At 41.7% G+C, this 72,089-nt stretch overlaps 1 long non-coding RNA gene across 1 annotated transcript; it reads left to right on the top strand.

Annotated features, from left to right (window-relative positions):
* Positions 1 to 31,279: 31,279 nt before the first annotated feature.
* Positions 31,280 to 46,376, top strand: LOC145360697 (uncharacterized). The gene is made up of 3 exons (XR_013889761.1): positions 31,280 to 31,346; positions 42,910 to 42,988; positions 46,146 to 46,376. It is a non-coding gene; the product is annotated as an uncharacterized LOC145360697 (long non-coding RNA).
* Positions 46,377 to 72,089: the final 25,713 nt, after the last annotated feature.

Raw genomic sequence — 72,089 nt, 5'->3', positions numbered from 1 at the left:
CAGTAGAAAGGGGCTGGGAGAATTGCAAATGGTTTGGGGCTGGGAGCAAAACTGATTTTTAGGCCTGCATGTTAATTCCCAGGATCAGCACAATCTGTGCTAGGTGCAGCGAGGTAGGAGAATCAGTTCCGACGCCTGTAGTGTACTTCCATTCTTCTGGTTCCAGCCACAGTGCAGGTGCCATTTTGCTGAGAGTGTGAATGCTGACAGGGATGTCTGTTGGAAGTATACAGATTATGCAGAGCATTATATCATTGATATCAGAGTTCCAATTTTGGAGGCCAATGCTCCAATTAATATCATCTCTTGACTTAGCAGAGTTGGTCATGTGTTCTGCCACAGGAAGGACACCCCACTACTGCTGTTTAAAGGAGTCATCAACTATTTTCATGTAATTGCTCACTGATTCCTGTTGGTTCTTGCTGAACTGTAGAAGGACTTATTTGTTTCCAGAGTAGTTTAAAGTTGTTTAAGTCCACAGGACGTGATGTGGTACATGCTGAATGATGTCAAAGACTCTGCACAAACCATTTGCTCCCAGACATGACTGTGCAGTGTGCATTCCCCTTGGACTAAAGTATGATGGGGGAATGAGCAGAGGCCACACAGAGCATGACAAACTGCTGGAAGAGGAAGAAGAGAGTGAGAGAAGAGCTGCCAGCAAGAAATCATATTCAACCATTTAGCCAAGGCAGGATTTTCTGATTTCCAGCATCCACAGCATTCCGTTTTGAGTAGTATTAAGGCACAAGTACTATCTCTGCAACCTGCCCTGACTGCAGGTCATTAAGTATAGGTGCTTCGCCACCTACAGGTCCTGTCTCCCACCTATCCACGAAAGTAGGTAACTGAGTTTATGGATGCGAGTGTGACACTGAGTAATAATACTTCTTCCTCTCTCTCTTGCTCCTTTCCTAATTCTTCCTCCTCCATCAATCCCTGGCCAGGATACAGTTCTTAGCTCTCTGAAAGAAGAAAAAGATGAGGAAAGTATTGTAGTGACGGATGGGAAAGTAAATGGTGTGTGTCTGTATAAATAGAAAGTAGAAGCAGGAATAGGTCACTCAGCCCTTCGAGCCTGCATCTACATTCATTATGATCATGACTGATCATCAAATTACATTATACCTGTAGTGAGTAAATTACATAGAACATAGAACATAGAACACTACAGCACAATCAGACCCTTCGACCCACAAGTTGCGCTGATCACATCCATACCTACCAAGCCATAGAACTATCTGTAACTCCCAATCCCATTAGATCCCATGTACTCATCCAGAAGTCTTTTAAAAGACCCCAGCGAGTTCGCCTCTACCACCACTGATGGCAGCCGATTCCACTCACTCACCACCCTCTGAGTGAAAAACTTTCACCTAACATCTCCCCTGTGCTTGCTTCCCAGCACCTTAAGCCTGTGTCCTCTCGTAGCGACCATTTCAGCCCTGGGAAATAGCCTCCGAGAATCCACCCTATCTATTCCTCTCAACATTTTATAAACCTCTATCAGGTCGCCTCCCAACCTTCGTCTCTCCAGGGAGAAGAGACCTAGCTCCCTCAACCTATCTTCAGAAGGCATGCCTCCCAGTCCAGGCAACATCCTTGTAAATCTCCTCTGCACCCTCTCAATAGCTTCCACATCCTTCCTGTAGTGAGGCGACCAGAACTGCGCACAGTACTCCAAGTGGGGTCTGACAATGATGTTATAAAGTTGCAGCGTTACCTCCCAACTCCTAAACTCAATCCCTCGATTAATGAAGGCCAATGCACCATACGCCTTCTTGACCGCATACTCCACCTGTGAGGCCGATTTAAGAGTCCTGTGGACCCGGACCCCAAGATTCTTCTGCTCTTCAACACAGCGAAGACTCCTACCCTCGATATTGTACTCCTTCATCCCATTGGTCCTGCCAAAATGGGCCACTACACATTTATCCGGAAGAGATTGGGTGACAAGCAGGAAGTGGGATAGGACAAGAAGGTTTAAAATCTGGATAATCATTGTTTTGATTGTCCCACTCCCATCCCTGGCCACAGACTGTATGATGGTTGCACCAAGGATAGTCTCCCTACCAGGATAAGGAAATGGAGGCATGCCTTTCTCCCGCTGATTAGCTTCTGGGGCCTCTGCTTGTGCACAGTCCTGTAAGAGAGAGGGAAATTTGTCAGTGAGTGTGGTGTGAGTGTTTGGGTGATGTAGTTGTCATAGTTGAATAGCTGGAAATGTTTGCTAGATGTGACCGTGGGTTGGGGGCCTGCAGCAGTGCTAGGTGTGTGAGGATGAGGTGGAGTGCTAAATGTTACGTATCAGTTCAAGTTGATAGAGATTGTTGATAGGTGAGCAATGAGGGAGGGGGCTGGTGGTGAATTAAACAGTGCTTGAGGCTTGTTGGGGAGGATGATATTTGAAGATGAATTAATTGACCTTGACCATTCACGGGATGTAATTGAAAAGGTTGTGACATAACTACAAATCCTTAGACTTCTCACATTGAGCTACACAGCTATTTGCCCCCATTGCTTTTGCACAGTTTACTTTGAGAATCTGATGGCTCCTTTAGATATGGGATTTCTTTCCTCTTATGCACTACTTCCATCTGGGCAGTGATCATGGCATTGGAGAATCTTGAATCACATTGTCTGCACTGTTGCAACTTAACACAAATACAGGTCTAATACAGATAGGAAATGTACAGTAAATGGCAGAACCCTTAAGAGTATTGATAGGCAAAGGGGTCTGGGTGTATAGGTACACACGTCACTGAAAGTGGCAATGCAGGTGGAGGAGATTGTCAAGAAGGCATATAGCATGCTTGCCTTCTTCGGCTGGGGTATTGAGTTTAAAAATTGGCAAGTCATGTTGACGCTTTATAGAACCTTAGTGAGGCTGCACTTGGAATATTGTGTTCAATTCTACCAGAAGAATGTGGAGGCTTTGAAGGGGGTACAGAAAAGATTTACCAGGATGCTGCCTGGTATGGAGTGTATTAGTTATGAGGAGAGGTTGGAGAAACTTGGCTTGTTCTCACTGGAGCGATGGAGGTTGAGGGGAGACCTGATAGAAGTCTACAAGATTATGAGAGGCATGGACAGAGTGGATAGTCAGAAGCTTTTTCCCAGGGTGGAAGAGTCAATTACTAGGGTACATAGGTTTAAGATGCAAGGGTCAAGTTTTAAAAGAGATGTACAAGGCAGGTTTTTTATACAGGGGGTGTCTGGAACTCATTGCCAGGGGAGGTAGTGGAAATGGATACAGTAGTGACTTTTAAGGGGCATCTTGACAAGTACATGAATGAGCTGGGAATAGAGGGATGTGGTCCCTGGAAGCACAGGGGATTTTAGTTAAGTCAGGCAGCACAGTCGGTGCAGGCTTGGAGGGCCAAAGGGCCTGTTCCTGTGCTGTAATTTTCTTTGTTCTTTGTTCTTTAACTCAGTATTCTTCTTACTAGCACTTACTCCTGCAACCTGTTCCATCATCTAAGTTTATTTATTAGTCACAAATAGGCTTGCATTAACACTGCAATGAAGTTAATGTGAAAATCCCTTTGTCGCAACACTCTGGCACCTGTTTGGGCATATTGAAGGAGAATTTAGCATGGTCAATGCACTTATCCAGCACACCTTTCAGATTGTGGAAGGAAACCGGAGCACCAGAGGAACCCCATGCAGACATGAGGAGAACATGCAGACACACTGCACAGACAGTGACCCAAGGTCAGAAATCGAGACAGCAGTGCTAACCACTGTGCCACCTGCTGTAGCCTGAATGCTCCTCTGCTATGAGAATTACAATCTGTCTCTGTAGTCTGGCTTTAAGTATTGTTCACATTACACAATTTTGAATCCCTGCTGAACCATACCACCATTCAATAATGCACTTAATGCTACTTGCACACACTAACATGCAAATCTGCAGGTGGTATGGTTCAGTGTTTGTGTTTGGGAAAAGTAGGAACAGGTCAACTATTTATTCTGATATTCGTACATGTCTTACCTAATTTTGCAGAGTAAACATCCTGAAACATATAAATGGCATATGCACGACCAAAAAGGAGGAATTCACAACACTTAAAGGGCAAATAAAGGTGGAAGCATACACAACACAAGTATGTTAAGTTCCTCAGGACAATGTTTTTGACCCAACTATCTTCAAGCTGCTTCATCAATAACTGTCCTTCCATTGTAAGTCTAGAAGTGGGATTCTTGCTGATGATTGCACAATGTTCAGCAGCATTCGTAAATCCTCGTATACTGAAGCAGCCCTTGTCCAAATGCAGCAAGACCTGGACAATATTTAGGCTTAGGCTGACAACTGGCGGTAGCATTCATGTCACATAACTGCCAGGCAATGACCATCTCCAACAAGAGATAATCTATCCATCGTTCCTTGAAATTCAATGTCATTACTATCACTGAAAGCCCCACTATCAACATCTTGGGGATTACTACTGACCAGAAACTGAACTGGACTAGCCATATAAATACTATGGGCAGGTCAGAAGCTGGGATTCCTGTAGTGAGTAACTCATCTCCTGACTCCCCAAAGCCTGTCCACAACCTACAAGGCACAAGTCAGGACTGTATGGAAATAGTCTTCATTGGCCGAGATGATTGCAGCTCCAAAAACACTAAAGAAGCGCAACACTATTCAGGACAAAGCAGCCAGCTTGATTGTTACCTTCCCTAAAAACATTCAATTCTTCCACAAATAGTGGCAGCAAGATGTACTGCAGGAACTCAGCAAGGCTCCTCAGACAGCAACTTGCAAATCCAACGACCATTACCATCTAAAATGACAAAGGTAGCAGATACCAGGGAAAACCAGCACCCAGAGGTTCCCTATCCCCGGATGGTTCACGCACCATCCTGACTTGAAAATGTATCGCTGTTCCTTCACTGTCGCTGGGTCAAAATCCTGGAAGTCCTTCCCTAACAGCATATTGGGCGTACCTACACCCCAGGGTCCACAGCAGTTCAAGAAGGTTGCTTACCATCACCATCACCTTCTCATGGGCAACTAGAGATGGGCAATAAATGTTGGCCTAGCCAGCAACACCCACATCCCATAAATAAAAAGTGCAATTAATTTTATTTACTGTATCTTATTGCTTATTATTCTTATTCTTTTATCTCTCTTAGTTGTCCAGAAAATCAACAATTGACTGACTCTTGAGATATCCTATGTAGGTGCCTGGAAAGTCCCTCGGGTAAAGAAGTTGGAGACCCTCAGTGCTACTTGAATTGTGTGGCAGCTATGTGACTAACCCTGCAGGTTTATCATGGAGAAAGTGGCAGGCATGTTCTGTCAAACCTAGCTCAAAGAATGCTTGCGGTCCTGAAGGAACCACACATTCATTATAATGTTTAAAGAGCATGGACACTCCTTTGCTACGCTCAAGCTGTTTAAATTTTAAAATCCAATAGGGGAAGCTCTGCTTCTGCCTGTAAGAGATTTGTATGCAGGGCTCTGTCTTAAGCAGGAAAATTCCAGTCAAGTAGGGCAGTATAAATAAGGGACTATCGAACTTGATCCAATGCTGCATCTCAGTGAAACGATTCTGAAATGCCACGACCAGAAAATTTCCTATTTAACTGTTTTATTTTATACCAATTTAAATCTCAGGTATAGTGATGATTCCTTTGGGAAAATTTACAACAGATCATGCAAAGTTTTCTCTTTACAGGGTCTGAAGTATATTTCCAGTATTTTCTCTCTTTATTTCAGATTTCTGCTTCAGCAGCATTTATATCAATCACTTCCCTCAGAGCTGCTTCTATCGTGCCAACATGGCTTCACTAGAATTGTGGCAACAACTTGGTTTATGTATAAACATTGTTTCAATTGACGTGAATCACCATTGTTTCAACTGATGTGTTCAGTGAAATTCTCAGCCTTGCTCTTCATGAGGTTTGTTTCTGTTTGTTCCCCCTTTTTTTTCCCTTGGACTTAATTCTGACTCTCAAAAAATAAGCTCCGGCAAATGTCTCTCAATAGTAAAGCTCACAGTTGCTTGGTTTCATTAATAGATCCACAGAAACAAAACCAGAAGTAATGTCGTGCTTGCTCCTTTTCCCCTCTAAATTTCCTCATCCCACATATTATCCATCAGTCATAAGGCTAGCCAGATCACCTTTCCCCAGTGTGGTTCAGCAACCATGGGGAAATGATTTGACTGATTTGACTCAGCTTTTGATTTAAGGCAAAATATTGCAGTTGCTGAACTCTGAAACAAAAACAGAAAATGCAGGACCTCGGTCCTCCAGACTCAAACACTAGTTCTATTTTCTCTCCACATATGCTGTAAGACCTGTTGAGATTTTCAGCATTTTCTGTTTTTGTTTCAGCTTCTGACTTACCTATCTTTGCTCAATTCCATGCTTTTCCATTCCAAAGACTTGGGTTGCAAAATTTGACCGATGTAGGTATTGGTTTAGAAGCGAACTGGTGACCGCACCTTTTCTGTCCACTTCTAGAATGCTGAGCTCCAAATGCAATTTTAGGTGAGGGCATTAAAATAGTTACTGTGTGTTTGCAGAGGGTATATGAAGATGGTGACATGTTTCAGCATCTAAAGCTAGGTTGATGCCAGCCATACCATTTTGGACCTTGCTTCTCTCTAGTTAATGTCCTCTTGTAAATATATTCAGCAGCATGACGAATGCCCAACCAGCACTCTCTAAATGTACCATCATCCAACCTACAGGTTAGGTATGTTTTACTCCCTACTGATTCTGTTTGAGGATGTGTAAATGCTGGATATCTGGAGGAGGTACTTAGCTTGGACTTTAATGAACACTGTGGGGAATGTTGCTGCATGTGGGGAAGGTGTTCATTTGTTGCACTGCATGGGTTTGGAGCACAACACTTATTACCCATAGTAAGGGCTACAGTAGTCCTTTGGGCTGCAGCATAAGAGGGAAATGGGACATGGCAATGAAGGACAGAAGCTAATCAGAGTGGGATGAAGGGAAGTGGAAAGACATTCTCCCAGCAGGAGACCTCATCCACTCACAGTCTTCTCCACTTCCATCTCAGTCAGGAGCGAATTGTTTGGTGCCTAGAATTCACCATGAACAATGGAACTATTCACTATGGAACCCTGCCACTCCTATGCACGACCACCCAGTGGATGCAGCAAGGTTGGTGAGGCAGTTGTCTTTCAGTGGGGGTTCTGCAGATGCCCAGGATACCCTCTGTTGGCTCTGGGCCTGGAAAGCTTAACTTCGGGCTGAACCATCTCTGCATGGGTGGCAGCAGTTTGGGCTGGTTGGCTAAAGGGCAATATGAAGGCCATTGATGGAGAGCGATGATGTGAACATAAAAGCAGTTATCCTGAAATTAGCATGTTTGTGTTCCATATAATCACTGCCAGTCCTACAGAGCAGTGTTCCTCTTCTTTCCTTTCTTTCTCCTCTATGTACTCTATGAATGAAATGTTTTGTCTTTATAGTGTGCAAGAAACAATAATTTTCACTATATCCCAATGTATGTGATAATAATAAATCAGATTAAATCAGCACTCCTGGTAATCTCCTGGAGCACAGATCACTGAACTACTGTGATACCCTGGAAGTCTCTTTGAGAACTGGAATGTTCACCCATGTTGGCATCAGCATGGTAACAAGCAGAGTTCTCATGAACTCAGTCTGAACTTCCACTGCAGCACTGAAACATTGGGTTGATTTTACCACAGGCTTCAGAACCTCACAATCAGGACCAAATGGGGGAACTCACATATGACCCACCTTCCAGGAACTAGTACCCATGCAATCCTTTCCCTCTGATCTGTTTATGGTTCCTCACCGCATGCAGGTTGTGCCTCTATGCTAGCCTCTAAAATAAAGGCATGGCCAATTACAGTTGGTGACTGAAAGTGTCAAATCAAGTGATAGTGCTCCTCCTCAGTCTGTTCTCCCTCTGGGCCTTCAGCCTTTCAGGCCAGGAAGCAGTTCCTGGATATTAGAAAGAAAAAATAAAGACACAAAATTAAGGTTAGGGTCAGGGAAGTGGCAGAAAACAAGAATGTGATATTAAACCATGTGCCACTTACATGTTGCACCAGACAATGGATGGGGAGGTAATGGGATATAGGAAGGTGGAATAGGCAGGAATCAGCCTCATTGTTTTCAGCCCCACCACTGGCCTTATTAGTGATAAGTGTTTCCATTCCCCCCGACTCTAACATGGATTCTATCAAAGCACATCCTCAGTACCCGAGTGAGGATGTGCTTTGTATCTGTCATCAGCTGTTGACTGATATACCTGGCATTGCTGGCAAATGTGAATGTGCAGCGGGTGGCGGTGCCAAGTGTGTTAGGGAGACTATGAATCTGATGTAGGAATCCTAGTTGTAGAGATTAGTGGTACGTAAGTGAAGGCAGTGAGCTGAATGGAACAGTTTGTGAGGCTAGTGATGCAGCTGGAAGTATATGGAATTTGAATAAAAGCAAATTACTGCACATGCTGGAGGGAGAAAGGATCTTATCAACTTGTAACATCAGCTCTTTTCTCTCCTTACAGATGCTGCCAGAGCTGCTGAGATTTTCTAGCATTTTTTCTCTTAGTTATGAAATTTGAAGAGGACTTCTTTCAAACCTGCATCCAGGTCTTCATGGATATATGGCTGGCACTGACCATGACTTCTACCTGCTCTTTCTGTACCTGGCAGTGGGGCATCCTGGCCCTTTCTGGGTGGAGGACCTCTCTTCTCCTTGTAAGATCCTGCACCAAGCCCTCCAGCACCACATCCAAGAATGTTGGGGCATGTTCCCTAGCCTTTTGCGCCATGTCTTTTCATTTTAGCAGGTGTTCAATTTTTCTGTAACCAGCTCCAGCTCATGTTGCAGCCAATGTTTAGCTCATCTTTAAACTGTGCTGTCTGGCTTTAAGTAGTGGAGGCTAGTTATAAATGGTGCTAGCTTCACATCAGTGTGGGCTCCCTGCTGAGGCGTGCAGCCACTGATCAGCAGTGTGTTCAGGACTTGGCTGCACACCAGATTCATATTAATTAGCAGGCAGTAACACAATGTGCGGAGTTTTTACTTCCCTGATGTGCAGGGAGCAGGACAGTGATGGGGGACGGTGGTGGACAGTGCTAGCAAGGTGGAGAGTTCAGGGGGACCGATGACTGGACTGGCGAGACCAGGGTGGCACGAGGGGTGGGCGGATTGGTTAATCATTCACTCAATGAATTAAACTCCATGTGTATGCCACCTTGCACTCCCAGAGGAATCGCAGCCTTTTAACTTCAGTTGTGCAGCTGTGAAGGCTCCTTTATGGATAATTTCCATGCTCGAAAGTTATTAGGCAACAAATATGCTATGCTTGAAGTACAGAGCTTCTGGGGAAATTGGAGGTAGTCGACGACAGAATGACGCCCCTCACAGCATTCCACATAAAGTATACTTTCCTTAGTCTACCTCTTTGCCCTCCTCGACATTGTTATCACTGCTCCATCGGCATTCCACAGGTTACCCCGTCGATGCAGCTGGTGGAATTGGGTGGAAAAGTAAGAGGTGAAATTTGATGCAGAGAGTACAAGAAAGAAAATGGAGAGACAATACCAAATTAAAGGTACAATTGGAAGTACAGGAGCAGAGGGACCTGGTTGTCCATGCGCATAGATCATTGAATGTGGCAGGAAAGTTTGCACGTGTGGTTAATAAAGCACACAGTATCCTGGGTTTTATCAATAGGTGCATAGAATTTAAAAGCACAGAGGTTATGTTGTACTGATTTGGCCTCAGCTGGAGTGTTGCATCTAATTCTGGGTGCCACACTTTAGGAAAATTGTGAAGCTGCTGAAGAGAGTGCAGAAAGATTCACAGAAATGACTCCTAGGATGAGGAACTTCAATTACATTAATAGACTGAAGAGATTATTTTCCTTGGAGAAGTGAAGGCAGAGAGGGGATTCGACAGAAATATTCAAAATCATGCGGGGTCTGGACAGATTAGATGTGGAGGAACTGTTCCTGTTAATGGAAGCTCTGAGAATGAGAGGTCACAGATTTAAGGCAATTGGCAAAAGAAACAATGGAGACACAAGAAGAAACTTTTTCATCCAGCAACAGGAATGCACTGCCTGAATGAAAGTCTGGTGGAATTGAAATATTCAACAGGGAATTGGAGTATTATCTGAAAGGCAAACATTTACACGGCTGAGAGGAAGGCCAAGAAGTGACACTAAATATATTGTTGCTTCAAAAAGTCAGTGATAATTGTCAGTGCAACCTGACAAGATTCCACTTCCGAGCGTGAGAAGAAAAGGAATACTCATCTGCATGATAGACAGGTCCAATGATAATTGGAAGTAACATATGCCTTGGCCTGAGCTGGTAAATTTGATATTCTAGCCTGATCTTTCCAGGGCCAAGCGCACTTCAAAGCAGATCAAACAAAGAGAACATATTTTGTCTGCTATTAGCATAGTGAAGTGTGATTTTGCTATCCTGTTATCCAAAGTTGAGAAGTCAGGAATTACCACTTTAGATTAGCCAAGTGCATTCCTTCTGAACCCAGTGGTACTGAGACCAGTACCAAATAATCCTGTTGACTAATCCTGACAGCGCTCAACCATTTCAACACAAACGGGGGGGTATTGGCTAGAGCTCAGGTTTGGGGCTGGATCTCAGAGTGAGGGGATGTCGGAGCACAAACTCAGGGTTGGTCTTGGGGTGGGTTCAAGCTGAGCACTGAGGCGCAAAACGTTGGCTCAGAGAAGGAACAGAATGAAACAACGAGTCGTCAATAAGAACTTGGAAGTAGATGATTTTGATTATTATTAGTTGCTGACAGTTTTCCTTTTGGAGTGAAGTGTTTTAAGACTTTGTCTGCTCCCCTCCTTGAGGCAGAGTGGGCCTTTGGCAGCCTGCATGCTCAAATTCATAGTGTTCATGCACAATAAGCAAGAATACTCGGGCATTGTCAGAAGGAGATACCCCAACAGCCCCCCAGTTTCTGCTTGCGAAAAATGGGACAAATGGCATCTGGGGAGCAGACAAACAGATTGCTGACAAGCCTCATATTACAGGATGATCTCATAAAATACAAGTAGCTGGTCACCCCATGGATATAAAGGGGGAGTGTCAATCAGGTTTGAGAAGGGGCACTAACTGGATGGGTGAATTGCTGATCCTGGCAGAGGAGGGAAATTGGAGATCTTCAGGAGCTTGGGGAAGGTTGGTGATGAAACTGGAGGCTTCATGATGGGTTCATGTTGGAGGCTTGGGGTAGGGGGAGGGTAAAAAGTTTGGGCTATGACAGAAGATCTTGTGCTGGTGGGGGGAGGAGGTTGCAGGCTGCACTGATGGAGGGCAGAGGCCTTGTGGAGGATTCAGAGGCCTCAGGGGAAAGGTTGTGGTATGATGCCCAATCTCAAGAAAACTATAGGATGTAGGTGTAAAGGGATGCATCTCCTATATCCCAATAGGGCCCTTGATGCAGTCTGGCCAAAAGTAGTTAAAGTTGAGAATCTGAATGACAGTGAGGCTTGCAGCTTCCTATTTAAAGCTCCAACCCTCCTCCTTGGAGCAGTTTGGTCACTCCCATCACTTTCTGGCCTCAGTCAAAGCTGGGGACAGTCATGTTGGAGGCGTGTTTTGGGTGGGAAACATTTCTCAGACTTTAATCTCTAACTGGACACAAAGCCTCCCTTTTTTAAGTGCTAACATTCCCCTCTCGGTACCAGAACCCGGGAGTACAGACTCAAGGAAAAAAAGGACAAAGCGAGCCTTTTTTTCTTTCTTTCTTGATTCCTCAAAAATAACAGAAATCATAACATTCCAAATCTTCAACATATGGATCTTAAACAGTTTAGTTTACCCAAAATTATTTTGCTTGCTGGAATTCATCACAAAGAGGATTAGAAGCAGTTTTTGTATAGAAAACTGTGTCAGAGATGGCAATTGGAATGGTTATGAGTGGGGGTTATGGGGTGTTTATATCAAGTGCACAAGTCAAAACAATATGGTGTTTAGCTGCTAGCTCAGGCAGTCATTCTGTCTTTTCTGTGTAAGTAGTAATTGCTTTAGGAGTTTCTGAATCCACTTTTGAATTCAAAGCTTCAGACAAATAATTGGATTTCCTGCAAACATGCTGAGTTATGTTGCTCTCCCTGTCTTGCCTTGTCCTCAGGGCTATAGACTCTGCTTTATATCAGGCTGCACCTAGCAGGGTAGCTGGGGGAGGGGTGCATCACTTGAAATTAAGATGGTCATCTGTGCAAAAATAACCTGAATGCTTTCTATGATTTCTAAACTGAACCTCCACTTGAATCTTTTTAACAGAGAAAGTTCCATGGATAAAGCAGAAGTAGTGTGTGAAATGATCGCCAATTTGGGCAACTATGGTTTATAAACATTCAAAACAATTTAACACTTGAAAACAACAGAACAGAGAGCATACGGAAAGCTCACAGCAGGGCTTTGTAATTATCATATCAAGTCAGCTCACCTCAGGTAAATTGAATGAAATTCTGCCATATGCAGTTTAGTGGACTATTTACATATTTCCAAATCATGTGTAGGCGCTCATTAAAATGACCAGGAGCTATGGAAGCCTAAAGGTCATCATAATATACGCAGAAAGCAACTGTACAAACATTTGGCACTGAAAAATAAAATCCAATAGCAATGGTGTATGTATAAACTGGGATTAAGAAATGGGATGAAGCAGCTTGGATTGTTCGACTTTGTTGCATAACCATGTTGAGTACCCCCTACCTTCATAGGATATCCCTTTTTCCATACCTGTTGTAAGGCAAAATCAGAGACAAATATTTAGATTAGATCAGTAAGAAAAACAGATGTACAGTTTACGCAAATGTAAGACGGAATTGTAGGTATTCCAATAAAGCATCAAGATTGGAAGCCTCTAGCTCTCCAGGGATTCACACAGTATGGACTCATGGACTCATGGATATTCACTCATGGACCATGGATATAGGCTGGAATTCTCAAGCCTCACCCGCCGCTGGGATCCCCCGGTCCCGCTGCAGTGAATGGAGATTTGACAGAGTACCAAAATCTCCATTCTCGCTAGCAGAGGGGTGTGCAAAACCAGAGAATTTCAGCCGTAGTGGACTAGGGGAAGCAATAACAAAAAAAAAACATGTTTATCTACATACATAGCATAAAATAAAAACTATATTTTACATGATGGCGGTGTACATATTATATGGGGCAAAGTGTCCCATTGTACGCATGTGCAGCAAGAGCAAATGAAATATAATTGCCTTCATGTACAAAGAATAAAATTGGGCCTTAGTGCAAGTCAACCATTATGTTTTGCCATCGGAAATAAATTAAAGTTTAAAGTATTTTGTTTTTAAACATTGCATGACCTAATCTGTACAACTCCAGGTCTGGAATTGATTTTGGTGCTTTTATTTGAAAAAGGCATTGCCATAGGTTTATACAAACATATTTTAAAACAGAACTTGGCATTTCTTTGTTTACTAATTTTAGTTATGCAGGAGAAGCCCAGCAAATTACCCACGTGTGGCTAGTGCTACTTGCAAAGCTCCGTGTCGTCAAAAAAATGAGAGGTTGTCTAAAAGTAAGAAAAAATTAGCCTTTTACTTACTAAAAGTCATTAGTGATAAGCTTGTGTAGCAGTTTGCAGATGCCGAGTCAAATAGAAAAGTAAGGCCCAATTTTCCTGAATGCTGCTCCCCAGGGGATGTCCATTTCACAAAGTGAAAAGATCAAGGAAAAGGGGCAATGACCCATTTCAATAGATCTTCACCCTATGTATGCTGATACAGAATATTTAAAGCTTTCTGCATTGAACCCAACAGCTCTGTTTAGTTCTTCATCTCAAATGAGCACCGTTTGGACTTTTTTCCAATCTGTATACCAGTCACTTAATTTGGGTTAAGACTGCATAAACTCAGTTCATATGTGACCTTTATAGCCAGTAGTGAAAGGAGATAATCATTGATCAGTTCAAACCAGATTCAAATATGTTTTAACTTTACAGACCACAATTTGCCCTGTATATTCATTATGATGAGAAAGTTGACATGCCTAACAAGCTGCACCAAACCTGTTTTAAAAAAAGGGGCAAACTTTCATTTCATAGAAACCCTACAGTGCAGAAAGAGGCCATGTGGCCCATTGAATCTACACTGACCACAATCCCACCCATATCCCTACACATTTACCCACTAGTCCCTCTAACCTACTCATCCCTAGACACTAAGGGGCGATTTCTTAGCATGGCCAATCAACCTAACCCGCACATCTTTGGACTGTGGGAGGAAACCGGAGCACTCGGAGAAAACCAATGCAGACACGAGCAGAATGTGTAAACTCCACACAGACAGTGACCCGAGCTGGGAATCAAATCCATGTCGCTGGAGCTATGAAGCAGCAGTGCTTACTACTGTACTATTTGTACCATCGCTTTGAGTCTTGTTCTTATATTGAAATGTTTTCACACGGATTAGTAAAAATCGTTGTTGTTTGCTTGGTAAAATTATCTTAGAGGCTTCTCAGGAGTAATTTATGCAGAATTACATAAGGACATAACATAAGAAGGAGGAGCGAGAGTACGCCATACTCCTTGAACTTGCTCTACCATTCATTACAATCATGGCTGCCCTTTATCTTTGACTCCACTTTTCCCTCTGCTCCCCACAACCTTTGATTCCCTGTGAGACCAAATATCTCTCTGCTTCAGTCTTAAATATATTCAATGAAAGAGCATCCAGTCTCCCCAGCCTGGGTAACCTTATTATTGTGCTCTTCTTACATTCTGCTATTTTTGATCACCCCCCAGCACCCTCCACCCCACTGTCATGACCCCTGCTTCCACCACCAACTATTAGCATATACCTCAGTGCCCCTCATTCCCCACATGCCTGGCACCATCATCATCACCATCATCAAATAAACCCACGAACAGGCACACCTCTTAAACTGCCCGATCAAAATAGTCTTGATAGATATTGTTATTTCAGAGTTACTTAAAGACAGGTAAAAGTAAAATATTAGACAGATAATTTTTATAATTTAGCTGTTAGTAAAGGTAACCATGAATGGGCAGGAAGTTCTGCACCCGCTGAGGTATGTTTTATGGTGGAGACAGCGCGATATACTTGTCCCCCCATTGTCAACCAATTTTTCTGTTGTTTGCACCCTCTGCTGTCAGGGAACCCACTGCGTGGGTGGGGAGGATGATCCCGCTGATGGGAACGGCCAAAATATTTTGGCTATTGGCCGAATTGGTAAAATCGATCTATGTCAGCAGGGTGAATAGGTTCATAGTGAATCAGCAGTTAATTTTTCATTGTGCCTGATGGCACTGAAGTTCGCTGCACAATATTTCAAACTCTCTGTTTGGAATCTTACCACTGTTCATGCCTGCAGGATTTTCCCATCCCACTGCACTGAACGGAGATTTGGCTGGCCTCGCTGCAACGGGAGTGTGACATGAACAGTATGTAGGACCATGCCCATGTTTCCTAAACTGAGATGATGCTTTTATTCTGTTTAAAATAAAAAATCTTAGCAATATTTTCCAAGTTGTAAGACTCATTGCTCCTTTCAGCTCAGGCTAACAGTACTTAGATTTCAGACCTGTAATATGACTCATAGCTCAGGATAAAGATCTTAGGGTCCAATGGCAAAATTCTGCAGCTGTTGGAAATCTGAAATACAAGCAAAAAATGTGAAAAATACTCAGTAGGTCTGGCAGCATCTGCAGAGCGAGAAATAGGGTTAATGCTTTAACGTGTGACCTTTCATCAGAATCTCCTCAGAAACGTTAACTCTGTTTCTCTCTTTATTCAGATGCTGCCAGACCTGCTGAGTATTTCCAACATTTTTATTAGATTTCAGGGTAACTATTTTCCTTACTGAAAATCAATGATGATTACAAACAAACAATACTATCAATAAGGTTATAAACAACCATCAGCATATATACATACATAGTATGAACACCAGTGAATGATCAGTTCAGAAGTGACTAATTAATCCCTCTTTCTCTATGTCCAACTAAATCATCAACTTACTGCAGCAGTAAGCACCTTCAGACTGCTAATTTTTCTACTCCAAAACTTGGCAGGCCTGCTAATCCATACACATCCCAGCACTCGTTAACAATTGTTTGACATTGATAACTTTATCTGTAGCTAATGGACCTCAAAGACACCTCTTCAGGGGTTGAAGAAGTTCATCACTTTGCAATCGTTTGAAGGTTAGTCTTGCTGCATTTCTTCAAATCCATTTCATCTGAGACAGAACCTGGGGAGGGGTACAGAGGTGGGGGTGGAGCAAGAGGGCAGGATCCTCAACCCCTGACGTAAAGGCCTTATGGATTTCTAGTCTGATACTCTGGTCTCATTCTAATCATCTTGGTTTGGTGGTTTGCTGCAGATAATGACAGTTGCGCAGTCAGCTTGAAAATCTAGATCACTCAAGTAACTGTGTTTAGATGAGCAAGAATAGCTTTAAACTGCAGCAAACCGTCTTACAGAAGTTTGCCCAGCCACATGGCACACAGCAGGCTCGCTGGCACATTCAATTCAATCAATTAACAGCACAAACTAAATCTGAGATATCTATGCCGTCTTAAAAAGTTAATGGGAAATAAAACATGTATGGCGAACACTGGCTGCCGATCGCTATGAATCCCTTTCATTCTGCTGGTGTAGACCTGCTTCAGCTGTTGTGTGCTATATTGGAGATTGGTGTATTATTAGAGAAGATAATGCAAACAACTGCAATGAGGGAGAACTGGAGTGCATGCTTCAGAACAGCATACTATTGCTCATATTGTTGCCTCTGTTCTGCTGTAGCTCCATCCTAAACTTTGCAGACCCTTTCCTTGAGATGAAGCTGAGTAATTGGACAAGCCTTTTTTGTAGAGATCCTGAAAATAAAGAACATTGCTTTGAGCACTGAGGAAATTAGAGTGAATTAGCTATGTCACCATTGGTCTAAATGTCCACGTTGTAAGGCAGCCATATTATGGGATATTGGGAACAGAATGACATGGTTTGCAGAGGAAATGGGTTTGATGGGCTGAATGGTCATTTTATTATTTCACACTTTCCTCCATATGAAGGAGCTGTTTTATTATGCATTGGATTCAGCTTCTAATACTCTAGAGGGTAGCACCACAGTTATCCCTGTTCTGCACTGCTGCACACAGAATCATTTCAATCTTTTATAATCTGTGTATCGGGTCAGCAAGCCTGTGGATTTAAGGTTGATCCACAGGTCGCTTTTGTATAGATCCAGAAAATAAGGAATATTGATCTGATCACCTAGGACATTAGAGGGAATTAGATATGACATCATTGGTTCAAATGTCCATGTTGTAAGCCAGGCAGCATTATTACCATAAAACTGCTGGAAGGATATTGAGAATAGAATTTCTCATTTAAATTCTTCCCAGATCTTTCTACTTACATTAGAGCAGTTGGTAGGCAATATTATATAAAACTCAAAAGTTATCTCCCCTTGTATCGAACTGCTGAATACAGAAACAGCAGGAGTTATTCAAAGAGTTGGCAAAGGCACTTCCTATAAACCCTTCATACATACAACAACAACTTGCATCTACGCAGTGCCTTTAAAATGGTAATCACAAAGGACTCCACAGGAACATTTTCAAACAAAACTTGACACTTAGCCACGTAAGGAGCCATTAGGACATTTGCACCAAAGCTTAGTCCAGGAAGTAGGTTTTTAGAATATACTGAAGGGGGGGAGAGGGCTACAGAATGAGAATGGCTTAGGGAAAGAATTCCAGAGTTCAGGACCTTGGTACCTGAAGGCAAAACTGCCAATGTTGGAGTGATAAAAAATGGAGATGCTGAAGAATTCAGGGGCACAGAGGTGTTGTAGTAGGATTGCAGCAGGTTACTGAGGTAGGGAGGAGGTTCAAGACCATTGAGGGGTTTAAAAAGTATATAAATTTTAAGTCGGGTTATTGCTCTATATCTGTCTTTATATATTGGATATTATTGAGGGTGGGGAAGGTGCGGAGAGATGGAATAGCAGGGTGGTGTCCTCAACCTTTGATATAAAGGTTGGGGCTGACCAAGTCTATTTCCCATCTCCATCTGGAATAAATTTAATGAAAACACCAGCAGCTCTCTGTGGTAGGGAATTCCAAAGCTTCACAATATTTTGAGTGAAAAAGATTTCTCCTCATCTCAGTCCTAAATGGCTGATTCCTTATCCTGTGACGGTGACCCTGTGTTTCACATTCCCATTTTCTCAGTATCTACTCTGTCAGTTTCCAAGAATTTTCTATATATCAATGAGGTCAACCCTCTTTCTGCTACACTGCAGGGAATATAGGCCTATTCAATTCATTCTTATATCACAGGTCAATCCTGGAACCAGTCTAGCTAAGGATCATAACATTCCTTCTGGAGCAAGTATGTCCTTCCTGAGGTAAGATGATTAAAACTGCATACAACACTCCACATGTGATCTTACTAATTGTATATTTGCAATAAATCTTTTTTACATTGTAACCAAAGTTAACATACCATTTGCTCTCCTAATTAATTCCTTTCCCCATATTTTAACTTTCTGTGATTCATGTACAAGTGCACCCAGGACCCTCTGAATGCAAGGCTAGAAATTTCCAGCTGTTCATGCTGGTGGGATCTCCTGGTCTCACCAACAGCACATCCCAGCCACAGGTTTCCCGATGGCTTGCGGTGGAGTCAATGGGGAATCTCATTGATATCAGTAAGAGCAGAAGATCCCACTACTGGCCAATGGTGGGCTGCCTCTTACTGCAAGAAACACACCCTGGAGAGGCCAAATTATCCCACCTCTTGTTTTTTTAAAATTTTCCTACCAAAGTGGATAACATCATCACATTGTATTCCATTGGCCATGTTCTTGCCCATTCACTTAATCTGTTTATATCCCACTGTAGCTTCTTTGACTAAACCAGTGGCGACTGCTGGGAATGCATCCAGTTCCCAAAAGCACTCATTGATGGACCCAAATGCAAAAGGTAAGTGGGTAGAATATTACCTGGGCCAGATTTGCAGATCCCAGTGACAGGACCGAGTGTGATTGAACCCATGGTGAACAGGGAAGTGGGGGAGAGGAAATACACGAGTGAAAAAAATTTTGTAGGGAGCAGTTTTTGATGGTCACAGATAGAGGAGGCACTCCTCCCCATCATCTTTGACTGCTCAGCAACCCAAGTAGTGAAAACTGCCAAGCTGCTTTGGTGGCAGGGGTCTCTCCCACAGCTTATTAAATCCTAGTGGGTGGCAGGAGGTCCTTAAATGGCTATTAATTGGCCAGCATTTATGGCCAATCCCTAGTTACCCTTGTTCAGAAGGCAGTTGAGACTCAATCACATTGCTGTGGCTCTGGGGTCACACATGGGCCAGACCAGGTAAGGACGGCAGATTTCCTTCCTTAAAAGATACTACTAAATTAGATGGGTTTATGCAACAATTGACAATGGTTTCATGGTCATCAATAGATTCTTACTTCCAGATAGTTTTTAATGAATTCAAATTCCACCATCTGCCATGGCAGGATTCAAACCCGGTCCCCAGAATGGTAGCTGAGTTTCTGGATTAATAGTTTAGCGATAATATCACTAGGCCATCATCTCAATTGGCCCATTGATAGGTGGGTTTCCTGATGCCTCTCTGCTAGTGGTAAAATTGTTCTGGGGGCATGGATAGAAACAGAATCCACAGCATGACACCAATTTTATACCTCCCCTATCTGCCAGTCCACCCTCATGCACCATAAAACCTAGCCCTATGTTAACCCTAACCTTTTGCTAATACATTTTTATATTCTCTTTTCCCCTTTCATTATCAAATCTTGGTCCTGCTTTGTTGAATTCCAAAACCTTCCCAATACTCAGGCTTACTAATCTTTCTGGAAATGTTCTAAGTTTTTCTTTACAAGTAGTGCTCTCTTCAACTTTTCTCATTAGCAATGGTTGGATCACTTTTTTCTGGAACTTTTAGGCTTTACAAGGATATATATTTGTTCCAAATTATGTACGAATTCATTGTTTGATGACATAGAAAATGTGCCTCTTGCACCTATATAATTTGTTTTGTTTGGATTTAAGACCCTAGTTTTGTACTTCATTTTCAAACTCAATATAAAATTCTGTCATACTACGGCCACATTTCCCCAGAGACCCTTTAACCATATTATTATTATTTAATCCTTCTCATTACCAACAGTAGATCCAAAACTCTGTTTCTTAGTTACTTCTTGACATTCTGATCGAGAAAACTATTGGCCATGTATTCCATGAACTTGCCTTCTATGCTATTGCTGCTAATTTGATTTGATTTGATTTATTATTGTCACGTGTATACAGTGAAAAGTATAGTTTCTTGTGTGCTACATAGTAAGACATCTCACAACAGTAGGTTAAAGTCCAACAGGTTTATTTGTTAGCACAAGCCAGTAGCTTTTGGAGCACTGCCCCTTCATCAGGTGAGTAGGGATTCTCCCATAACCATTATTTTGTAAATTGAGTTATATAAAGATACAAACTCAATTTACAAAATAATGGTTGGAATGCGAGTCTTTACAAGTACTTTACAGGTTTCACTTCTTGTGTGCTATACAGACAAAGCATACCATTCATAGAGAAGGAAAGGAGAGAGTGCAGACTGTAATACAGTCTTACCTAAGGTGTAGAGAAATATCAACTCAATGCGAGGTAGGTCCATTCAGAAGTCTGATGCAGCAGGGAAGAAGCTGTTCTTGAGATGGTTGGTAGGTGTCCTTAGACATTTTCCTGATGGAAGAAGGTGGAAGAGAATTTATCCAGGGTGCAGGGGTTCTTAATTATGCTGGCTGCTTTTCTGAGGCAGCGGGAAGTGTAAACATTGTTAATGGATGGGAGGCTGGTTTGAGTGATGGGCTGGACTTTGTTTACGACCCTCTGTAGTTTCTTGCAGTCTTGAACAGATTAGGAGTCATACCAAGCTGTGATATAGCAGAAAGAATGCTTTTTATAGATGCCCTACAGTACAGAAGAAGTCCATTCACTCCACTGAGTCTGCACTGACCACAATCCAAGCCATGTCCTATCCCTAAAACCCCAGCTATTTACCCTAGCTAGTTCCCCTGAAACTAAGGGGAAATGTTAGCATGGCCAAGCAACCTAGCCTGCATATATTTGGATTGTGGGAGGAAACCTGAGCACCCAGAGGAAGCCCACGCAGACACGGGGAAAACACCTAATCTCCTCACAGACAGTCACCCAAGGCTAGAATCAAACCTGTGTCCATGGCACTGTGAGGCAGCAGTGCTAACCACTGTGCCACAGTGCCATCCACATAGTGCATCTGTAAAAGTTGATGAGAGTCACAGCTGACATGCCAAATTTCCTTAATCTTCTGGGAAAGTAGAGATGTTACTGGGTTTCTTAGCTATTGTGTCAGCATGAGGGGAACCAGGACAGGTTGTTGGTGATCTGGACACCTAAAAATTTGAAGCTCTCGACCATTTCTACTTAATCCCCATTGATGTAGACAAAGACATGTCCTCCACTATCCTTCTTGAAGTCGATGGCTATCTCCTTCATTTTGTTGACATTGAGGGAGAGATTATTGTCATTGCACCAGTTCACCAGATTCTCCATCTCTTTCCTGTACTCTGTCTTGCCATTGTTTGAGATCTGAAGCACTATATCAGATTTTGAGGGCAGGATGAAGGGATGGAAGTGGAAGAGGATGACATCAAGGAGAGAAGAAGAAAGGGAGGAGAGAGTAAAGAAGGAAAGGCATAAGAGGAGGGAGCTGGAGAGGAGAAGAAAAGTAGCGTGAAACTACATTTAGTCTGTTCGCGATGTGGGCTGTCTGCTGGACTGTCTGAATTTAAATTTTTCACCTACATGTTGAAGTGCCCTCAGAATACTGACCTACTTCAGCAGCACTCAGCTCTCCTAGGAGGTCTGCTGGGCTTTCAGAGTTTCTGGTCCTCATTTTGGGCTGAAAGCATCTATATCCTGCGCAGCCAATTAGGAGGTCACCTCTAGTAAAATCAGTGGATTCCTACAGTGCAAAAGATGGCCATTCAGCCCATGGACCACAATCCCACCTCAGCCCTATCCCTGTAACCGCCACATACTTACCCCATTAATCCACGCATTCTGGGACAGTGAGGGGCAATTTAGCATGGTCAATGCATCTAACCCACGCATTTTTGGACTCTGTGAGGAAACCGGAGCACCTGGAAGAAACGCACACAAACATGGGGAGAATGTGCAAACTCCACATCGACTGTGACCCAAGCCAAAAATCCAAACCAGGGTCGCTGGCACTGCGAGGCAGCAGGACTAACCACTCTGCCACCATGCTGCACACAGGTTAATTTATCCTGTATGTTACTTGACTCTTCTGAGGTTCAGAACAAAGAGACACAGGTGATTTAACTTTCAAACAGCTTGATACTTGTCAAACTTTTTTCAAAGCCACCAATGTCAAATAGTTTAGAAAGATTAACAACAATAGATTGGGACTAAGAGTGGATCAAGAATTACCTGGCAAAGGGAAAGGAAATTGAGAGGGAATTTAGCAGCACAGTGCAGTTTTGCAATGAAATTTGTAGTTAGAGTTTAACAATAGATTCAATAAAATGTGGGAAATTATTTTGACCCCATGAAATGGATGGGGCCCATTCTGAGGGTCAAATAGAATAAAGTGTGCAGTATGTATTTTGGACATAAATTGGGATGGAGGACTGAAATCTGTTTGGAGGTATGAACACTTAATTAAAACCATTATACTATTTGAACTTAGATTTACCTTTTAGAGAAGGATGTCAAATCTAAAACCTCTGTCGAAGGCCATCTAGAGTCAAACATTTGGCTCTACCCTCTCTCCCTAGATGAACTCTCCATTCACCTGACGAAGAGGGTGTCCCTCGAAAGCTTGTGAGTATATTATAAAATAAATAGGTTGGACTAAAACCTGGTGTTGTCAGACTTTTTACTGTCCCTAGATGCTGTCAGACCTGCTGAGATTTTCCAGTGTTTCTTTCTGTTTTTGTTTCAGATTCCACCATCTGCAGTATTTTGTGTTTCTGTCAGGTAAACCTGTGGCAGTCAAGGCATGAATCCTCGACATTGAAGACTCCCACCACAATGACACATAGAAGCATAAAATCCTTACAGTGCAGAAGGAGGCCATTTGGCTCATCAACTCTGCACTGATCACAATCCCACCCAGGCCCTATTACCGTAACCCCACATATTTGCTAATCCTGCTAATCCCCTGACACTATGGCCAATTCAGCATGGTCGATCTATCTAACCCGCACACCTTTAGACTGTGGGAAGAAACCGGAGCAAGCAGAGGAAACCCGTGCAGACATAGGGAGAATGTAAATCCTACACAAACAGTGACCCAAGGCAGGAATTGAACCCGAGTCCCTGGCGCGGTGAGGTAGCTGTGCCAACCACTGTGCCACTGTCCTGCCCCACACCCACTGGCACAGCTTACTATAAGCAGTACAATTGACAAAATTCCCATCAAAGTTGTAAATGAAAAGCTGCCTTCATGTACAAAATATATATAATTGAAGGAGGAGCCTCCCCCTCTGTGAGCCTGCAAAAATTATTTTCTTGTCACGCTCCTTGCATGGCAAGTATTTTCCCTGCCCGCTGCTGGGTTGATATCAAATTAGCAGAATGAGACTATGGTCCTCAGTTTAGGGCTGGGTGTGAAGATTAATTTGATTTATTATTGTCACATGTATTAGTATACAATGAAAAGTATTGTTTTGTTCGCTATGCAACAAAGCATACAATACATAGGGAAGGAAAAGAAAGAATGCAGACTTTCCATTGATCTTTTCATCACAGGCATTTTTAGGTTGAAGCAGGAAACTGCCCAGGATCCCACCTGCCATCCACTCACCTTATTAAATGGCCCCCTGCCACCCAACTTGCCATCGGGAAAGGCATTTAATTCCATCCTTTCTGTTTTATCACATTTTCTGCCTTCTACAAATGTCTTTGTTGGAATAATTTTCATTAATTTCCTGTGTTTTATATATATGTTTTTAAAACTTGATAAAAAAAATTGGTTTGATTTGATTTATTATTGTCATATGTGTTAACATTCAGTATTGTTTCTTGCACACTATACAGACAAAGCATACTATTCATAAAAAGAAAAGGAGAGAGTGCAGAATGAAGTGTTATGGTCATAGCTAGGGTGTAGAGAAAGCTCAACTTAATGCAAATGATTGTTTATGTGGGATTGCGTATGTCATCTTAGCCAATTAAAAGATGTAAGACTATAAAAATAGAAGAAAACATTTTCAAGACATTTTATTTCTTCTGCTTTTTGGAGAGAGAATATGTGAATATTTCCAAAGCATTATTTAGTGCACATGTTAATGTCTGTGTAGATGCTTTATAAGATTTATTTATTAGTTTTACTTATTAGTGTCACAAGTAGGCTTACATTATCACTGCAATGAAGTTACTGTGAAAATCCTCATGTCGCCACACTCCTGAGCCTGTTTGGGTGTACTGAGAGAGAAAAGGCACCTAACCAGCACATCTTTTTGGACTGTGGGAGGAAACTGGAGCACCTGGAGGAAACCCATGCAGACGCAGGGGGAACGTGCAGACTCTGCACAGAGACCCAAGCCAGGAATTGAACCCGAGTCCCTGCATTGTGAGGCAGCAGTGCCACCCACTGTATAGATGGTTATCTGGGAGAGGGGTGGGGGTGCAAGGGTTTATCTCATTGACTGCACTTGTCACAAATAAATTTCAAACAATGGGATATTCAATCAGAACCTTAAAGCAAAGGACCAATATTAGATTCAGCTATAAGATGACTGCTGGAAAACAGAAAAAGATTGATCTTTCAACATATGTGTACAATTAAAATAACCTTTGGCATCTTGAAAATGACAATCAGTTAGTGCCTTGGCCATTCTGGTAGTGCAGTCCAACACAATCAACAGAGAGGTTGCTTCATTCTTGTATCATGATATGTTCAGAATAACAATTCTATGGCTCATTGCATTAGATAAGGCTTTCAAGAGAGCGAGATCAATATTTCAGATGCTAACAGAGGATTTGTGGGCACAACCAAGTTAAGCCTCTCGTGAAACTGTATAATGTAATACATGGGAACACAATGGGACACCTTTTTAAAAAAGATAAAATTTGAAATTATCTGTGTAATACTTTCATAAATCTCTTGGAAAAAATGCAGAAGTGGCAATATCAACCATTAGCTCACTGCAATTGAGTCAGTTTTACTAGTACAAAACATCTTGTCTTGCCATTTTCTGAAACCAAAGGTATATTTTAAACCAAGAAAACACGTTCACATGGCAAATAAGGCAAAATATTATTAATTGTACATTATATCATAGATTTTGACTCTAACACCGTAACAGTACAGAATCATAAACTTTACAATGTGAGAGTCATTAAGTAGTGTATACTTAGAATTTTCTGGAACAATATAGTCTAAATTGTGTCTTCCCTGGCTTCAAATTTTTATCTACATAAAAGCTTACTAGAAAATCTTTCATAGGGTTATGAGTTTGAGGATAAGTTGTTCTGTGGCGTAAAGGAATTGAAGCAGACCTGAGCATCATGAATGAAAAATAACTGGAAAAACATTTAGAAAAATTCCGTCTAGTGATACTAAATAAGTGTTTTTTATTAAATATGAATTGAAAGGTAATGGGGGAAGTGGGAAGAGTTGCGGGGGTGGGGGGGGGGCTGTGTGGGGAAGAGGGGAGATCCACAGGAAGTAGGGAGAGCTGGGGGAAGCAGGGAGATCTGGAAGAAGCTGGGAAAGCAGGGGGCGGGGGGAATAGGGAGAGCTGGGGGAAAACAGAGACAGGTGAGGAAATGGGGAAAGCTGGAGAAACTGGATGAGCTGGGGGAAGTGAGTGAACTGGGGGAAAGCAGAGAGAGCTGGAGGAAGCAGGGAGAGCTGGGGGAAGAGGGAAGAGCTGGGAGGAAGTGGGGAGAGCTGGACGGAAAGCAGGGAGAGCCACAGGGAAGTTGAAAAAGCAGGGTGCCCATTCACCCGACTGTTTCGCTCTCTGTTTGTCCCCTTCTAAAATCCTCCTATCTCCCTCTACATACTCGCAGCTGCCAGTGTTCATTACTCCTCCATTCACAATTTGTTTCTCTCTTTTGCTGTTGATAGGCTCACTGGTGAGCCCATTCCAAGTATTAATCTAGTAAAACTTCCCTGAACTGTCTTCAACACCTTTATATCCTTCTGTTTGATCTGCAAACTCATTACATTTGCAGATATTAGTTGACTAAGCAAACATTTTGGTTTATGGGCAATGAAGACTAATTTATTGGCATGACCTTTAGCACTGAATGCAAAAGAAAGATCTAACTAAAAGACTCAAAAATGAGGGTAACATAACCCAACTGGGAAAATGTCTTCAAGAGAATTCTGACAGAGTTCTTTAACTTATCTTTTCTTTATCTGATACTAACCTTTCAAGCGGTGTTTCATTTTATGTTTCTGAATGGAGGGTGCATCCCACAAATGATTTATTGAAAGGACCATCTGAGTTTTATAGCTCTTTCAAAGGAAAAGACAAAACTTCTAGATTTATAGAATAAGATGTTTAATTATTAAATTATAAATGGAACAACGAAGCTCCAGATCAACAGTATTTTTTGAAACTTTCTCAGGTCCTCCTGAAGGTAGGTCGAAAACAGAGAGAATTATCCAACTAATTTGATTGGAGCAGGACACCAAGAAGAAATGATAAAAGAGGTGCAAAGGCAAACAGTATTATTTAAAGGGATACTCAGAAATATTTGGTGGGGGGAGACAAGGTACCACTTTTAAATATATCACTGAATATTTCTTAGTTGAAGATTCTAAATAAGTATGTGTAAAATGCTTCCCAATTGTACTGGTTCCCAGATGACTTTATGTTCAATGATGGGCAAATGCGTCAGAGTAGATAATTGAACAAAAAACCCTCTTTGCAACTGGGCTGGCATGGTGACACAATGGTTAACAATGCTGCTTCACAGCTCCAGGGACCTGGTTTCAATTCCAGCTTTGGGTCACTGCATGTGTGAAGTTTGCACGTTCTCCCTGTGTCTGTGTGGGTTTCCTCCGGTGCTCCAGTTCCCTCCCACAGTCCAAAGATGTACCTGTAAGGTTAATTGGACATGTTAAATTGCCTTTTAGTAACAGGGAGGCGATTTAACGGAGTAACTGTGTGAGATTAAGGGGATAGGGGCCTGGGTGGGATTGTTGTCAGTGCAGGCTCAATCGGCAAAATGGCCTCCTTCTGCACTGTAGAGATTCTACGAACTAGTGCAGTTTTTGAACACAATTTGGATCCAGGTTGCTGATTGTAATCAAAGCAAAAATTCTTGACTGATATGGTCAAATGTGATGAACAAAGTTAATGATCTGCAGGCATAAGGAGACAAATGAAATTATGATCTAGTGGCAATAATGTAGACCTAGTTCACATACGGGGAAGAATGGATTCTTAATTCCTGTGATCCCTAAAAGATTGGGAAGGAAATAAAGAGGGATGGCCAAATTGAACAGAGATACTGAGGTAAAAGGTTCTGCAGCTGCCCAATTGTAATGGGTGGGACAGAAGACTTGACGAACCATTCAGAGATCTGTTGATTTCGGGCCGGAATTTCTAATCTCAGGGTGGGCGGGACTGGAAAACCCCATTCACTGTTGCAGCACCAGAAAGAAAAGTTGTACCTCAGCGTTCAGAGACAGAATCTATTTGGTTAGAATTAACAAACAATGGAGGGTCCATTACATTGATGAGTGTATTTCATAGTGGGAAGGATACAGAGAAGAAAGTTTACAGACATATCGCAAAAAGGTGCAAAAACAATCGTGGGGACTTCAAATATCCTAATATAGGGTGGGAGAATAACAGTGTGAAGGAGAAAAATGGGGAGGAATTTGTGAAAAGCCTAAAAGAAAACTTTATTGATCAGTTTGTTACGAGTCCAGCGAGGAAGGTAACAGTGCTGGATCTGTGAAATGAAGTGGCAAATGGAGCACACTTTGATGGCAGAGCATTTGAGAAATAGTGATCACAATCTCAGTAGGTTATAGTAAAACATCAGAAACAATTAAAATTGAAACTACAGGAGGGACAATTTCAATGAGCTGAAATATGGACCTGGTTCAAGTGGATCGAAATCAATGATTAACAGGTAACAGAATAATTAAGCAATAGAAAGTCTTCAAAGCAGTGCCTAGTTTGGACAAACTAGACACATTCCCATGAGTGGGATTCAAAGTTAGGCATTCCAGGATGACGATAGATATAGGCCTCAGCTGCCTATTAGTTTGCATTTTTTTTTAGTTCCTTTCACTCCAAAGAAGCCAATCTAGCTGGAAAGGCTGAGAAATTTCAAGCGCAGGTTATATCCAGTATAAGTTGAGTTTTTACAATCAACTGCACTGCGTTAGTGGAGCAGAAATTGGATAAGGCTTGAATAACAGGATCCTGATGCACAATTGACCCAACGAGCTGTCAAATTTCATGTTACCTCCTCATTATAACAGCTAACAGCTACTGAGCAGTTGCATGCTTCAGGAGGGGGGACCAAGTTCAGATAAGCTAGACTCACTTAAAGCTATCTTGCGTCTCTTAAAGAGACAGCACATTCTTGCTGCAGCTAGCGCTGGAACTGTTTGAGTGCTTCAAACTTCATTAATGCACTGGAGGTCTTGGTGCTGGAGGTGTGCAGGTGGAGGGAGGTCCTCTTCCCAAAGGGGCCCAGACAACTCTCCAGACTGACATTGAGAATACGGTGGGAACAGACATCCATCACTGTCAATGCAGGCAGCCTAGCCCCGAGGATCTGACTGTAATGCTGGAAGAAGTTTAATGACTTCACTTGAGTGGTCAAGGTCAGTGAATGAACAGTAAAATTTAAGCAATATTCTCATAAATGAATCACTAACACCACACATAGCACCATTCATTACACTTGCCTTATGCATTCACCTCCAAATTTCTCTTTCAAGTATGAGGCATAACTAGCATTTATAATCTCATCATATCCTTACATTCTTAGCACTCTCGCAACTTGTGCAAATTGCCAGCTATTCAACAATGACAGGCACAGCATCCAAACTCATTGCTCCACGCTCACTGACACATTTCCCTCTCTCTTGCAGAACAAGGTGACTCATAACAGCAGGCAGTCACACCTATCTGGTGCAGGACAGTCATTGTTGGATGCCCTCAGTCTTATGGAGGAAACACATAAACATCCAGACAAACATATGAATTAGAAGTATGCCATTTGGGCCCTCGAACTTACTCCCCATTTAATAAGATCCATTGAATCCTTACAGTGCAGAAAGAAGCCATTTGGCCCATCAAGTCTGCACTGACTCTCTGAAAGGGCATTTTAACCAAGCCTACCCCCTCGCCCTATCCGCATAAACACATGCATTTACAATGGCTAATCCACTAACCTACATACCTTGGGACACTAAGGGGCAATTTAGCATGACCAATCTATCTAACCTCCACATCTTTGGACTGTGAGAGGAAACCGGAGCATCCGGAGGAAACCCACGCAAACATGAAGGGAACATACAAACTCCACAGTGAAAGTCACCCAAGACTGGATTTGAACCGGATTCCTGGTGCTGTGAGGCAGCAGTGCTAACCACTATGTCACCGTGCCGCCCATCATGGCTAATCTGTTTTTCTTTTGAATTCCACATTCCCACCTACCCCTGATAACCATTAATTCCCTTGCCTTACAAGAATCTGTCCCCTCCACATTAAAAATATTCAATTAACCTGCCTCCACTGCTTTCTGAAGAAGAGAGTTTCAAAGTTCCACAACCCTCTGAGGGCAAATAAAATTCTCCTCATTGCTGTCTGAAAAGGATAACTCCTAATTTTAAAACAGTGCCCTGTAGTTTTGGACTTGCCCACAAGAAGAAACATCACAACTGATTCTCCCATCGCAACCTCTAACTTTTCTGATGAGTCCGGTTGGGAGAATCGCGTCATCGGCATTTTCCCGGGATTTGCGCATGCGCTGGGAACGCATGTGCATCTCCCAGTGCCGGAGAACAGTTGGAGTCTGAAAACTGGCAAGAAGACAGGTAAGTGATTTGAATCTTTTTTAAATAAGTTTTGCATGTCATTGTCAGGAACTTACAGGGTCCCTCAATAATAGATTCTATCAGCTTCCTCATTATTGGCATCCAACTAACTGGCCTATGGTTTCTTTTTCTTGCCTCCCTTTCTTGTTGCGACTTTCCAGTCGATTGGAACCTTTCCAGAATCTAGGGAAATTTGGAAAATTAACACTCATCTCTACTAATTCATCAATCACCTCTTTTAAGATCCAAGGATGAAGTGCATCAGGACCTGAAGACATGTGGCAGCAATTCCATCAATTTGCTCAATACCGCTAGTGATTGGAATTTCATCAGTTTCCTCTTTTCTTTCAATCTGTTTATTTACAGATTTGGCTGGAATATTTTCGGTATATCCTCTGTAGTAAAGACAGAGGCAAAATATTTGTTTGTTTTACCCGCCATTTCCTTATTATCTACTATTAACTCTTCATTCTCATTCTCTACAGCAGAGCTTCCCAACCATTTTTACATCATTGTCACACCTTCATATTACAAAACATTTTGAGGCACATCTCTTATTTTCCCCACTGAACAGTCCCCTTGCAAAAGCCTTTCATCTCTAAAACCTCCTAAAAACACATCAAGCCACCATCTCATACAGATTTTGTTAGTTTAAGAAGTTTACCATGAAAGCCTTATCATCATTCGCATGTTAAATATGATACTGGAATCTGTTGCTCAAGAAGTGAGAATTAGATGAGTCCAGATATTACTGAGGATTGCTGGCCTGGAAGGGGGCACAAGGAGGGGTCAGATCAGGATGAAAATTTTAAAATCAAGGCATTCCTTGACTGGTGAGCGTGAAGGTGATAGGGGAATGAGGCTGTAGATCTTTGAATGGTTTTAACTTTACAAAGGGTAGAATGTAGGAAACCAGCCAGGAATGTATTGGAATAGTCAAGGGACAAATGAGGATTTCAGTAACAGCTGAGATGACATAAGGGCAAAATTAGGCGAGTGATGGAGGTGAAAATAGACAGTCTTAATAGTGCAGTGCTGTGATTAGATAACCATCTCAGGGTGCAACATGACACCAAAGTTGTGAGCAGCCCAGTTTAGTTGCCTGGGAGAGGGAGAAAATCAATGCTGGGCACAGAGTTAGGAGCAGTGACTGAAAAAAATGGGAAACACATTTAATTGGTGAAAATTTCTGCTTGTTTAGCACTGGATGTCAGATGAGGAGGTGTGTAGAAACTGGGTGAGTTGGTGCTGAGGTAATGCTGGAGTGAATTCTTGTAATGAAGGCCAACTGACCACTTGCTTTCCAAATAGCTTGCTGAGCCAAGAAGCTAGATTACTGTTCCTTGTTCGAACAAACCCAAGTCTCTCTGGACATCTACATTTACATGTGTATTATGTCTTTTTAAAAAATATTTTGCATTTCAATTCTGAATACCAAAGTGAATAACTTTACACTTCCCGCATTATATTCCAATTGTTATGATGATGGTGACAAACTTAACCTGTTTATATCTCTTTGCAGGTTTTTATGTCCACCTCACAGCTTACAGTTTTACCCAGCTTTGTATAATCAAACAATGTGGGTAGATTATTCTTGGGAGGGGGGGCAATTCTTCCAAAAAATCCTAAATGCTAAATTTGCATAAAAACTGGAGTAACTCCTGCTCGTTTTTTAGAGTATTTCAAAATGAATCTGCCACATACTGAGCACTGCTGAGTGCTCTAGCATGAATCACGTTAAAAGTCAGTGGGCGGGTCCTTTTCCTGGTGAACAGGCCATTGTGCATGCACCAATCTGTCAGAGTAGAGCTTGGCAAATGCACAGTAACCCTGCACTGCCAGCCTTGTGCTTGCTGACTAGCTCAATCATTGCCCCTCTACCTCCTGGGAGGGCAGTACTAAGGTGCCACTTTGCCCCTGGGGCAGTGCTGGGGCCAGGCTTCTGTCCATTTCAGCAGGGTCGGTTGCCAGTTCCAGATTTTTATAATTAAATCAGCTCTGTGCCGGACTCCAGAAATGCGCGGAGGTCATGGCGCCCTCAGGGGACCCCACTAAATGGCCTCCACTGATGTCTCCTGGCCTGTTGTGCTGCTAGAACAACATAGCAGGCTGGGAGAATCACTCCCTTGATTTCTTTAAGTCAGGACCATAGATTGTGAGCGTTAAAGCCCCAGCACTGCATCCTTGAGGCATTCCACTAGTCACAGCCTGTCAACCTGAAAATGTCCCTTTTATCTCTACTTACTCTCTATTTCCTGTTCATTAACCAATCCTCGATCATGCTAATGCATTACCTCCAACTTCATCAGCCCTTATGTTTCAAAAATTTGTTCATGGGATACAGGCATTGCTAGCTTGGCTAGCATTCATTGCACATCCCTAATTGTCCTTAAGAAGGTTATGGTGAGCTACTTTCTTGAACTGCTGCAGTCCATGTGGTGTAGGTACACCCACAGTTACGAAGGGAACTCCAGGATTTAGATCCAGTGAAGGAACAGTGATATGTTTCCAAGTCAGGATAGTGTGTGACTTGGAGGGGAACTTGCGGTGGGTGGTGGTGTTACCATGTATAATATTGCATATTAGTTTCTTATGTAGCATCTTATCAAATCAAAATCTATTGTAAATCTATGGATCCTCCTTTATCACTCTAATAGTTACATCCTCAAGTATCTCTAATAAACGTGTCAAGTATAATGCCCATTTTGTACAACTAAGAAAGACTTGGAGAGATAGTTTACCTTTGTCACAGTCACGCAGAATATTATAGGTTTGAGGATAGTGGCATTGTCACTAGGTTAGTAATCCAGAGACCCAGGATCTAGGAACTCCATTTGAATCTCACCATGGGTAATGATAACATTTTGTATCTACTAAAAAAAAGCTCTGGGATTAAAAGTTGAACTTGCCCACTGAACTATTGTCAATTGCTAAAATAATCTATCGGGTTCACCAATGTGCCTTTGGGAAGGAAATCTGTTGTCCTTACTCAGTCTGGCCTACATGTGACTTCAGACCCACAGCAATGTGGTTGATTCTTAAATGCCCTCAGTTCAGTTCAGTTCAAAAGCAATTAGGGAAAGGTAATGAATGATGGCCCAGCCAGTAATGCCACATCCTATGAATGAAAAGAAAATCTGAACTTGTCACTATGTGTATCCAGCTTGTTGTCTTGTAAGCTCAGGCTGCTATCATTGTCTCTAAGGATACAAGAGGATTTGAAGGGTGTCACAACAGCCCAACAATCTGTCCACCAACACTTCACTATGGTTATTGTGGCTGTCACCCTGAAGGAGTAGCAATGGCTTTGTGGACCATGAACCTGCTGTCCTCTCCTCAGGATGACAGCCGTTGTGTTCCCATCATTGCCCCAAGTGTTCTTGCTGTTGCCAATCAGCCAGCCCAGACTGCTGCCACTTACACTGAGCCGGTGCAGTCCAAATATGAGCCTGCCAGGCTTGGTTTTGCTTAAGGGAATCCTACAAATGATTCTGCAAAGCCATCAGCAGTCATCCCACAGAATGTCAGCAGCCTTCTACCAGCAATGCTGCAGACACTGGGGAATTGGATTAGAGCACATGGTCAGACAAATACTAAATGGCAGGCATTCAGTAAATGAATAGAGGGACAATTAGTTGTTTTGTGTGTAATATTGGATGGTTTCTTTCATAACATTTGTTTGGAATCGCTGTTTTGTGGTAGCTTTTATTTTCAGAATTGTGGATAAGAGGAGCGATAATCGCTGAAGGAAGTAAAGTGTGTGACTGTTGTAGAGTTGGGAATTTGAGCTGATTTGAATGGAGGAAATCATTGATAGCTTGGCCAGAAAGAGATTGAATTGGTTCTCTGCTCCCTCCCTCCTGCTCTTCATCTTACTCCTCCTCCTACTCCTGCATTGCTGTGGGACACCTGGTGGCATGACCCATGCCCTCAGGTGATGAGATTGTTCAGGAACAACAGACCATGATGATTTGAAACATGTGCTCCAATATGTATTGCCAGGCTTTTAAAAGAGTGATCCAAGCAGTGAAACCATTATTTGAGCACTCTGGGAAACTGTTCTGTAGTGTATGTCTCTGATTATATGTATGCTGGATCAATTTCAGTTAACAGCAGAGTCGAGAACCAGATGTTAAGCCTTGTGGCCTTACAGTCACCCTCTGGTTGAACGTGGTTGCTCACATCTTGAGGGAACAGCAAACTGGTGCAGAATGAGGGCACCATGGTTGCTGGGCATTCGCCTGCATAGCCCAGTATGGTTTCAAACCAATTGCATGTTCAAGACTTGGAAACCGCTGTAATTACAATATGTCTCAGTATTTTGATGTAAAACCAAAAAGCCACAAGCGTGTACTCATTGGTACCCAACACCAGAGCGAAGCTTGCTATGCTTGTCAAAGCTTCTCCATGGTCAGAGAGGAGAGAATACCTCCCTTGTGTAACAGCAGTTGACAAACTAGGTATTTTCAATGTCACCCACGCCAATGAAAATAAATTAATGGTTGCAGCCTCCTTTGCAGTTATTGGGAGTGCCACCCTCTCACTCATCCTGCTCTGATCTTTGTATGCAAGAGGTAGTAGATTTCCATGAACACTTCCCCCATAAAACAGATGATGCGTACACCAGTCTGACTTTGACACGGGGATGAGAGTCAGAGATGAGGTTGTCTACATTTGATCAGCTCACCCCACAGCCAACAGGAAGTCCCACCTTCAGGAGCTGCTGATTAATAGTACAGAATTGGGCATGATCATGTCACAATTGCAGCGCTAGCCTACTTTTAAGAAGAAGAACTTGAGGAGAAAAGATGAATAATATTTCCGCCAAACTCCAGTGCAATGGACCAAGGAAGGAACGCCATTTGCACTTTGGAGTTAAACCAGCACAAAGAAGATGGGTTCTGGTTGTTGGAGGTCAATCATCTCGGCTGCAGAACATCATTGCAGGAGTTCCTCAGGATAGTGTCCTCGGCCTAACCATCCACAGCTGCTTCAGCAATGACTTTCCCTCCATCATAAGGCCAGAAATGGTGATGTTGCTGGTGATCAAGCAATGTTCAGCACCATTCATGCGTCTTCAGATACTGAAGCAGTTCCTGCAGCAAGACCTGGACGCTATCCAAGCTTGGACTGATAAATGACAATTAACATTCATGCCACTATAATGCCTCCAACAAAAGAGAATCTAACCATCGTCCCTTGATTTCCAATAGTATTATCATCTAGGGGTTTAATACTGACCAGACACTGAGTTCGCCATATAAATAAAGGCACAATATGGCAGATGTTGGAATCTGAAACAAAACCAGAAAATGCTAATTTAGGTTTATTTATTAGTCACAGGTAGGTCAATTTAACACTGCGATGAAGTTACTGTGAAAAGCCCCTATTTGCCACATTAACGTGTTTGGGTGCACTGAGGGAGATGTCTGATAAGTCAACATTCTGCAGGAGGAAACAGGAACACCTGGAGGAAACCCACGCAGGTTCAGGGAGAACATGCCAACTCCTCACAGACATTGACCCAAGCCCGGAATTGAACCTGGACCCCTGGCGCTGTGAGGTAGCAATGCTAATCATTGTGCTACCGTACTGCCCCCTAGAAAATCTCAAAAGATCTGATAGCATCTGCGGACAGAGAATAGAGCAAACATTTCAAGACTTGACGACACTTCATCAGACTTGAAGAGAAGGAAAATTGGTCAAGATTTATATAATGAGGATGAGAAGGATTGAGATGGTTGTAATTGATAAGCCTGGCATAGATAAAAAGACAAAGGGAATGTAAATAGTGATGATAAAGGCTGAGAATGGTGCTAAGAGCATCCATTAAGAGATTGGAATGTGTGAATGGCAGAACAAAGACAGAGAGTTTCAGAGGACAACCTGATGAACGTGCTTTCATGGGGTGAGGGGATTGGGAAGGTAAGGTTTGGGAAAGCAAGATGGGAAGTGAGATTTTAGAAGTGAAAAAATAAAAATATGAACGTAAAGCAATAATGGTGGAAGAATAAAATGAAAAGAAGAAATAAAATAAATGGAAGTGGGGTGAAGATAGAGGGGAGAGTTCATGCATGAAGCTGTTGAACTCAATGTTCTCTCCAGAAGTCTGTAAAAGTGTCCAGTTGGAAGAAGAGGTGCTGTTCCTCCAGTTCAATGCTTCACTTGAACATTGCAAAAGGCCAAGGATCGACACATGGATGGAGAGCAGGGTGGTCTGTCGAAATGGCAAGTCTGGGTCCTGCTATGGATGGACCTGCTATGGTTACACACTACTTTAACAAATATTCATGCAAATGGTTGAAATATGCATGTACTTATGCATTCACTGTGAACCTGGGTATCAAAATTACATTTGTAATGTTATCAAATAATCATTTTTTTATTTACTATTGCAAAATGCAATTAGCCATACCTAACTTTCTAATTAGGCTCTGTGACTGGCAGTAAACATATTGGACAACATCAGATTTAAGTTCAGATCCAAGTTAAAATGTATTCAGAAGAATACTAAGGTGATTGGAGAATAGAACCATCTTCACATCTCAGTGGATTTAAAATAAATTTATTAATTAAATTATTCAGCTGGGACACTGTGAATTTTTCATGTGGTTAAAAACCTGGGCAATATTTATGTTTCTGACAGGGTGGGCCACAATTCAAAGGCTACTACATGGTGAATTGATTTGGTCGCTCTTGTGATGGAACATTTGATGTGCTCTAGAAATATGAACCAAAGAGCATCATTTTAGTTAGCTGTTATAGAGTCGTACTGTGCAGAAAGGCCCTTCAGCCCATCGAGTCTGCTCTGACAATAACTATCATTTTCTATTTTCCAGCACCTGTCCCTTGTCCTTAAATGTTATGATGTTTTAAGCTCCCATCCAAATATATTTCAAGATTGTATGTTTTCTGGCCTGCACTACAATGCATTCCAGATTTCCCATCACATTCTGAGTGAAAATGTTTTGTTTTCTCAAATCCCCTCTGAATCTCTTATCCCTTACACTAAAACTATGACCACTTGTGATTGATCCTGTAACCAAGGGGAACAGCTGCTTCCTATTCACCCTGTCCATAACCCTTAATCTTATGCACTTCAATCATGTCCCCCACAGCCCTCTCTACTCCCCAGAAAACGATCTGTGCCACTCCAATCGCTCCTTCTAACTCAAATGCCCCATCCCAAACAACATCCTGGTGAATCTCGTAATTATGTTGTAATTATTAAAATGCTAACATCATCACATCGTATTAAACTATTTCTAAGTTTTGAACTCAGTTAAAGAATACTTTCCATTTAAGCAGTATGAAATTTGAAGAAGAGTATTTTGTTAACAGCAGAATGAACATTGAGGTGTAAAAATGGTAAACAAAATATTTTTGTTAACCAAACCCCTTTGAAAAGTTGTTTCCTTTTTCTCTCAGGCTTTTTTTCAATTTAAACCAAGGCCCTAAAATGAGAGCAAAATACTGCAGGTGCTGGAAATCTGAAGTAAAAGCAGAAAATGCTGCCTGACAGCATCTGTGGAGAGAAAAACCGAGTTAACTTTTTGAGTTCTAAAGAAGAGTCAGAGGGACTCAAAATGTTAACTCGGATTCTCTCTCCACAGATGCTGCCTGATCTCCTAAGTTTTTCCAGCTCTTTATATTATCAATATAAACTGCAGTCCATATGTTGTTAAATAGTCATATAGGGTCAGAGCATAGAAGGGTGGTGGAAATTCATATAGGTGTTCAAAATGTTAAGGGTTTTGACAGAATGACTAAAGCATGACTGTTTCCACTGGCAGGAAGTCAGGAACCAGATTACACAGATTTAAGATAATTGGCAAAAGCATCAGAATATAGAACAGTAGGGTTATTTTATGTAGCATATTGTTATAGAAATATAGAAACATACGAACTAGAAGCAGGAGTAGGCCATTCAGCCTTGTTCCACCATTCGTTTTGATCATGGCTGATCATCAAATTCAATATCCTGATCCCATCTTCACCCCCTATCCCTAGATCCCTTTAGCCCCTAGAGCGATATCTAATTTCTTCTTGAAATCAGACAACGTTATGGCCCCAATTACATTCTGTGATAGTGAATTCCACACATTCACCACCATTTGGATGAAGAAATTTCTCTTCACCTCAGTTCTAAAAGGTTTACCCCTTATCCTCAAACTATGGCCCCTAGCTCTCTATATCTATCATTGGAAACACTCTTTCTGAATCTGCCCTGTCTAACCCTGTTAGAATTTTATAAGTTTCTAGAGTTCACTTCTCACTCTTCTGAACTTCAGTGAATATAATCCTAACCGACCTAATCTCTCCTCATATGACAGACCTGTTATCCCAAGAATCAGCCTGGTAAACCTTCACCTGGTAAACCTTTGCTGTACTCCTTCTACTGCAAGGACATCCTTTCTCAGATGAGGACACCAAAACTGTGACACAATATTCCAGGCGTGGCCTCACCTACTCCCTGTTAATTGCAGTAAAACATTTCTATTCCTATATTCAAATCCTCTCGCTATGAAGGCTAACACCACTTGTCTTTACCTGCTGTACCTCCACACTTACTTTCAGCGACTGATGCATGAGGATTCCAAGGTCACGTTGAGTGTCCACCTGTCTCAATTTACACCCATTCAAGTAATAATCTGTCTTCCTAAAATTGCTATCAAACTGAAAAGCCTCCCATTCATCCACATTATATTGCATCTGCCGTGCACATGCCCAAAGACAATCTGGAATGCATTGCTTGAAAGGGTAGTGGAAGCAGATTCAATGGTAACTTTCAAAGGGGAATTAGATGAATGCTTAAAAAGGAGAGATTTAGAGGTTTATGGGGAAAGAGCAGGCCAATTTGGATAGCTATTTCAAAGAGCCAGTACAGGCACAATGGGATGAATGGTCACAGGGAACAGTCACATTTTTATTCATTTGAGCTTTACTTTTTCATTTTTTCTAAGTACATAATCACAGAGCTTAAGAACATAAATTTATGAATAGAACAGAAGGGGGAAATAAGAGGATATATTTACTGGAGTTATAAATCATTTACGTTATTAACAAGCTATTACTTCAATTAGCTTCATCTAAATTTATGTTTTGATAACATTTGATAATTGAACTTCTATTCAATGGAAATTTAACATGGCTTTCATTGTGTCAACATGTTTCTTCCCATATTAGCAACATGTTTTATTGCTGTAAATTAATGTGCTAACGTTTAAGTATGAATTACAAATGTTGAGTTGTGCTATTCAAAGTTGGAATATAAGACCTGAGTCAATCCAGACCTCTCTTAAGAATGTAATTAGTAAGGATGAACAAAACAGGCTGGTTTTGTGGTAAAAATTTGTTCAGTATGAAGCTGACTCATGTGCTTGAAGCAAGAGATGACCTTTGAACCCAACCACCAGCGCAACCGCTGCTGCTATTTAAAGCTGCTCTGTCTCATAAAACAGGTTTCAACCATTTTAAGACTTACAATGAAAACAGCCCATATCCAATAAATTGTAGTGAGAACATGCTTTGTTACTAATTATTTTAATGTTTCTTTTTTTTTCTTTTTAAGATTGAATTTTAACAAGGAAGGTCATGTTTATAGCAGGAATGATGCTATCGTCAACCTAAATAGAGGTAGACATTAGATATCTTAAACAAAAACATTAAATATCCGAACAATACAATATAATTGTAATTTCAATTTCCTTCATTGATGAATTTTAAGCAAGAATAAACTTTCATATCTAGCAATGAAGCTTCATAATATGGTTAAGTCTGATACTCCTGCTACCGCTAGCGGCAGTGCATTGTAAAACACTGAGGCATGTAATCAGCACTACAGGCTCTAACACTCGCCTATACCCAACATGAAAGCCCTGCAGGGAACTTAAGTTCAGACTAGCATCCGTGTTACAGCTTCCCCTTCTCAGGTTTGTCGCTCCCTGCAGGTCAACGATGCTTCATCTTGCTTTGTTTCCTGCTGCAAACACAATCTACACTCTACTTGCCAGCACTTGCTTCTCTGCTGGCTAAATGCTTCCTGTCCACATTAAATGCCTCTGCACATGCTTTCCACCTGGTGTTCTGTCAGACGCAGTTTATAAGAGCATTATAAAAGTGACAAATCACTGTGTAGCTGGATCAAAACTCAGCAAAGTTTTCTTTTCTGCTTACACCCACAAATGGAAGATCATGGCATCAAGCCAAGTTTTTGATTTTGGTTTGACTTTCCTTAATTGGTGTTGTTCAGCTCAGGATTTTAATTCTGATGTTTTTTGTCCATAAGCTTGTGTTGGTAAAGTTGAAACTGTCCAACAAAAGTATTGACGAAATCTCAGCACGTGACTCAGCTGGGCAAATTTCTGGAAGTGAACCAGCTTCATCTCCATGTTTTGAAACGTATTGACTTCAATGGTAATAAAGTCATGAGAAATATCAAGTAGGTGTCATTCTCTTTTCACCCATTACATATTATCACACAAAGTCAAAATCTGAGTGTGCAAGTGTAGAGTAAGACACAAAACAGAAGCAGAAAAAGAAACCCCATCAAATTGGGTCTTGGAACTGTACTTAGTAAAGTGAGCAAATGGATTGACATTTTTTTCTTGTTCTTCCATATAATCTGCCTCTGGATTTGTAACAGATGCAAAGAAATCAAAGGCTTTTACTGTGATTTTAAAGGCTGAACTTATTCACAACATAACTGTTTAATATTGGGGCAACAGAGTTGTGTAAATATTCTTGATTTGTATCATCCTTTATGTATCGTCATCTACTTTTCATATTTCATACCAAATGCACAGCTTCCGATTAAAAACACAAGCACACAATGATTTGGAAAAGAAAACATTATATTGCTTGGGGCAATATAGTTTAGCCTTATGTTCAACAAACCTCAATGCATTTCAATATGAAATATTGTTTTTGGTCTTTGTTAAAATAACTCAGGTGTCTCCTTACTAAACTATTTAAAATTAGTTTTTCTTTTCAGAATGTCCTTTGCCCTTTAAGGAATGATGTGGATTGGTTGAAGTAAGTAGATGACAGTGATGGGGAAATGGAATATTTTACTGCATTTTAGTTAGTAATATGTTAATCACCTTGAAGTCAGAAATAACACTAGCTATTGTCAGGGAAGGTTTCCTGTCTATAAAAATGCACTTTCATAGATTTCATTGGTGAACACAAAAAGATATTTATTAACAAGAATTGTACAGGAACCGCATGTTAGCTCCTCCATGCCTCTTTGCCGAAGAGGACTCTACCACCTGAGGTGATTTCCTACTCTTTCCTAGTGCCCATTGATCCCCCAGGCAGGTGACCCTTACTTTGCTGTGTTTCCCTTAAAGGTCAAACTCTACATCCCTCCCCCTTTAATTCCGTTATATAATCTTCAATAACTAAGTTACACAATCCTAAGTCCTAATTAATCATTGTATACATGAGTTGGATAGTTATAAATTTAATCTTTGAGGGGTTTGCCTGTTTCCTGTAAGGCAGCATAATTCTGTAGCCTGAGATACATCCACAGGATTGATATTAAGAGGACCTGTAATAATGGGTACCTCTTCTGGCCCAGGCAGTACATCACTATTTGCTTCCACAGAGACATCAGTTATGTCTACAATATATTGATCAGGTTCTTTGGTGCATAGGTGTTTGAAAACATTTCTTGATAGCAACAAGGACCACTGGAGCAACTCTCTACTTTCAGATGGTCCACATGCTTACGAACAATCCATCCCTCCACGTCCACCTGGTATAAAAGGGGTCCATCATTAGAGACAATAATTCTGGTGATCTACTACTGAAGTTTCATATTATGTACTTAATGTGGGGTTTTTTTGTGTTGCAGTGGTAACACTCATTGATGAGATCTTGAGGCAAGTGTGTTTAAATATAAACACTTTTATTGATAGGCTTTAATTATGTACAGTTCCAAGTGGCCATGCTGCTTTCCGAGTTCTCTGACTATTTGACTACACCCTGTGGGTGGTGCCACTCTGCAGTCCCACACTGACCCTTGCTCTGTTGAGTACCTCACATTATATTACATGCAGGAACAGGTCATCAAAATACAACAAAGTCTTATGTCTTAACAGTTCTTTCACAATTTTGGTCTGTCACATGTAAAGAAATAGTCATTTGATAAAGTTTCTTCTTTATCCAGTGTTTCAATTCAGCTTCTTTCTCATTGAACATTTTATCATATTCGTGCTTGTGCTTTCCCATTACTGTGACCAATTCAACAATCCTGTACTGGCACATAATTTCTGGGCAAGAATCCAGTGGGGCTAGTAGGACTGGCTGGGTAAATCTGAAACACTCTGATGCCTGGTACGGATCCTGATTTGGAGCCAAGACCCTATTCAGCTGGCAATTGGGATTCCTGCTAGCAATGAACAGGGTCAGTGATGTAATGCCACATTATTAAGAGACTGAGATCCGACAAGAAGTTAAGACATCTTAAAATAGTCTGCAGATCCAAACATCCCATGGTTCACTGGAAGAAAGAGAGAATAAACTCAGTCTTGGCCTTTCGGCTAAGATTGAGCAAGTGTTAGATCAAGCCCAAGATCAGGTACAATGCCTTTTTTTCAGCTTGGATCTTGTGTCTCTTGTGGGGACGATGAATTAGATTCAATTTGAATTTGATTTGGTTTTTAATGTAAGTAACGAGATAGGTGAAGGCCTTGCCTGGTCCACTCTGCGCATTAGCTTTGTAACTTTAAGAATGGAGGATTTATTTTAATCCAAGTGGAAAAAACAGCTCTATCTCTTTCCATCTTTATTTTCAGATTTAGATACAGAATACCACATATTCCATAAATATCCCAAATGTCAATGATGGAGGAACTCAGCACATTAATGCAAAAGGTAAGGATGACACATCTGCTACAATCTTCAGCCAGAAATGATGAGTGGATGGTCAATCCATCTTGGTCTCCTATGAGTATTCCAGTATCACAAATGCCAGTTCAATTCAGTGCACATGATATCAAGGAACAACTGAAGGCACTGTATACTGCAAAGGCTTTGGGCCCTGACAACTTTCCAGCAATAGCACTGAAGATTTTTGTTCCTGAACTTTCCGTACCCCTAACCAAACTGTTCCAGTACAGCTACAATTCTGGGATCCACCCAACAATGTGTAAAATTGCCCGGGAATGTCCTGTAAACAAAAAACAAGACAAATCCTATTTGGTCAATCGCTGCTGCACCAATCTATTCTTGATCATTAGTAAAACAATCAAAGGGGTCATCAACAGTACTGGCAGTGGCATATGTTTAGCAATAATCTGCTCACTGATGCTTAGTTTGGGTTCTGTCAAGGGCACCCAGCTCCTGACCTCATAGCAGCCTTGTTTCAATCACGGACGTAAGAGCTGAACTCCAGAGGTGAGGTGGGGGTTGACTGCCCTTAACATCATGGCTGTATTTAACTGGCAATTAGAAGCTCTAGCAAAACTGGAATGAATGGGAATCAGGGTGAAAACACTGTGCTGGTTGGAGTTATACCTAGCACAAAGGAAGATGGTTATTGATTTTGGAGGTCAGTCATCTTAGCTCCAGGACATCACAGCAGGCGTTCCTCAGCGTGTCCAAGGCTCAACTATCTTCAGCTGCTTCATCAATGACATTCTCTCCACCATAAGGTCAGATGTGGGGATGCTTGCTGATGATTGCACAATTTTCAGCACCTTTTAAGATTCTTTAGATACTGAAGCAGTCTCTGTCCAAATGCAACAAGATCTGTACAATATCCAGGCTTGGGCAGACAAGTGTCAAGTAACATTCACAATGCCCATCTTCGACAAGAGAGGATCTAACCATTGTCCTTTGAGATTCAGTGGCATTACCATTGCTGACACCCCACTTATCAACATCCTGGGGTTACCATTGACCAGAAACTGATCCATATAAGTACTGTGGCTGCAAGAGCAGGTGAATGGCTCAGAATCCTGCAGGCGTAACTCACATCCTGACACCAAAAATGCTGCTCACAATCTACAAGGAATGGAATATTTTCCCCTTGCCTGGAAGCGTGCAGTCCCAATGACACCCAAGAAGTTTGATATCATTCAGGAAAATGCAACCCACTTTAAGTTTATTTATTAGTGTCACAAGTAGCCGTACATTAACGCTGCAATTCATTTACTTTGAAAATCCCCAAGTTGCTACATTCTGGTGCCTGTTCAGGCACATTGAGGAAGACTTTAGCATGGTCAATGCACCTAACCGGCATGTCTTTTGGACAGTGGGAGGAAACCGGAATACCCAGAGGAAACCAGAGGGAGAACTTGCAGACTCCGCACAGTGACCCAAACTGGGAATCGAAGCCAGGACCAGCACTGTGAGACAGCAATGCTAACCATTGTGCCACCATGCCGCCACCTTGATTCGCACCCCATCCACAAACTTGATTAGCACCCCATCGATAAACATTCACTCCCTGCACAACCAATGAACAATGGCAGCCATGTGTACCATCTGCATGATGCACTGTAAGAACTCACCAATCTTCCTTAGCTTCTTCCAAACCCATGATCCCATCATCTAGAAGGACAAGGAGCAGCAGACAAAGGAGAACACCACCATTATACTATAAGACATAAGAGCATATGTAGGAGATGTAAGGCCATTTTGCTCATTGAACCTGCTCCACAATTTAATGAGATCGTGACTGATCTGATATGATAATCTTCAATTTAATTTCCCACCTTATCCCCATTGCCCCGATTCCCTTATTGATTAAAAATCTGCCTATCTCAATCTTGCACAAGCTTACTGATCCAACATCTTCAGTCCTTTGCAGTAAATAATTCTATCGATTCACTACCCTCTGAGAGATGAAATTCCTCCTCGTCTCTGTTCTAAATGTGCAACCCCATATTCTGAGATTATGCCCTCTGGTCCTTGACTCTCCCACAAGGGGCAACAACCTCTCAGCATTTACTCTGCCAAGCCCCCTGAGAATCCTATACTGAGTGGCATGGTAGCACAGTGGTTAGCACTGCTGCTTCATAGTGCTAGAGAGCCGGGTTCGATTCCTGGTTTGGATCACTGTCTGTGTGGAGTTTGCACATTCTTCCTGTTTCTGCGTGGGTTTCCTTTGGGTGCTCTGGTTTCCTCCCACATTCAGAAAGACATGCTGGTCGGATGGCAACTTGGGGAATTTTACAGTAACTTTATTGCAGTATTAATGTAAGCCTATTTTGTGACTAATAAATAAACTTTAACCTTAACTTTTATATGTCTCAGTAAGGCCATGTCTCATTCTGAACTTCATTGATTACAGGCCCAACCTGCTCAACCTCTGCTCATAAGAAAATCCCTCCATACCTGGGATCAATCTTGTGAACCTTCCCTGGTTTACCTCCAATATATCTTTCCTAGATAAGTGGAACCAAATTTGTTTAGTACGTGGAAGTTCCCCTCCAAGCCACTCACCAACTTGATTCTGAAATATAACATTGCTCTTTCACTAGTACTGGGTCTCCTTCTCTAATATCACTATAGGTGTATCTACACCAAATGGACTGCAGCAATTCAAGAAGGCAGCTCACCACTTCCTTCTCAAGGGTAATTAGAGGTGGGCAATAAATGCTGACCTAGCCAGTGATGCCCACATCCCCAGAATGAATTAAAACAAAACACTAAGGACAGATGCTAAACCTATGTGTATCCCCACAGCTAGAGTTGCCTCTCACCCACTCTTCGAGAAAGTTCAAAGCAACATTGAATACATGCTACAACAAGAGGTCAGGTCTCCTGTGACAATACTGATGAAGTGGTGTTTTGGAATAGTCAAAGTATTAAAACCTATTAATTCCATTAGAATCTGTGTAGACTTGACTCAATTAAACAAGCCAGTGGAGCTTGAGATCCACCAGTGAGTGAAAGTCTCACCAAATTAGCATTCTTATAAAACTGGATACTGACAATTGCTTTTGGCAGTTGCCTCTGGGTAAGGCATCCAGATTGTCAACTATCTCTTTCACATGATTTAGTCATCATTGGACTGTTTTAACAGGTTACCATTTGGAATTGCTTCTGCACCTGAGACAGTCCAAAGCACGACGTCTCAGACCCTGGAAGACATTGAGGGAGTATGGATCACATACCAATTTCGTTGAGACATATGGATGAAATTCTGGTACACAGCACATTGAGAGAAGATCATGACCATTGAGTGAGAGCAGTCCAAGTGACAGGTTTGGCATCTAGTGACAAATGTGAATTTGCCAAGCCTACAGAAATTACAGCTGACCAGCAGAAAACAAAGATCATTAGAGAATTTGTATAGCTTGAAAGTGATGCAGAATTACAATGTTTCCTCAGGGTGGTCAATTAAGTACAAACGTTCCTATCAAACTTGGTGGAAATCAACAAGCCATTACAATATCTGTTGAGTCCAGGTCAACAGTAGTGCTGGGGAGTCAGTTTAGCTCAGTTGGCAGAACAACTGCTTAGTTATGCAGAGTGATGCCAACAGCACAGGTTCAACTCCCGTACCAGCTGAGGTTATTCATGAAGGCTCATTGCCTCAACCTTGCCTCTTGCCTGGGGTGTGGTATCATCGGGCTAAATCACCACCAGTCAGCCTATGGTCATCTAGCAACTTTTTCTTTAGTGGTGCTGAAAGGTGGACCAGCAAAATAATCCAGTACTGGGCTGATACTTCGAACAGAGAAAACACCTCATTTTCAGCAATGATTAAAATAGATTGAGATGGACAGGAAACTCATTTGGTAGACAGGAAAAAAAGAGTAGGAATAAATAGGTCCTTTGCCAAGTGGCAGGCAGTTACGATTGGAGTACTGCAGGGATCAGTGCTAGGACCCCAGCTATGCACAATGTACATTAATGATTTAGATTAAGGGAGTTAATGTAATATCTCCAAACTTGAAGATGACAAAGGACTAGATGGGAGACTTAGCTGTGAGGAGGATGCAGAGATGCTTCAGTGTGATTTGAACACACTGTATCCACCATTACAGCATGGTGTATACAGTGTAATGTGGATAAATGTGAGGTTATCTATTTTAGTGGCAAAAACAGGAAAACAGCTAATTATCTGAATGGCTATAGTTTGAAAGATCTACCTCATGCAAATTGCAATGAAACCTGGATGTCCTTATACAACAGTCGCTGAAAGTAAGCATGCAAGTGCAACAGGTGGTGAAGAAGCAAAATGGTACGTTGATCTTCATAGCAAGAGGATTCAAATATAGGAGCTTGCTGCAGTTATACAGGGCCATGTTGAGACCACATCTGGAATATTCTGTGCAGTTTGGTCTCCTTATCTGAGGAAAGATATTCTTGCTTTGGAGGGAGTGCAAGCAAATGTTTGCCAGACTGATTCCTGGAATAGCAGGACTGTTGATTGAGGAGAGATCGAATCGGTTAGAATTATATTCAATATTGTTTTGAAGAATGAAGGGGATTCTCATAAAAACGTCTAAAATTCTAACAGGATTAAACAAGGTAGATGCAGGAAGGATGTTCCTGATGGTAGGTGAGTCCAGAATCAGGGGTTACAGTTTAAGGATAGAGGGTAAACTATTTAGGACTGAGATGAGGAGAAATTTCTCCACGCAGTGTGTGGTAATCCTATGGAATTCTCCACTACAGAAAGTAGTTGAGGCCAAAAATTTTGTATATTGAGGTATAAGAAAAAGATGGAACAGGTTGTTGAGTTGGATAATCTGCCACGATCATAATAAATGGAAGAGAAGGCCAAATGTCCCCTATTTTTTATGATTTCTTAGCTTTTTGCAACAGGCTCATTGTCACCAAAACCCTTTGACTTGACATTCTCCAGAAAATCTATCAAAGTCACTTGGGAATAGCGAAATGCTGAGCAAAAGTGCAGCAGCCAGTCTGGTGGCCAGCCAACAGTCACTCCATTGAAGAATTCATCATGAATTCCCTTAACTGTGCCATGAATAGCCAACAGCAGAGTGAACTATTGACACCTCTATTTTTCCTTCAAGGCCTTGGCAGTACCTGAGAATGGATTTAGGCAAAATTTTCATCATTGCCATTGATTACTTCTCTAAATGGTTTGAAGTTAATAGACAACATCACAGCAAAGGCAGTCATTGCATCATTAAGATGAATCTTCATGATACATGGAATTCGGATATTGTCTGTCAAAGGACGTTGGTTTGTTAAAGAGCTGGTCTGTAACTTTACACAGGAATATCATTTCATGCATGTTGACTAGTTCAGCTAGATAACCTCAGTTGAACGGAGAAACAAAAAGTAGGGTTTGAATAATCAACGAATTGATGAAAAACAACAAAGATATGAATTTAGCCCTTCTTAGCTACAAACCCCACTGCTAAAAATTACAGTTCTAGCCATCAGAACAACTGATAGGAAAATGGTTATGAAAACAACTCGCAGTTTTACAATAAAAGTATAATCTAATATTATCTCAGATGATTCTGAGGAAGCCAGGAAGCATGAGGATTGACAAAGAGACAGTCAAACTTGTAATTTCAAATTCAGGCACACAGCAAGAGACTTGAACGTGCTACAACCATGGGAGAGAGTTTGAGCGAGAGATCAGCAGGAAGAAGGCATTATAACAGAAAGAGCTCCACAGACAAGATCTTATAGAATTGAGACAGACCAGGTTAATATCAGGAGGAACTATCATTGGGAAGGAACCAACGGAAGCTTGGACATGCTATTTTGATCCGGATGGAGACAATGAACCAGAAACAAATAGAAACTCTCAACCACCCAAATAGAAAACACTCCCATTGAACGATGAGAGCAGACAACTTGTCCTCAAACTTGTAACAAAATCAAGACCAGATCAATGAAATTGTTTAAGGCACCACAGGTACTTAACCTGGGAAGCCTGAAACTTTGAAGGTAGAGGTTGAAGTCTGATTATGGTTGGGATAAAGAACTGGGGGGAGGTATAGATTAAAGGGTTAGCACCAGGAGCACTTGATAGTGACCTGACTATGAAGAGATATTAAAATACCAAGAGACTGAGATTTGATGGGAAGCAGAAATAGAGGGGGTGATTCTCCCAAAATTGATAGGAAAACTGATCTAGATCATGACTGTTTTTTCAGTGCAGCTTCAAATCTCCCCATTCTGTGCACTGCAGAGGTCACAACTGTGAATCACATTGAAACCCCAAGGGGTTATTTGCACTGGAGTCTGACAGTTCTGGAACTTTGCATATGCGCACTGGCCCTGATCTGTCAGACTCCCTGTTTGGTGGCCAGCTCGGTTGTTGGCCAGCCCGGGACCCCCGCAATGCTACCTCTCCAGCAACCCCTTCCCCACTCCCCCACTCCCCCACAGCTCGATTGTGGCCCCCACGACAATTCCTGGGTCAGCCTTGAGCCCTCCACCTTGGAGCGCCCCGAAGTCCAGCCCCCCCTCAGGGTCAGACGCACATTCAGGAGGCAGACCCTCCCCCGGCAGAGCACCCGCCCCCAGCCCACTCTGATGGCTGGCCTCCCCCCAGCCCAGACTGATCCCTGTGCAGATTAGCAGTGGGACCCCCCAACCCCACCAGTCGTCTCCAGGCCCTGCCCACAATAGGCCCCATTCCATTGGCACTGCCCAAAGTGCCCCCTGGGCATGGGCATTTTGCCCCTTGGGCAGTGCTGGGGGCACAGGCTGGCACTGCTAGGGTGCCAATGCCCAGGGAGCACCAACCCTCCCTACCGCCTGACACCTTAGGGGGCCCCAATAGCCCCCACTTCATTCCAGCACAGTTTCCCACTAGTTCTCTGAATGTGGAGTGCTATTCTAAACCCTGCCGGAATGAAATACTCCTGACGGGGTAGGAGATTCTATCGGGTCCAGCAAGTTCCGTGCTGAGTCCAATAACGACATGCAAAACATATTTAACCCACATTAAAAAAAGATTCAAATCACTTAGCTCTCTTCCCGCCTGTTTCCAGAGTGGTCTGGACTGCAACTGTTCTCCGGCTTTGGGAGATGCACATGCGTTCCTAGCGCATGCGCAAATCCCAGAAAAAGGCTGACGATGCGATTCTCCTGACCGGATTGCCGGAAAAGTTGCAGGTTGCAATGGGAGAATTGGGCCCAGAACTTCAAACAGAGTACTGAGATCTGTATAGATGTGTAAATAAACAAGAATGTTTAATAGTGATAATGGTCTCTGTCAGCAATCTTAGAGTAAAGACAAACAATATAGCAACTCCATCTGGATGCCAAACCAAGTTTAAACAGACAGAAAGCACAGATTAAAAGTACAAGATTTGTGAAAAAAGCAAATGCATTTAATTTATCAGAATCAGGCATCAGGATCAGAATAGCACTAACAATAGACATATTTTACAAATAAATAAATTGGAATTGGGAATCGATTATAGTATAGAGCTAATATAAGCTTATGTGATTGAATATTTTCATAAATTCATAATAGTTTCATAGATTATGAAAATTCAGAATCAAAATAAGACCACATAACATAAAATATATTGGGCTGTAACTTCCTGGCTCCCCAGCATTGCATTTTGCGCTGGGGAATCCCTCCTGGAAGTTCCCATGTGAGGGTTTACCTTTTAATTATTGATATTCACTGATATTTGCATCTACATCAACAACAGGCATTATATCTTTATTGTTAAATAAACTTATCAAATAAGTTAGTCAACAATCATTGGTATACAAAAAGATTCATAAATACAAAAGGAAACTAGCAGAAAACAAATATATTAAAAGCTTCTACAAGTACATAAAAAGGAAGAGAATAGCTAAAGTAAATGTTGGCCCTTTAGAGGACTATACTGGTGAGGTATTGATGGGGAATATAGAGAAGGCAGAGGCACTAAACCAATATTTTACCCTTATCTTCATGGCAGAAAATAATGAAGACTTTCCAAAAATTGTACTTAACGCAAAGCAACTTGGTACAATAATCATCACTAGGGAGAAGATATTGAATAAACTAATGGGATTAAAGGAAGATAAGTCTCCAGGACCTGATGACCTGCACCTTGGAGTACTAAAGGAGGTGGCAGCAGAGATAATGGATGCATTTGTGGTGATATTTCAAAATTGAATTCTGGTAAGGTTCTGGTGGATTGGAAATTTGCTAATGTGGCCCCCATTCAAAAAGGGTGAGAGGCAACAGTAGGAAACTATAGGCCATTAGCTTGACCTCCATGGTGGGGAAGTTGCTGGAATCAATCGTTAAGGGGGAGATGATTGAGCAATTTTAAAGACAAAGCTCAATCCACCATTGTCAGCATAGTTTTAAGGAGGGAAAGTCATGTTTGACAGATTTGTTTGTGATTTTTGAGGATATAAAGTAGGATGGATGGGGGCAGGGGGTGGGGGGGCATTTATGGACGTGTTATATCTAGACTTCCAGAAGGCATTTGACAAGGTGCCACATAAAAGACTGATCAGGAAGGTGAAATAGCGTGGGATTTGGAGTAGGGTGCTAGATTGGACTGAAGATTGGCTGACTGACAGAAAGCAGAGGGTCGGTATAAATGGGTCCTTCTCTGGTTGGCGAAATGCAACTAGTGGGGTGCCATAGGGATCAGTTCTCGGACCTCAACTGTTTAAAACTATATAAATGAACTGCAAGCAGTGACAGAATATAACATAGCAAAATTTGTTGGTGATACTAAAATAGGTGGGAAAACAGGCAGTGAAGAGGAAATAAAGATTTTACAGACGATATAGATAGGCTAGGAGAATGGGCCAAAATTTGGCAGGTGGTGTTTAATGTGGATAAGTGTGAGGTTATCCATTTTGGCAGAAAAAATAGAAAGGGAAGTTATATCTAAGTGGAAAGCAGATTCAAAATGCATCCGGACAGAGATATCTGGATGCCCATGTTCATGAATCGCAGAAAGCCAGTATGCGGGTGCAACATGTAATAATAAGACAAATGGGATGTTGCTATTTATTGCAAAAGAACTGGAGTATAAACGTAGAGAAATGTTATTGCAGTTGTATAGGGTGTTGGTAAGACCATATATGGAGTATTGTGTCCAATTCTGGTCTCCTTATTTGAGGAAGGATGTGGTGGCATTGGAGTCAGTTCAGAGAAGGTTCACCAGATTGATTCTAGGGATGAAGGGGTTGATGAATGAGGGGAGATTAAACAGTTTGGTCTTGAACTCACTGGAGTTTAGTAGGAAGAGGGGGGATCTGATCAAGGGATATAAAATTTTAAAAGGGATTGATAAAATAAATGTAGACCAAATGTTTCCTCTTATGGGGCAATCTAGAACAAAAGGTCACAGGTATACGTTGAGAGGCGATCGTTTAAAACTGAGATGAGGAGGAACTACTTCTCACAGAGGATGGTGAATTTGTGGAAAAATTGTTGAATGGTTTCAAGAGGGAAATAGACATATTTCTAATAAAAGAGGGATATGGGGAACGGGTGGGGAGGTGGATTTGAGTCCAGGGAAAGATCACTCATGATCTGATTGAATGGCAGAGCAGGCTTGAAGGGCTGAATTTGCCTGCTTCTCCTATTACCTATGTTCTTATGTTCCTATAAATTATGAAATTACCATTTAAATCTGTTGTTTTCTTTAATAGCAAATTGTGTTGCGACTACATTTTTGATAAAAAGTTGTTACATTTTTTGAAAGATGGTTTACATTTCCAGGGGTAGCTTTGTTCTCCTTGCTTCTTGTAATTATTCCTATTGGGAAGTAAAGCAAAACTGCCATGGAAAATTCAGCACATGTTATAAGGTGAAGTCACATCTGTCACATTGTGATATTTATATCAATGACAATAATTTATACTGCATTTCATACCTGGTGTTTCATTTTCTTCTGTAATTTTGCAAAACTCTAGAGAAAGTTTTGGACAGATTTGATTGCATTATGGATCCTTGCTCTATGTGAGTGCAGATCAGAGTTTAGAGTGCCTGATTTGCAGTGCTGCAATTTTTCACCGATAAAGTTTAAAATGTAACACTTTAGAATGAACTAGTGTGGCTTATGTGTTGAAGTTTATAGCAATAAGGAATATATCTTTTTGAGCAGAGCCCTCTGATTGACAACTAATATTAGTCATTTCCTTTGCTAATCTGTCAACCAAAGTTATCTAGCTTCTGTTGATGTCAGTTAGGGTGCATTAAAAGAACTTCAGTTATTGCTAAACTTTTTATAGCCTATGTTATATGATCACTCTTAGACACGATACTGTATCCTTGATTTCTTGTTTGTAACTGAACTAATGTGAAAACTATAATATGAGATTAAAAGTGCCAAAATATATGCTAATATGTAATATTAATTTTAAATAAGTTAAATAAAATACCACAGACTAGGCATGTCCACAAACAAAAGACAAGTTTCACTCCTTCAACTAACGGAATGTAAGCAAAACTGTATTATTCACCCAGTGCAGTCTGGCATTGTTGATATATGCAAACAGATGTTACCAGGCAGATGCAGTTCTTTTGTTCGGCTTGGGCATCCATATTTAAGTCAACATCAACAGAAGACTGTACTCCAAAGCAGAGAGCAAAAGGAAAATGTATCAACTTTTCTAAAAGTTTTGATGGTCCTTTAGAAAGAAAATTAGGCTTCTTCCAACACCCATCATCACCATTGCCAAGAAACAAAAATAAAATTACTTGATCACACATTGTGCAGCGGTGATTCCTTCAGTTTCCAAAGTAAATTGAACTTTTCTCAATCCCACTACTCTCACAACAGCTCGATAGCTGGTACTATTTTTATCAATTGTTTGTTTGCAATATAAATAGAATCATCCTCTATGTGGAAGAAATATTTGTTCCAGAACCAAATATGAAAATAGGTCTAAAAAGACTTGCACACCGTTTTCCCCAGAAATATGAACTGAAAATCTAGTCCTAAATATTTAATTGAGACATATTTTCCAAATTAGCTTATCAAATTTTACCACAATTAAAGTTTGTTATTTGATGAGTATCTGAGATTTCTGTGGTTATATTCATGAACAATATGCCACATAAATTCATAAACAGGAACCCTTGTTTTTTTGATCCTCAAATAAATCCCCATCCTTCAATCCACCAACTCTCCTCTATTGGCTATGCTGCTCCCCAGTTTTCTCAATAGGAGGTATATTACCACAGTATGGAATGGGAATGCTCTGCCCTTTCCAAGAGCAAACCTATTACTCCTGTGTGTGCTTCAGTTAAAAGCCTTGCTGAGAACTGATTAACTCACCCCACAGGGGTGACAGTTAAAGGAACAGGAAAGCTAGAATTCAGAACTGTAAAGATTCTGGTCGAGAATCAGATACCATTCTGCTTCAGGTACTGTGTTACACAAGTGTATTGTTTTATTGCAATAGACATACACCAGAAAGAAGATTTAGAACTAATGAATTTGAACTGGGTTGCTAGTGCCTTTCCATAAGTATCAAACCTTCTCTTAGTTAAGCATTAGACTAATTTTGTATCTTCTTTATAAAGTTACACTAGAAATGTGCAGGAAGCACACAGGACAGCTCGATACATCAATCCTATCCTACAATTAGTTTCTGATAAATATAGCTGATAAATATAGCACGTGTAGTAATCAATGGGAGAAGAAAAGCAGGGCTTTTTAAAAGCTTTTTCTTCACAGAATAAAAAGACTATATGGCAGGACCTAAACTTATTTGGAATGAAAAATGGATGCTATTATATCAACTACTCATTATGTCATCAATGGCCACAACTTTATAGCATCATTAACATAATAAAATGTTTCAAAATATTTCATAGGAGTTTTGTCAAACAAAGTTTTACACCGGACCACATAAAGAGATATTGCAACAGGTGACCAACAAACTGGTGAGCAGTAGGTTTTAACAGTGTGTTAGAAGACGAGAGAGAGAGCAAAAAAGGCAGAGTCATTCAGGGAAGGAAATCCACATCAGGACCTAAGCAGTTAAAGGTTGCTGGCACTTGCGAAACAATTAAAATTGGGATGACCAACAAGCCTAAATTAGAAATCCTGCAGAGCTGTCTGCCTGCAGGATTTTACAGAGATTGTGAAGGGTGAGGCCATGGAAGTATTGGAAAATAAGGATGAGAATTTTAAATTCAAGGCATTGCTAGACCAGGGGTCAATGTAGATCAGTGAATATAAGGGTAATGACTGAATGGAACATGGTATGGGTTAAGATGCAGCAGCAGACTTTTGAATGTAGGGTGGAAGATGGAGCCTAGTCAGGAGATGATTGGAATTTTTCATTGGTGTGCCAATCTATGCCAACTCTGGCCTGGTCAGATGGTACTAGTTTAATGTAGATAAATATAGCTGATAAATATAGCACGTGTAGTAATCAATGGGAGAAACAAAGCAGGGCTTTTTAAACGCTTTTTCTTCACAGAATAAAAAGACTATATGGCAGGACCTAAAATTATTTGGAACCAAAAATGGATGCTATTATATCAACTGCTCATTATGTCATCTTGAAACACACAGAACCAAGTTTCAGTGTTTGACTCCACATGGGCTAATCAACTGCAGTGTTTTCCCAAGAAAGGTGGTCTGCAATGCAAATGTTTGTGATGTGTTTATGTATCATTTGTATTGACCATGATGTTGCTTTCCTTCAGGCAGTTCCACAGACGTTTGTAGTTTGCCATCGTGGAGAAATGGCCTGCCTACCTAAGATGAATTCTCTGGAGAGTTTTTAAAACCATTATCCTTGCATGAGACGTGGGCATTGCTGACAAAGCCAGTATTTGTTGTCTACCCTTAATTGGCTTTGAACTGAGTAGCTTGATAGATGATTTCAGAGGCAGTTAAGATGTTGTTTTCAGTCTGGAATCAAATGTAGGTCAGCATATTTCTTTCCCTAAAGGGCACGAACGAATCGGTTTGGTTTTACAACAACTGACAATAGTTTCATGGTCACCATTATGGACACTAGCGTTCAATTTCAGATTTATTGATTGAATTTAAATTTCACGTGCTGTAGTGGTGGGAATTGAACACGTGTCCTCAGAGAATTAGTCTGGGTTAGGTTGATTGGCCATGCTAAATTGACCCTAGTGTCAGGGGGATTAACAGGGTAAATATGTAGGGTTACGGGAATAGGGCCTGGGTGGGATTGTAGTTGGTGCAGACTTGATGGACCAAATGGTCTCCTTCTGCACTGTAGAGTCTGTATGATTACTAACTGATTAACATTACCACGTAACACCATTCCCATTCCAAAAGTTGTCTTTATTCTGTTGAACGTAGCATGATGAAGGCCATCATTGTGAACTAGTGAATTCTCATAATTGACCATAATTGGTGGGAGTATTCTAGAGCTTTAGAACTTCCAGCAGACCAAGGATTCTGTGCCATGCAGCACAGTGATAAGGACAATGGTTTGGCCTACTTCAATTTTAGTTTCTAATTTAATGCAATGCAGCTTCCAGATGTGATCATGGAGGCAGCCAGTGGCAGTGCTTACTTTCTAGATGTGTGCATGGATAACCTCATCAATAGTGACACCTCTCAAAAGCATGTTACGAAAGTATAAGGTTTTTGACAGCCTTGAGACAGGAGCCTTCTTGTGTGTGCCTGAGTCCTGGCTGAAACATAACCTCTGTCTTGAAAACACTGGCTTTGATTTGATTTGATTTGATCTGATTTATTATTGTCACATGTGTTAGCATGCAGTGAAAAGTATTGTTTCTTGCACGCTATTCAGACAAAGCATACCGCTCATAGAGAAGGAAACAAAAGAGTGCAGAATGTAGTGTTAAAGTCTTAGCTAGGGTGTAGAGAAAGATCAACTTAATGCAAGGTAAGTCCATTCAAAAGCCTGATGGGAACAAGGAAGAAGCTACTCTTGAGTCAATTGGTACGTGACCTCAGAATTATGTATCCTTTTGCTGATGAAAGATGGTGGAAGAGAGAATGTCTGGGGTGTTTGGGGTCTATAAATATGGTGTCTGTTTTGCTGAAGCAGCAGGAAGTGTAGACAGAGTCAGTGGATGGGAGGCTGGTTTGCATGTTGGATTGGGTTTTCATGTCCTTTTGTAGTTTTTTGTGGTCTTGGGCAGAGCAGGAGCCATACCAATCTGTCATACAACCAGAAAGATTGCTTTTTATGGTGCATCTGTAAAAGTTGGCGAGAGTTGTAGCTGACATGCCAAATTTCCTTAGTCTTCTGAGAAAGTAAAGGCATCGGTGGGCTTTCCTAATACTATAATGTCAGAATGCGGGTTGGTGACGGGGGGAGGCAGTAAACAGGACAGGTTGTTGGTGATCTGGACATCTAAAAACTTGAAGCTCTCAACACTTTCTACTTCTTCCCTTTGGATATAGGCAGGAACATGTTCTGTTCTATGCTTCCTGAAGTCGATGACAATCTCCTTCGTTTTGTTGACATTGAGGGGAGAGTTTATTGTTGCCACACCTGTTCACCAGATTCTCTGTTTCATTCCTGTACTCTGTCTCATCATTGTTTGAGATCTGTCCCACTACGGCAGTGTCATCAGCAAACTTGAAAATCAAATTGGATGGGAATTTGGCTACATAGTCATAGGTGTATAAAGTGTATGGTAGGGGGCTGAGGACAAAACTTTATGGGGCACCAGTGTTGAAGATGACTGTGTGGGAGGTGTTGTTACCTATCTTTACTGATTGTGGTTTGTGAATTAGGAAGTTTAGGATCCAGTTGCAGAGGGAGGAGCCGAGGCCCAATCACGGAGTTTGGAGATGAGTTTCACGGGAATAATGTTGTTGAAAGCTGAGCTATAGTCAATAAATAGGAGTCTGACATAGATGCCTTTGTTATCTAGGTGTTCCAGGGTTGAGAACAGGGAGATGATATCTACTGTGGACCTGTTGTGGTGATAGGCAAATTGTAGTGAATCCAAGTAGTTCGGGAGGCTGGAATTGATTTATGCCGTGACTAGCCTTTCAAAGCACGATGGATATCATGAATCATGATGGATATCAGAGCCACCGGCTGATAGTAAGTAAGGCACGCTGTTTGGTTTTTCTTAAGTACTGGGATGATGGTCATCTTCTTGAAGCAGATAGGGGCCTCAGATTGTTGTAAAGCGAGGCTGAAGCTGTCTGCGAAAACCCCCACCAGCTGATCCGTGCAAGATCTGAGTGCTCAACTGGGTACCCCATATGGAACAGTCCCTTTCTGTGGATTGACGTTCGGGAAAGCTGCTCTGACATTTGCAATGGTGATCCCAAATATAGGTTCATCCAGGTCTTCCAAGATGGAGGGCATACTCTCCCAGACATCTTGCTTAAAAAGGGGAAAAAATGCATTGAGCTTATCAGGGAAGTGTGCGTTGGAGCCAACGATTTTATGTGCCTTCATCTTGTAGCCTGTTATGTCTTGCAGATCTTGTGATAGTCAGCAGAGGTCTGTGTGGCTAGCCTGGGACTCTTGCTTGGTCTGATTTGGTACTGTCTTTTGGCATCTTTGATGGATCTCCTTAGATAGTATTAGGCTTCCTTGTATCGGTCGTGTTTGCCTGACGTGAACACCTCAGACCAGGACTTCAGCAAATCCATGGTTTCCAGTTGCCAGAGTTCTTGTCAGCACTCAAGAATTATTTGCCACAAGGTCTGGATGTGTTGTGGGCAACTCAGGTACAGTCTTCTGCATACAGAAGCTCTCTGGTTACTGCTTCTGTTACTTTGGTGGAGGCTCACAGTCTGGAGAGATTGAAGAGTTTTCCTGAATGGAACCTAACGTTGGTGCCAGCAGTCATGTTTCTAGTGACTTCCAGAAGCACTGCTGCAAAGAGAAATTGAGGTCTGAAGATAATAGTTTTGATCTTCCCAATATTTAGTTTGGTGAAATTTCTTCTCACCCCCAGCACTGAGACAGTGGAGGAATTAGGAGAGATGGTGGGGAAGTAAAATCGGGTGTCGTCAGCATACATGTGCAATCTTTTGTGTCTTAAGGTTGTAATTCGCTGCCAGGTAGTATGTAGCTGGGAATAGGCTAGAGAGAAGGACAGATGCTTGGGGATCTCCAGAGGTAATAATGCAAGAGCAGGAAGGGAAGCTTTTGGTAATTTTTTGACAATCTCTACATAGGGAATAGCAGGACCAGGCTGGGGTGATTATTTGTAGAGTCCCTGCCTCTGAGCTAGAAACTCTAGGTTCGACTTGATGTCAAGGTAAGTGTACTCACAACAGAGGAAACAGATTGAGTATCAACCTGCAAAATCCTTTCATTATTCAACAACGGCAGGCAGTAAGAGTGGAGGAGACCTTTGGTCAGCTTTGCTTGATACAGAATGGCGCACCTCAAGCTCTGGGCCTCTGATGATATTCTAGTGACCTATTACAGAAGAAATTGGCTATGAAAACAGATGAAAGTCTGCCTTGTGCATCATTAAGTGGGGGAATAAAGAAAACAACAACTTTAGTACTATGTCTACAATTAAAACTGGATTGTAGGGATTCTGATGTGGAGATGCTGCAAAGATGGGCATGGATATGAGGGAAAAGTCATGTTTAAGGATCTGGGAGTAGATAGGGAGATTGAGATGGGTAGTAGGTTTCACAGGCATATGGGTCAAGTATAGACTTTTGAGAAGGGGAGTGGAAACAGCAGGTTTGAAAGGGAGGGAGAGAGTATTTCAGGACAAGGAACAGAAATTGAGTAGTCAGCAGTTTATTGGAAATAGGACTAAGGGAACAATGGTGGAGTTCATGGACAAGGTGAGTTGGAGAGGGGATGAGGGGAAATAGAGAGAAACTAGACATATGTATGAGTTTGAAGGTTCAGGCAGGGGCTAGACCATTTGGGAAACTTTGACTCAGTAGACTAGGGACAGGAGATAAGGAAAGGAGGCAGCTGAACAATTTGTTTCAACCTTAGTGACAAAGAAGACCGTAACATTGTCATAATTGCACTTAGTGATGCACAAGGCAGACTTTCATCTGTTTTCATAGCTAATTTCTCCTGGAACAGGTCACTAGAGGCCCATAGCTTGAGGTGCACCTTTCTGTATCAAGCATAGCTGACCAGAGGTCTCCTCCACTCTTACTACCTGCCATCGGAGGTGGGGATGAAGGAGGTGGAGAGAAAATTTAAAAAGATGGTTGGTAGTTGAGGAGAGAATCCAGGAGTGACCCAGAATGATCTGGAAATAATGAACAGCTTTAATAAAGAACAGGTCTAGACAGATCTGGTGATGAATAATTAAACAATAATCCACCATAAGCATTCAAGTCTCTGTTCCCACCCGAAGTTCAGTTCTATTAACTGTTGTAGAACTGAATGTTAAGCAGATTGTGTAAAAAGCAGCTGGTGTGATACCTCCCTATCAGTGAGCTTGACTGCCCATGAGTAATTTCTATCCTAATATTCCAGACTTAACATAAAGTTGAGAATAATGATTCTAATACAAGAAGCAGATCACAGTGGTTTGAGGGGCTCCTCCATTGCAGCCTAAGAGAACAAAGAAACAAAATGAACTGAACAGCTTATTCCCACATTCACATCCCGATAAAACCAACTCTGAATCACTGCCCCTACCACTAAAAGGGAAATTTGGTTTTCAACAGATACCATCTTAAACATTGGAGTGGTGTGATGCGTAAACAAATGGATTACACTGGCTTTGTTTAATATATGCAATTGCATTGTGAAGAAGTAATTAATATTATATATCCCTGTACAAAATGTGATGATTAATCACTTGACCTTGCGCCTATGTTTCCGTTTAATGCAGAATGAAAAGTATTGTAGCTGTGTACAACCAGAGTCTGGTAAATGGAACCATGTGGAATAATTGATAATCTGACCAACCAATGCGGCTTCATCTAGTAAACTTCCAGACTACACTTTACACATTATTAATGACCAGTCCTCATTTTAATCAAATTAATAGTTTATGAGAGGTTTCATTACAAAATAAGGTCCCTGCTTAATTAACTTGCTTTTGTTCTGATAAAGTTTGAACTTTTTATTTCTGTCCAACAATAACGGTGTGATGGGGAAGGAGTGGAGTGGGGATCCAATCAAAGGGAAGGAATCATAGACGTAGAAACTAGTAAGCTTTATACACCATAGGGAATGATGCTTGCTCTTACAAGCATTGTTAACCTGTTATACTGAATCATATAATCTATAGTGGAGGAGGCCATTTGGCCCACTGAGTCTCCATTGGCAACAATCCCACCCAGGTCCCACCCCTGCAACCCCACATATTTGCAGTCCTAATCCCCCTGATACTAAGGGTCAATTTAGCATGGCCAATTACCTAACCTGCCCTAATCTTTGGACTGTGGGAGGAAACTGGAGCACCCAGAGGAAACCCATGCAGACAGGGGGAGAATGTGCAAACTCCAGGCAGTCACCAGAGGCTGGAATTGAACCCGGGCCCCTGGTCCAACATCAGTTATTCTCACTTCACTTTAGCTGCCAGGTTTCCTGAGGCCTGGAAAATCCCTCCAGTTTGTGTTAAATGCAGACGGGAGCTAAAGGGATAGAAACTCATTTGCCCTGATTTTCGGACATTAGGATTGCAATTTGTGATGTGCCATGCAATTTGGGGTGGTGTAGTGACATCGTGATTAGCACTGTTACCTCACAGCTTCAGGGCCACGGGTTCGATTACTGGCTTTGGTCACTGTCTGTGTGGAGTTTGCACATTCTCTCTGTGCCTGGATGGGTTTTCTCCAGGTGGCCTGGTTTCCTCCGACATCCAAAAATGTGCGGGTTAGGTGGATTGGCCATGTTAAATTGCCCATTTGTGTCAGGGGGGACTAGCTAGGGTAAAGGCTTGGCGTTATGGGGATAGAACCTGGGTGGGTTTGGGTCGTTGCAGACTCGATTGGGCAAAGGACCTCCTTCTGTACTAAGGGATTCTATAATTCTATGATATTCATTCAGATCAAGTGGGCAACACACAAAATTTGAGCACTCCCAACAATCGAAATATTGAAACACCATCTGGTATACTTGCAGCTCTGCACCTGACTTCAAAGCGTTCCCGGGAAACTTTGTTCATTGCAGAAAACCTCAGCATTGTTGTTTGTTGTGTGGAACAGCCTGTTCTTCATAGGAACATAAGAAATAAGGATAAGAATAGGCTGTTTGACCTCTTGAGCCTGCTCTATCATTCATTAAGATCATGGTTGATCTGATCGTGGTCTTAAATTCCACTTTTCTGCCTGCACCTCCATAATTAACTCCACCATAGATCAAAAATCTGTCCAACTCAGCCTTAAGTATATTCAATGAGCCAGCCAGGAATTTTCATGTTGGAGACGGGAAGCAGAAGTAGGGATTAATCATGATGTTGCTAGCCGGCCTCCATTCCAGCAGTGTTGGCAGGCAGGATTTTCAAGTCTTGGATGATGGGATGGCCTAGAGTTGGACATGCTACTGACGATAGTGAGGTGGAGATGGGTGTGGACCAGGGCCAATGCAAGCAGCTAAAAAGGCCCACCTCTGTTCCTTGAAACATTGATTGAGTTCTTCATGATAAACAAGGTCACTTGAAAGTGTAATTAAAAAATTGTAACCCACCAGAATATCATAAATCTGTCAAAATAAACAAACATCAATTGAATAAGCAATTGAAAAACTAAAGACCTCTTCAGAAGCTCATATATCTGTTAAAACCATCAAAATTACAAATCATAGAACAGCTGTATAAACAAACACTGCACTTCAGAATCTATTAGTGCTTTTGAAGGCAGTCAAAAGTTCAAACATCTGTCAAAGCTTCCAAATAGATGACAGAGCTGATTAAGAATTAATGAAAACAAAGGTGGGAGTTTAAGTAATTTGCTTTGGATCTCACATTGAGATAGCCTTTCAATATTGGGCAATGCAGTTAGCACTTTGTCCAGTGGTTAATCTGTTCCAGTGGGTTCGACAATTTTTCCACTTTTACAGTGCTGTTCTTTCACTTGTCAGCTTACCAGCTGTCACAAGTAATAACCTGGCAATAACTTAATGGTCACTTATACTTTCAACCTCCATACTGACATTACTGACTTTAGTAAATGCAACCACTCAAGTTACAAAATTTTATAATGAAAGGAAGCTACACTATTTCTGTTCACCTTTTCTCTTCTTCCTGCCTCCAGTCCATGGCTTTGCCTTCTACTCTTACAGTTGCAATTAGGAACGCTTCCAAATCCCAGGCTTCTCCATGAAAATTCCAGATGTCCTGAAATATGCACCTCGGCAATGGTCCCGGTAACTTCTAAATAGGAGTGTGTTGATTCTTGAGCTGCCCTCTTTCCCCTTTCACTGAAAATGGTTGGAGGTGGAAACAGAGGTGGAAATTCTGCTTTCACAATTCATTTTTTTATGAACTGAATCCATTTTGTCCCAATTCTGGCATAATTGAGAGCATTAAGGATGATGGTATGTTTCAGTTTCATATCCCCTCTCATGGTGAATGTTGATGGTATGATCATGGAACTCTTTCTCCTCCCTCATCCCTTTTTCTTCACACTAGCCTTCCTTTCCTGATTTCCTGCTATCAGGCGTCTGTTCAACTATACTGCCCCAGGATGAGGAAAGAGAACAACAGGACAACAATGATCAAGAGACCCTGTCACCTGATCTGATACATCACCACCAAGTCAGCTACTAGCACAGCATTACTTTGGGGGCATTAGTACAGAGTTGGGATCAGTATGTGGTGTGTCACCAGGTACAAAAGGCCAGGGGGACAGGCTAGTTCATTTGGCAGTTAGCAGAGGGAATAGGTGCATTGCCTGGTTGCCAGACATTGTCCTGTGAAGGAACTTGTGTATGCATAGCCCTGATGCTTCAGTCTATGCAAATACTTCATTTTAAGATGTTTCTGCCTATGCACAATTACATTTAAATGCCAGACTGCAGGGGTTAACTAACTTTGCTAAACTGAGCAATTGTAGCTGACCTGACTACATGTAGAATCAGATGGGTTAACTAAAAAAAAATTGACTGCATTCCTAAAGGGTAAACAATACAAGCCAGCAATAGTTTTCCAATACAGCAGCTGTGTGGATTGTTTTTCTAGACAGAGATAACATGCAAAAAAACACTTGCAATAATGAGATAAGGGTTGAAATATATTTTGATTTTAGAGTATGTGTGTTTATTTCAATTTTAGTTCAGTTCAATTCAGGTCTTAGATTCTGCTCATTTCAATACTTTTTTTTTGTCGAGGGCCTGGATGAGAAACCAATCTCCAAGTTTTTTTTTGCCTATGTCATGTTAATTCTTTAAGTTCTTTTCAAATAAAAAAAAAATTTAAAACTGTACCACTGTTGTCCTCTCATCTCTTCAAACAAATGAATGGAACCAACATCCTGTCATTGGCAAGGAGTATGGAAAGAACTGGCTCCAATTCTGCAGAGGGCATGGCACAAAGATTGTCCTCTCCACAGCTTTTTATCTATCTCCCTGTCATCCTACAGGTCCAAATGCACTGCACTTGCTGCTCCCACAGCCTTAGTGTGGGCCAAGTCACTGACTCCTCTATCCCTCCCCGTCATAAGAACGTAACAGCAGTCTCTGGTAAATCTGGCAATTCACCAAAATGCTGCCAGAATATTTTTGCATACTTTGCAGTACAAGATGTTCCAAAACCTTAACTCCCTTGCAATCAGGGTGTCTCACCATTGTAGAAATGGACATTTCAGAACTGCTGCATTTTTCATCTCTCTATTTCACATTTCATTTTTCAATATTAGACAAGGCCAACTTTTCCAGGACCTGCATGATCTACATTTGGTATCTTGGCACCATTTTAAACAGTTGGGTTATCAGGATAACGATACATCAACATGTTCTCTCTTGTGTATGCCATGCTATAGTTAAGAAAGCTCACAAGACCTCTACTTTCTCAGAAGGCTAAGGAAATTTGGCATGTCCACTACAAGTCTTACCAATTCTTACAGATGCTCCATAGAAAACATTCTTTTTGGTTGTATCGCAACGTGGTATGACTCCTGTTCTGCCCAAAACTGCAAGAAACTACAAAGGGTGGTGAACATAGCCCAGTCCATTACACAAATCAACCTCCCATGCGTTGACTCCATCTACACTTCCCGCTGCCGCAGGAAAGCAGCCAGCATAATCAAAAACCACACATCCCGAATGTACTCTCTTTCACCTTCTTCCATTGGGAAAAAGATACAAAAGTCTGAAAACACATACCAACAGACTCAAGAATAGCTTCTTCCCTGTTGTCATCTGACTTTGAATGGTCCTATCATACATTTAAGCTGATCTTTCTCTTCACCCTACATTTAACTGAAACACTATATTCTGTACCCAATCCTTTCCTTTTCCCCTGTGTACTCTATGAATGGTATGTGTTACTGCACAAGAAACAATGTTTTTCATTGCATCCCAGTACATGTTACAATAATAAATCACATCAAATCAGTGTACACAGACCACCCGTGCATCTGTTCATATCCCTGAAAAATGCCCTGACCATACAGTTAGGGGCTGGCAATATAGCCTGAGCCTGCAAAGCTATGTAATGCCATTAGAAGCACCACTAAGCATATGAAGTTTGTGCTCAATTTCTTAGGCATGCAACCTCATTAAAATATTTTAATACCCAGTTTGCTTCCAGAAACCAGATTATCATTTATCCCCCAACACACCTTTACTAAATACAGAAATAGTCTTGCTACAGGCAAAGTTTCCCACTTTAAAATAAAACTTCCCACCTGCCTTACATCCACCCCACCCTCAGTCCATCCTTGAGGGTTAAAACTCTCCCTCTGTGCAAGGAAGATGGCATATTTGCAAAAAGTTACTTTTAATATTATTAATGATGTCCCTGTTTCTACTAGGTAAGCCACCAGAAAGCCACTTCAATTTGAACAGTTGATGTGAAAGGGAAGCAGTGAGGGAAATATTTAAGTACAATTTTACAGCAGCAAAAAGTCACTTTAAATGTCCAAAGCTGTGATAGTCTTGAGTAATAGTTGAAAGGCTAACTACTGGATTGGCATATAAAATAATAGCACTGTGTTGTAACATGAGATTATAAATGACCAAGAACAGATCTGAGTCTGACTTTTAGACAAATCCAAAGTTAAACACCACCTTAATTACTGTCCTAATTGCATATTTAAAAAACAGGTTATCTTTGGCGAAAGGGAAAAGCTGACCGAAAATGGGAAATATTTTGGATCGATGTCAAAACGTTTGGTGGGGAATGGAATTTCAACCTGGAAGGGCCTGTGGGTTTGAATGTCGGGGGCTCCATGTGACAAAAATGAATGTTCATCAGGAAGCCAGCTCCAACCCATTAAATTCCACAGTGCAAGTGCATAGACCCAATCCCCTTAGTAGATGCAGGTTCCTTATTGATTTATCAGCAATTGAAGGAATAAGTTAAAGATCACACCCATAGGTTGTCAGGTTTTCCTAAAATTCACCGAGAGCTGGGTGGGAACACAATGATAACTGAGGTGACTATTCAAACTCCTGAAAACTTCACAATAAATTACTTTGTATTCAACTGCTTATCGATTAGGGGGGAAGGGCTTGTTCTGGGTTTGTTAAGAGTTTATTTCCTACCCTTTTGAGTTGAGCTGAATCATGTGAAGAAATGTGGCTCCTTGGCTAATTTAGATTAGATGTTACATCAAGAAGCAATTATGGCCAGCAACAACACTGTCAACAGCAGTGGTCTGTTCTTAAAAGACCCACCTGTAGCCAGAAAGCAGAGAGTGAACCAGAATTGGTCTGTATCAATTCATGTCCTGCCATCATCTTCATCATAAAGATGATGGCTGGTATTTTATGACCTCACTTGGGTGAGGCTCATAAAATCCTGCCGGAGGCCAGCAGAGAATTCCCTTTGGTGAGCCGTGCTCACCCCAATTTTGGGGTGGACATGACGGTAAAATTCCGGCAGACCTAACACACAACAGATGAGAATAGACAAGATGGGAAAATGGAGAGCCTAGTAATGTTGACTTTGCACTAAGGAACAGAAATTCATATGATAATATCTTCTCATGCATTGATGTGCATGCCCTTGTGTCACTTCATGCTGCACTCCTTTCACAAATTTGTTCTATACAGTGCAACGTCTATGCTTTCAACAGAGGTCAGTGTTGGATGCTCAGAGTGCTGCTCTTGACTGATGAGCCTGGGGCTTTGGAGTCAGGTTCATCTGAACCTGAACAGGGGTGAACTTGTCTATTGAAATATTAGGCAGCATGTGGGGTACTAACTAGTGGGTAGGTGCAAGTGGTGAGATGTGGGAGCACTTCGAATTGATTCTCACTTCCATGTTCCCACTTCTTAGGTCAAACACATGTTATTGATATTTTACTGGAGAGAAGTTGTGTCCAAATCTGCAAAGTGCTATAAAGTATATATCATCCTATTTAAGGCAGCAGACATACAACATTCAATATATATGTGGCCCTGATCAAGGCATGCATCTTAGTACCAGTATATCTTTGATTGCTTTGACTGACGCGCCATGGAAAAGACCATTCTATACATTGTCGCGGTGCTCTGTGATATCGTCACCACATTCTTGTGGCAGGCTGCTTTGCTGTATCTGCAATCATCAGATTAAGACTTGACTTAAACATCTCACATTCTCTACTGGTCTTCATTGCTTTTGCTTTCCACAAGTCATCCCAGCAGAGCAGAGCTTGGAGAGGTCTATGCTTCCTGACATGAAACTTCATAGCTCTCCCTTCTGCCGTCATCTGTACCGTCTGTCCTATTTATGGCATATGAGTCACCAAATCAATACCCAACAATCTCTCCTACAAAAGTTCAAACATCTGAGCTGGTGCATAGTGTGAGTCCTTTTATCATGCACCCTCAAATGAAATCAGAAGAATCATCATTCACGAGGTCCATGGACTCCTGCTGCATACTTAAAGGCCCTGGTGGAAAAAAATTACATAACTTAGTACTGGCAGGATATGTAAGTTGAAAGTTATGGAGTTGCTTGTATTTCAATCAGGTCAACATGATTGATTGTTATATGATTTGTGATCTCTCCTATTTAACTATGTGATTAGGCAGTTGAGAGGTTCTATCTCCAGTGGTCATGGAAACAAAATGGCTCTGATCTCTAGTGTTTTCCCTTCTGCAGTTGTTAGCTGGGCAACCTGTGGTGTATTACCTCTGCTTGTCTTCCACTCCCTCATGTTCTGTCCTCTCTTCTCCTGTATTGGGTACAAGACTAGGTCTATGAATGACTGCATTAGTGTGGTGGATATCAGGAAGTGACATTAAATTGCACAAAGTTAAGGGTTAAGTGGCAGTGTATGATAATTAGATTGGGGATAGGAGGAAGCGATTAGAAAGAGATGGATGGGTGCGATAAGTTGCATCGTAGAGTAGAGGCTTGATAAGGCATATTGGGGATTGAGGGTGGGTGGCGGTATTGCTGGAAACATCAAAATGTTGGTGAATGCGCAGCTGTATTCATCTTTCCTTTCCTTACCTGGCTAGGTCATGAAGATACTTCCTGCACTGATCGCAGAAATATGGCACAATGCCCCTGATACTGATCTCATTAGCCATCTCCAAGTGGGAGTAACAAATTTCTTCTTCCTATTCCAGAGAAAGAGTATCTCTCTTCTCGTCCTCACATCTTCCAGCAGCACACCAAGAGACACATTATTGAAGCAGGTGCAACCTTGAACATCCAAAATCTAGTGTCACATTTTGACCTTTTTTGTGGCCTACTTCAAATCTCTCTAAATTCCTCTTTGGTTTGGATCTTTAAATATTGGAGTTGACATTGTAAATCCTGATCACACCCACCGTCATGAAAGTGACACCTAACCTGAAAGTTAAAGCATTAACAGAGTGAATTTATTTCTGGGTGTCCTAAGTGATATCAGACCCCAGGATACTCATTCCACCTACCCATTCTTCAGATCTAATGTGTAAGATACAGCTACAGATGTGACCTTTAATGGCATAGGAGTCCAGCACCTTGGCAATTTGTCATCCAGTTGTAGATAGGACTTTGGTTCAAGTGTACAGTCTCCAGTGAGGCAATTTCCTCATGTTGGTTGTGCCATGAATTGAAGATATTGAACAGAACCATCGATGACATGGAAACATGGAGACTTAGTAGGAGGATTAGGCCATGTGGTCAAGTCTGCTCCATCATTTAATAATATCATGGCTGATCTGATTGTGGTCTCAACTCCACTTTCCCATAACTCTCTTGTCTATCAATAATCAATACCACCTCAATCTTGGATAAATTCAGTGGCCCACCAATGGACAAGAGGCATGCCATGCAAGGATCACAAAGAGCAAAACCTGGTGTTTGTTTATAAGGTGCTGGGTTGGGGGAGGGGGTATTGTCCTCAGATTCTCAGTACTGATCAAGGCACCTGGCATTAGGAAGAGGAGGGCACAGTCAGAGCCATACTCCTGATCTTGCAGCTAACCCCTCCTTAACCCTTCCCAACGACACACAACCAGCGACACCCGCCCTGCCAGCACTCACCACTACCTGGGTCCCTCCTTTATCTGAGCCTGAATGGATGCAGTACCAGTAGCAGCCACCACCTTAAGGGTGCATAGCCAAGTAGTGAAGAGCTACTGGCCTCTGCTTGGCTAGCAGCTCTTGTTGGGTTGGAGTTTCGCTCGTGGGTTCCGTGATCTTGAGGGAAGGCCCAACACTGCCTATTAAGTGTTGAATGGTAGGAGTAGCTGGCTTTCAAAAAAAGGTGGCAGCACGGGCATCTTGTCAACTCCTTTGCCAGCAGCTGAGATGCTCATCGTGTCCGTAAAATTCTGCACACTGTAATCAACCTCTCACCTCCCATTAACCCCCTCAGTCCCGGCTTCACACACACACAGACACACACACACACATACACACACACACACAAAACATCACCACACACCCACACACAATACCTTCCCTACACACACATACACACACACACACACACACACCTTCCCTACACACACACACACACACACACACACCCACACACACACACACATACACACACACACACACAACACCTTCCCTACACACACACACACACACACCACCATCCCACTCACATATTCATATGCTCACAATGTAACCCACTCCTCACCTCCCTGTACCCCTGCCACCCCCGCCACACACACACACACACATAATATAATCAGCCCCTCACCTCCCACATTCCCCATACCCACATTCATACAAACACATACACCTCCCCTATCAACACACAAAGACATACACACAATGTAATCAGCCCCTCACTTTCCCCTCACACATCCACATATGCATAAGCACACAAGCATGCACACACATACATAAATACGAGCAACATCTTCAGTTCATCAACTCCACCCACACCAAACACAAACAAATACATAGACACACACAGATATATACACATGCAAATACACTCACACAAAAACACATATACACACAGGCACACACAATGCAATCTGCCCCTCACTTTCATTTACCCCACTCATAAACACCCACACCACACATATACACACGCAGAAACACAGACACATTGTCATCAGCCCCTCTCCTACCACATCGTGCCCCCCCAACACACACACACACACATACAAGCCATACACATACATTCACGCACACATACACATAAACACAAACATATGAATATATAGATACACTCTTGCATGCGCGCACACACACACACACACAGAAAACATCTCAGACTGAGTGAGAGGCAAGGCAACAACAGTGCTGGATGTTACCTGGACCTCAGTGCCAGTGCCGTCTTAGAGGAGGAGAATCTCATGACCCTAATCATTCTTTCCATGACCCCAAATGGGCTGGCAGCAAACTGTTTGGAAAGCACTGGTCTATAGCAACTGGATGAAACAAATTAAAAGAGGCTGCAGAAATAGGAAGACCTGGGGATGTTTACATATAGATCTCAGAACGTGGCAGGATATGTTGAGAAAACTATTTAAAAACGTTTAGGATCCTTGGTTTTATTAGTAGAAAGCACTGAAACAACAATATTATGCTAAACCTATATAAAACTCAGGCTAAGCCACAGCTTGGGTATTGTATTTAAATCTGGATGTCAAGCTCTCGGAGGATGTACGAGTGTTGAGGGATTTCAGTCATGCAGAGAAACTAGAGAAGCTGATGTTGTTTTTCTGATAGCAGAAATGGGTAAAAAATTTGATAGAGGCATTCAAAATCATAAATAGTTTTGATAGAGAAAATAAAGGGAATCTGTTCCCAGTGGCAAAAAGACACAGATTTAAGGGTTATTAGCAAAAGAACCAGCAACAACACGAGGTAACATTTCTTTTTACAGCGTTATTTGGAATACACTATCTGACAGTTGGTGAGAGCAGATTTAGTCATAACATACAAAAGGGGATTAGAAAAATACTTAAAGGGAAAGAAATTACGTGGCTGGAGGAAAAGAAGTGAGTAGTGGGATTAATTAGGTAGATCTACTGTAAGGGTTGCACTTATATGATGGCCTGAATCATCACCTTCTGTTTTAGACTATTCCATGTCTCTAAAGGCTTCACAGGTGGAGAGGTCTAATGCTCCATTGCCAAAAAAGTTGCCATTTTATTGAGCTGCTCCATAGCTGGTTAATACTCAGAGGAGCATTTTGAGGGAGGAAGTGTTGCCAAGGAGACTGCTGGCCAAACTGATTGGTCAGTAGCTCTGTTGTCCTAGCAGCAGTGCCGAGAAGCAATGGCCATGGCTGAGAATTCATCAATTGCTGGAGAGCAAGTCCAGGAGCCAGCTGGGAGTAAGTTAGCAGTTCTCAGGGGAACCAGGAGAAGAGGCCTCCATGAGATGGCAAGGAAAAGGGTAAAGATGGGATGCACAGGGCAGGGGGGCAAGGATGTCAAAGGTGGCCAACTTTGGAGCATGGAGAGGGGCAGGGCGTGCTCTGAATGGAAAAGAGATCCTATGAAGGGATAAGCCACCTTTCCCAGCCTGGACCCATGCAAATTTACCGACTGGGCTTCCTGCCCATCGCCAACCTCTGCTCAATGACTGGAAAATTGGGATGCGAGTGAGTAAGTTGTTTGGAGCCTGTTA

The sequence above is a fragment of the Carcharhinus amblyrhynchos genome, chromosome 2 (genome assembly GCF_965287045.1).
Source record: "Carcharhinus amblyrhynchos chromosome 2, sCarAmb.v2.hapA, whole genome shotgun sequence".
Lineage (NCBI taxonomy): Eukaryota > Metazoa > Chordata > Chondrichthyes > Carcharhiniformes > Carcharhinidae > Carcharhinus > Carcharhinus amblyrhynchos.
The sequence above is the reverse complement of the archived record's forward strand: the minus strand, read 5'-3'. Positions and strand labels throughout refer to the sequence as shown.